Raw genomic sequence first — 72089 nt, 5'->3', positions numbered from 1 at the left:
GGATTGTGGTTTTAAATTCTATATTTGTAATTAATATTGTATGTACAAATATGGTATGTACCTTCAGTTAATAAAATTTGTACCTATTACAATTAACATATTATGTACTTGCAGTTAATAAATTGCGTACATATTATAGTTAATGTATTATATACTTATAAGTTATAATTAACATATTATATATATTCAGTTAATAAATTATGCACCTATTAAAATTAACATATATATTACTACATGTACATAATCTAAATGTCATTTTGGATCATGGTCCACAATGCAAGGTGAATCTTAATCCATGGTATAATTTTCCGATCTTGCCTTGACTGGCTTGGTCTGGACCGGTTTCTTATAATAAACATTCTAACTCTACAGGATTTGAAAGTTGATTTGTGAATAATTCATGTAATAGCCCACAAGATTTTGTGTAATGAATTTGATCTAAAATGTGTTGACAATAATCAAATTTGTAATCTTTCAGATAAAAATCATAATTCACTCACTTAGTCATCCCTTTCCATACATGTTCCTACCTTACTTGAATTATGGTTTTAATGTGATAAATGTAGATTTAATTTGGATCAAATATACATAGCCATCCATGAGTCTATTTCATCATTGTCATCAGTTTTTATTTCTCTCTCTTGTGTGAATATCCATGTTTCAATCCTTCTTGATTATGTATATCTTGTTGGACTCCCAAGCCAAATTTATTCTATTTTAATGTTAATATACACATTGAGTTACTTCTAGAATGGTCCATTGACTATTACTTTAACATTTTACAATTTTCATCATCCACTTTTAATTTTATCATAAATGATTCATTGACTATTGATTTTATTCTAAATTTGATCTTTTAATTAAATATCAATTTAGTAAACATTAAATTATATTTAAGGATAATAATGTAAAATTTTGATTATTCACATTCTCAATAATGATGGACACGATGCATTAAATTTATGAACCTAATTTGCTCATCTTAACATCAAGTCAATTTTTAAATTATTACCCTTAAATTTAAGGCAAAAACTTGTGTGAGAATATCTCATGGATCCTTGTCCTTGAGAATGTCATACGGATCCTTGTCCATGAGACGGGTCAACAAACACTTTATTTCTAATTAGCATTACATTGTTTAGTATAAGTATTACATTTTCGTATTGACTTGGCCTACTTCATGAATAAAGATTAGGGGTGTAAATGAGCCGAGCAGCTCGCGAGCGGCTCGGTCAAAGCTCGGCTCGAGCTCGAACTCGAACCGAGCCAACATTAACGAGCTCGAGCTCGAGCTTACCCAAACTCGAGCTCGGCTCGTTTATACTCCTAATAAAAATCCGTGAGACGGACACAACTACACAAATGTGACCCTAAATTTAATTGTTTAACTGAATTTGTAACAAATCCAATAGCCAAGGGACCATTATGGTCAAATTAAAAGTTGATGATAAAAATTAATAAATGTCAATAGTCAATAGACCATCTATATATGCTCCAATTAAAAATCAAGAATAAAAATTAATAAATACCAATAATCAATGAGCATTCTTGAAATTAACTCTACTTATCTTTTAACGGATTTGGAAAATTGTCAGCAATTGTTAAGGCAAGATATGCAAGAACATCCGTTGAAATTCTTGCCAAATTAAGATATTTATTCATTTTTCTCTCTCTCTCTCTTTCCAAGAGGTTAGTATATCAAAATTATCACCCAAATAAAAGGAACTAAATAAATAATTTACATTTAGGGATACGGTCAGTAAAAAATTGTACCAATTCAAAAATCAATGGTCAATCATTTAACTAATTGAAAAGTCAATTTTCGATTTTTTAATTTAAAAAAAATCATTTACTGGCCCTAAAATCCATGCTTAACCAAGTGAAAGAAAAAAGCAAAGACATGTTTTGAATGTCAAGTATTTTTGTGCTCAGATGGCATATAGTGACTCAATGAAAGCAATGTTGACTCTTTGTGTTTTAACAGATTGAGAAAGTATAAATGAACAAATACTACAATGTAATAAAGTCAATAACATTAAAAAAAAAAAAGAAAAAGAAAAAAAAGACATGTTTTGAAGTGTTTGCTGCTATCTTCTACATACTCGAGCTTCTTGAAATCATACACGTAAATGCTTTCAAAATTAATTTTATCTTTCATTTTACGCTAAAGTCTTATTTTAAAAAAATTCATTATTAAAAAAAAATGTTACTCGATATATAGTTTCTTGGAACTTTAGGAGGTTTCAATAAATCATATCATATTGTAATATCAATGGTTTTCAACTTTATATAGTTCCACATTAAAAATTACTCTTGTAATCATCTTGCATTACTTTTTTCTATTTTCCGCCCTTAACCACATTTTGATTATTTTTAAAATTTTCGTGTGAGTATTTTCACCAATATTAGAGTTAATTGCTCCAATTTTAAAATGTGATTTCAAGAACCTCGAGTATTCTAACTTCCTCAATTAGCATCTCTAACTCGCCTGAATCATCAAATCTAAAGCTTGAAGGTATGCATAGCAATCTTAGACGAATATAGCAAGATAACAAGATGCTAGCAATTGAATTGATCGAATAATTGACTTGATAACCACAAAGTTCTAAATTTGACTTGTCATGAGAATTATTGTTAGTCTTGGTTTAAGACTTTAAGTTGGTCACCTCTTTGTGGTCTTTTGTCAGCTAGTGTTATAAGACGTGCTTTACCCAGAAGTACACCTTCGGATAGTGACTAGGGGACGGGGCTTCAGCTCGATCATTCATGTTAAACTCGTAAAATATTGCTAATAAAGATCACTTACAAGAACTAAGTTTGTTTGCTAACTATAAGGTTTTAAGTTTGACTTATTATGAAAGTTGTTTATTGACGTTGTTGGTTTGTATCGGACAATTATAAATAACCTAGGGTATTTTATCTCATTGTGATCCTTTAATAACTAGGATCATAAGACGAACTTCACCTAAAGTGCACTTTCAAATAATCAAATAGCAACAACGAACATTCCCCTTAAATAAAAAGATCACTTCTAATCATGGTTAAAAAATTGGCAGGCGCTCGGGGGGTCGGGGGTACGGTGCCTAGCACATAGGCGCCCGTTCATTTAAAAAAAAAATTGTTTAAATATTTTTATTTTTTAAAACTTGATAATTATAAATTATTTAATAATTTAATAGTTAATACTAAAATATTAAATATTAACTTAAAACATTTAGAGTTCAAACAATTTAAGGTTATTTCACTCAAAATGATGTCGTTTTGAGTAAAATAACCCATATTAGAAAGAATGGAACAATAGCTAATCGGTCGACTAGGCAACCTAGTCGGTGCCTAAGAGGTCTAGTCGACGCTTACGAGGGCTAGACGGCACTTAGACGATCTAACGACTGACCAACGCCTAGCGCCTAAGCGCCGATTAATCGGTACCGAAGCGGAATTTTTACAATAGTGCTTCTAATGTTAACGAGTATACATATATACATGCACAAAATCCCACTGTGGAACCTTCATTTGCATGGGAAATTCACAAAGAATTAGAAAACAACCAAAAATGGTCAAATCCATTTAATAGGCGAAGCCCAAGATAATCACCCCATAAATGGATCCAAAGAGATTTAAAAAAAAAAAAAAAATTATAAGGCGGCAAATTATGCTGTGCATCCGTATGCACCATGCATGGTGCATACAGATGCAAAAAACGACGTCGTTTTATTAAAAATGCGTGTCTCACTTAAAAAAACAAATTTAGTTTCGATTCCCAGCAACAACATTATATTGTGCATAATTTGAACTATATATCCAGAATCGATGAACTAAAATTTCAGAATCGATGAACTAAAATTTCAGAATCGATGAACTAAAATTCCAGAATCTATGAACTAAAATTTCAAAATCTGTGAACTAAAATTCCAGAATGAATGAACTAAAAATCCATAATGAATGAACTAAATATCTATAATGAATGAACTAAAAATCCATAATGAATGAACTAAATATTCAGCATGAATGAAAAAAAATAAGTTTCGATTCACGTCTAAATATCTATAATCAATGAACTAAAATTCCAGAATCTATGAACTAAAATTCCAGAATGAATGAACAACATAATGCTGTTGAGGAGAATCGAAACAATTTTTTTTTTAAGTGGGATGCGTGTTTTTAATAAAATGACGTCGTTTTTGCATCCGTATGCACCATGGTGCATACGGATGCAAAAACGACGTCGTTTTGACGTCTAACTTTAAAAAAAAAATAGAATTACATAACTGCACATCCATAATTTCATAACTATACATCCAGAATTACATAACTACACATCCATAATTTCATAACTATAAATCCAGAATTGCATAACTACACATCCATAACTTCATAACTATACATCCAGAATTACATAACTATACATCCATAACCTCATAACTATACATCCATAATTGCATAACTACACCATGCATAATTACACATCCATAATTTCATTATAACTATAAATCCAGAATTGCATACCTACACATCCATAATTTCATAACTAAAAATTCAGAATGAATGAACTAAAAAATAACAACATAATGTTGTTGCTGGGAATCAAAATTGATTTTTTTTTAAAAGTAGGACGCGCGTTTTGATGCAAAACAACATTGTTTTTGCTGCATACGGATGCACAACATAATTTGCCTTATAAGGCTTGCATGTGGATTTAATCAATTGTTTGTTAGGTAGGTTTTTGGATTGAGAAAATTGCAATTTTTTGTTATCTAATTATACACGTGGTACATACATCTCTGAGTTATATGCATAACTATTTTTAATCCTTAAGTTATACATAGAGTGACAATTTTAGTCTTTTAAAGATCAAATTAGTCACTTTATTAAGTGACAACTTAATGGTAGAAATAGTCTCCGAAGGGTTAAAATTACCACTTCGTGCATAACTTAGGAATTAAATATAATTACGCATATAACTCAGAGACTAAATTTGTACTGTATGAATGACCAAAAATGCAATTTTTCTTTTACATTTATATGTAGTGTCAAAGTGCATCTAGCACTAAAGCTAAGTTTTGGACGATGTATTGTGGGTTATTTTTGTATTAGAATAATACATTTAGATTTTGTAAAATTAGAAATTGACTCTCTTGTTGTAATCCAAAAGGAGTTCTATGAGGATTTTATCAATATGGTTCTTGACTTTTAAAATTTCTCTTTAGTTCTCGACTATGTCTTTTTTACCTGAAATGGTCCTAACCATTAGACATTCGTTAATTCGGGACCAAATTAATAATTTTACTATAGTTGAGACACCATTTCGATCATCACATACACCATTTTCTCCAAAAGTTAATTACTAAAATGATCCCTTGACTATAGCGAAATTATCAATTTGGTCCTGAATTAACATATTTCTAACGATTAGGACCATTTTAAGTAAAAAAAGCATAATTGGAGACTAAATTAAGAAATTTTAGAAATCAAATACCAGATTGACAAAATCCTCATAGTCGAGGGACCAAATCGGTAATTAACTCAATCCATAATATATACGATCAGAGTAGTGTATGGCTCACATTATTTCACCTTGTGGAAACTATTCGGAATTTATCAATTAAAAATATTTAAAGAGAAGTAAATAGACGTGCAAATTGAATAGATTATTATTTTGGTGCTTCTTAACTTGGTTTCTACGTCTTTGATGAACCTCTGATGGAATATAGTTTTATGACTTTTATCATTGCTACGGCCTATGCTACGAGAGTTATTAGAAAATGAAACTTTCATTTATTAATTTATATTAAATCAACATAAAGTAAGTATATAACATTTAATAAAAATGCCACAGGCATAGTTCATTTAGTTAATTAATCCAAATCTCTATTTCTAAATTCTAACTAAAAATAATTAATATAATTACACTTAAAATATAACCTATAGCTAACTTATAAGAGCCAATACAAGTTATAACTTTAAATTATGTCCGCGTGTATATATATATATATATATGTGTGTGTGTGTGTGTGTGTGTGAAGTTGTATATCATGTTAAAATTATTGTACTTTAATTTTTTTGGACCAAAATTACCCTTAAATCATGTAAGTATTGTATTAGTATATCTATATCTACAATCTACAAATCTATCTACAAATCTAATAAGAGCTAATAATGTTAGGCCCTTAACTGGAACAAAAAAATATCGGTAGTAGTTGTTTCTTAAAATGAATGATTCATATTATTTTGATTTTAATATTTTTAAAATAATTTTCCTTATTTACCTTCTATTATATTATTTTCTTCCCTTAAATAATCCTAAATTCCATTAGTATAAACCTTAGCAACGGAATTAAGAAGAATTAGATAAATTTAAACCAAAAGTAGTATTTATTTAGACTATCGCTTTAAGACTAACAGGGCGTTTGGTTGGAGGGAGGGAATTATGTGGGAAAAGAATTGTAATTCCATGGGAGTTGAATTACTGGGAATAAAGTGGGAATTTAAATTCCAGTGTTTGGTTGACAGGAATAAAATTACTGGGAATTTCAATTCCAATGTTTGGTATACATGGGAATTGAAAGGGAATAAGTAGTATAGAGTCAAAAATGTCCATTATTGTTGTTAGACATTAATTTTAGGTTAAAAAAGGAAGGGGTAATTTTGACTCATCACTATTTTTTTTTCCCAGGAATTAAAATACCAGGGGGGGACCTGGGATTTTAATTCCATGAAAATGGGGGAATTGCAATTCCATGGAATTGCAATTCCCTCCAACCAAACTACGGAATTTAATGGTCTTTGAAATTATGTGGGAATTAAGTGGGAAGGGAATTTAAAATCCCTCCAACCAAACACCCTTGATACTGCTAATTCTACGTAAGCAATATATAACAACACGAGACCAATTAAAGCGAGTAAATATCTTTATTGATCCCGGTAAAGGCCCTAAGTACAATCTACTTGGTTGCTCTGAGTACCGACTGACTGCGGTCGGGATTCTCTAACAGCAACCTATCGATCGTCCAAAAGTCCATTACACTGTAGCTACTGTGGGTATTTATAGCCGCTATGCCGGGGACAAGATTCCAGCCGTTCGGCATGCCCTCCACGTAGCTACCACGTGTCATCCTCCCGGGTGCCCTGCCTGTCGATGTAGAGAGCCGCCACGTGTCCTTCGTCAGCTCTTTCGCCAATGGGCTATCGCTCGGTGGTCGACACCGTCGCTCGGGCAACTCCCGGTCGATCTACGACCGGGTTCTTCTCGTGGAGCCCGACCTGTTACCTGCAAAGACAAGGAGAAAGAGACAAAGGCTCCTCGGTCGTGGTGAAGCTATGTCGGTCGGGATATTCCCTACCAAGAGCCCCCCAGCCCGGGCCTTTTTGATCGTCCGGGAAAAAATGGGCCGGGATGGAGAAACCCAACCATCGGCCGCTAAACCGACCGGCCAGCTGTCATTCCCTTCTCCGCCACGTGTCGGCCACTGCCGGCCTCGGCGACTGCAACCGTTGCCTCGGAATCAGCGCTGGTCGTGTCGCGCAAGTGGATAACTTTCCCGCCTAAATGTCCTCCTATAAATAGGCCCTTGAGGCCCTCATTTGAACTTTCCTCAATCTTCTGAAGCAATCGGTACCCTCAAAGAGTCCCGAGCAGCAGATCAGCAATCCGACCAAGCAAAGCAAAACTTCAAATCCTCTTCAAAGTTTCTTCACTCGGTAAGCTCCTAGCCCTTTTCCTTTCTTTACACTTTCATGTTAGGTAGAGCTGCTAGGTCAACTAACTGTCCCGGACACTTTAAGTCCTTCACTAACCCCGACCGACCTTTAGGTAGATTGAAATGACGGACTCTGACAGTCAAAACGCATCGATCGCGGATTATGACGAGGAGGTCGAGCACCTCAGCGATGAGGAGGTGGACATCATGTCCTACTCCCCCGAAGCTACCAGCCGACCGGGGCCAGCCCCCGAGCAGGCCGCCGCACAAGACACGTCATCCAGCTCATCCGGGTCGTCGAGCTCTAGCTCAAGCGGATCGGGGAGCTCCGACGAGGAAGAAGAAGAAGGAACCACGTCGGGGAGACAAGGATCCCCGACCGAAGGCGTTAGGGAAACGCCCACCCGGGTGGTTGGGGACCACCCGAGTCCTGCTCCCGAGCCGGCCGAAGAGGACACGGCCGGGCCAGCCGTAGCGGAGTTCGAATTCTTGAACAGCGAGAATGTCGAACAACAAATGAGTCTGCTAACCAAGGGCGAGGCGGCTAGGATTGCCGAAAGGCTCGTGGGTCGGGTAGAATTTGACACGAGCCGGCAGTTAGGGAATGTCATCGACCAGCATCGGGGCAAATGGATTGGGATGCACTACGACTCCCTGATGGCCCCGATCGCCATTCCCTTCACGCCCCTTTCTGAATGCCTTCTTGGCCTACTACCGGGTCGTCCCGGCCCAGATCTGCCCTAATGCGCACCGGATCATCGCCTGCTTTCCGCAGATATGCGCTCGGCATGAAGCCGCCTGCACGATGGAGCTGTTCAACTTCATCTACCAGGTCAAAGTTCTCCCGGGCAACTATGGAGGCGGGTTCCTGATGTTGCAATCCCGGGCCGATATGTGCGCAATCAAAGGCCTGCCCGGGAACAACAGGGGGTGGAAGAATAGGATCTTCTCCCTCAAATACGACCCCTGGATCCTCCCGGTTGATCGCGCTTGGAGCACCCACTTTCGGAAACAAGTGGTGCCGGTCGAGACGCAAGCACTGAGGGAAACGGTCAGCCGGATTTCGAGCGAGCTGCACGAATACACAATCTTCCGGACGGCTAAAAGTCTCGAGGCGGCTCAACTCCCGCCCCCCACGTACGAGCTGCAGGAGAAGTATCTGCCCGTGCCGATGGGCGTGACGGTCGCCAAACCCGCGAGGCGAACGAAGAAAGGTTTAACTCGAGCTAACCCTCCCGACCCATCTTTATGCCTTGATCACACTAACGATCTCTTTATTTTGCAGCTATGGCAGACTTCGGTGAAGAAGAGGCCCCCCTTCCCCCGCCCGCCAAGATCTCCCTTGGCGGCAAGAAGAAGAGCAAGGCGAAGCCGGCCGGGGAGAAGGAGGTCCCCTTGGCCCGACCGCTGAGTACCTCGACCGTGACGACGGGCGAGGGCTTCATCGTCGAGCCCTCCGATGTCTTGGTCGCCCGGGTGGAAGTCGCCCGGGGAAAAGAGAAGGTGCCCGAGCAGGGCGTGAAGGAGGTGGGCGGCATGAAACGCCGCCGTGAGCAACGAAACCCGAGCCCTTCGGTCGGGCGAGAAAGGGACGGCTCGTCCATCTTGGCCCGCATTGGCAATGCGGGGCGGGCCAAGGAGGATCTGGGGAAGATGACCCCGACCCCTAGAGGATCGGCTACGACCTAGCAGAGGTAAACCTTCTTTAACTATCCATCTTTCATTTTTGTGCAAGTGCCTTCAATCGGGCTAACCTGTCTATTTTCGCCTTCGCAGATCTCCCGAGCGGCCCAACTCCTTCAGGGCCGGGCTATGCTGGCCGAGGAGGCTGATCACCACAAGAAGACGGCCGCCCGTCGCCTTCTGGAGGTTAAAGAGCTCCAAGCTGAGCTCGAGAAGGTCCAGAAGGCTTTGAAGAAGAGCGAGGAGGACCGGGCCCTCGCGGAGAAGGTCGCCCAGCGGGCTATCGGCGAGAACAAGGAGCTGAAGACCCGGCTGGAGAGCCCGGAGGAGCTGGCCCACTCGGCCTTCAAGGACGACCAGATCGGCTCGGCCTTCCTTACAGTTGCTCGGAGGACCAAGTTCGGGGAGGACCTGATTCTCTCCTTTGGTCGGTGGGCCTTCAAGGCCGGCCAAAGGAAGATGCTCGAAAAGGCCCAGAAACGGCTGGGGGAAGCCCTCGAAGGCGACGACCTCCAGCTCGTACTATCTGCCCTTCCTCCCGACCTAGCTGATCCTGGCCCCTCTCCCTTCGCTCCGAAGGAAAGAGCGGCTGAGCCCGGTGGGACCTCAGCGGCCACCCCGAGCGGAAAGGAACCGGCTGCCGGAGCTCGGGAAGCGAAGAAGTAGAATAGGCTTCTTTCTTCTTCTTCTTTTTTGTAAAGGACCATTGATCGGGAGCCCGGTCCCGATTTGTACCGGGCACTCCATTATATCAATGAAACTTATTTTTGTTAAACTCCCACCGCTCGTTCTCTCTTTTTGAATTTTTATCATTAGTCATGTAAACGCCTACCCTCATTGCTCGACCCCGCGGCCTTTTTGGCCCGGCCTTGCACTGCTCGATCCGTTCGACAGCCGACCTTATGGCTTTATAGCCCGGTCATGCGTCTGAGATTTCGACATCAAACTGGCCAACCTGACCAGGTTTATCCGATCTTCAGGCCTTGTCGAAATTCCTGAAAATAGATTCGTCCTAATATTGACCTATCCGACCAAGTTGACCCGGTCTCCAGGTCTTAACGAATTTTCGAAAAACAAGCCCCACGGTCAGGATATACCGAGCGATATGGGCCTATCAACACTTCATATATCCCAGCCCCCACACTATTGTGCCTTCGAGGCACGAGTGGGTGCGATAGTGGACAGAAGTTGGATGAATCGGGGAATTATGCTGTGAGCTCCTAGCTTCCCCGATCAATGGCGTGACTCAAATGTCCGCCGATGTGGAGCGCATCTGACCGGTCGATAGATTCGCCCGGTCGGTGTAGCTTGAAGATAAATTGATCTGCATGCACTGAAGATATAGAAAATAACCGATCGGGCCGCCGTATGCAAACGGTCGAACAATCACCGATCGTACATACATTAATCCTCCCCGCTCGCAGGCGGTTCAGTAAATATTTACAAACTTAGAAATTCAATTACAGGCGACGACCGGGACCTACACGCAGGTCAAGCCCCCTCTTCGTCCAAAGATTACAAAAAAGAGGCCTAATGCCTAAACATAACGAGGTGCTCGGAATTCCAAGTCCCCTCGATTACCCGACCAGTTGTCGTCTCCAGTCGGTATGTTCCCGGCCGTATAATCGCACTGATGATATACGGCCCCTCCCAGTTCTGAGCTAGCTTTCCACCCTCTAGAGGTTGACTGGCCTCCCTTCGTCGTAGAACGTAGTCTCCGACCTGAAAATAACGAGGGTTGACCCGAACATCTTTAGAACTCTTGACGCGCTTCTGATACTCGGCTATGCGCCGAGCGGCTAGCTCTCTTTTTTCTTCGACCCCATCGAGATCCACCGCCATGGCATGTTCATTTTCCTCGGCATTGTAGGTTCTCTCTCGATCGGTCGGGATCCAAGCCTCGATCGGGAGTCGGGCTTCTGCTCCATAAACCAGGGCGAAAGGGGTCTCCAAAGTAGCTTCCCTCGGGGTCGTCCGATAAGTCCATAAAACATATGGCAACTCATCGGCCCAACTACGACCAGCCGAGTGTAACTTCTTTTTCAGACCTTCCAAAATCGTCCGGTTCGCGTTCTCCACTTGACCGTTTCCCTGAGGGTAAGCCACCGACGACCGGACGTGAGTCGTCCCGATCGTGGCCAAGAAGTTCTGGAAATATTGGCTTACGAATTGGCGGCCGTTGTCGCTGATGAGATGCACGGGCACACCAAAGCGGGAAACCACATTGCGCCAAAGGAAGCGAGCACACTGCTGAGAAGTGATCGTGGCTAAAGGCTCGGCTTCTATCCACTTGGAGAAGTAATCGATGGCGACGATCACGAATTTTCTCCGACCGGAAAGCTGAGGGAAGGGGCCCAAGATGTCTACCCCCCACCTAGCGAAGGGAATTGCGGTCGTGACCGGTTGATAGAAGGTTGCCGGTCGTCCAGGCATCCGGGCGTACAGTTGGCACGTCTCACATTCCCGAGCTAACTTTTCACAGTCCAGCTGGAGGGACGGCCAATAGTACCCGATCAGCATGATACGACGGGCCAGGGATCGGCCTCCTTGATGTGAAGAGCAAATTCCCGAGTGTAGCTCCTTCATGACCAACTCAGCCTCAAATGCGGTCAAGCAACGCATGAGGGGGCCTCCATACGATCGCCTATATAGACGACCGTCCATGATTTGGAACCTTGGGGCTCTTAGCTTGGCCTTCCGAGCACGCTGCGGGTCGTCGGGGAGGCGATCGTGCTCGAGATACTCCTTCAGATCGGTGATCCAATTGTCATCTACCGGTTGGATGGGATTGACCGGTAGACGGTGAATACTGTGTCTTGGGATCACCAAGATCCGAGCTATCTTCGACATGTGTTCCGGGGCGTCTTGAGCTAATTTGGATAAGATATCCGCATCGGCGTTATCCAATCGGGGTATGTGTCGGACGGTATACCCCCGGAACTGAGCAAGCTTCTCCATGGCAAGATCTCGGTAAAGCTGCAGACGTTCTCCATTGATTTCATAATCCCCGAGAACTTGCCCGACCACGAGCGCGGAGTCCGTCTGAGCTCGGATGTATTCAGCCCCCAAGTCCCGAGCGCACTGCAAGCCATTAACGAATGCTTCGTACTCGGCTTCGTTGTTGGTCGGGTGGAACTGGTACATAAGAGCAAAATAGATCTTGAATCCTTCCGGGCTCGTGACCACCACTCCTCCTCCTGCCCCTTTTTTGCTACTCGACCCATCTGTAGCCAGCGACCACCACTCAGCCTCGGGATCCGCAACCTTAGGAGGCCGGGTATCCCGGGCGGTGCACTCAACCAAGAAATCCGCAAGAGCTTGACCTTTAATAGCCGGTCTTGGTCGGTATTCGATCGCGTACTGGGTCAACATTAACGCCCATTTGACTAGGCGGCTTGATGATGAAGCAGTTCGGAGGACTGGCCCGATCGGCTGATCGGTCAACACGCGAATTGCTCGACCTTGGAAGTAGGGAGCCAACTTCTTCGCGGCAATGTATAAGGCATAGACGACCTTCTCTAGCCGGGAGTACCGGAGCTCGGGACCATGTAGCGCGTGGCTTACATAATACACCGGTCGCTGGACCCCTTCCGGATCGGTTCGGCACAACACTGCGCTTACTGCACGATCGGACACGGCGAGGTACACGTCTAGCTCTTCTCCGAGCTCGGGCTTTGAGAGCACGATTGGTGACATGAGATACTCCTTTAGCTCGTCAAAAGCCGCTCGGCATTCTTCGTCCCAGACGAATCCATTAACCTTCCGCAATACCTTAAAGAAAGGTAAAGCGCGCTCGGCTAGCTTGGAGAGGAACCGGCTGAGGGCTGCCAACCGACCGGTCAATTGCTGGACTTCCCGAACGGTGGAAGGTGGCTGCATGTCCAGAATCGCTTTTACTTTGGCCGGGTTAGGCTCGATTCCTCTCTTAGTCATCATATAGCCGAGGAACTTGCCGGTCTGAACCGCGAATGTGCACTTGGTCGGGTTCAGCCGCAACTGGTACTTCCTCATGATCTGGAAGCACTCCCGAAGGTCCCGAGTGTGGTCGGACCGGTCCCGACTCTTGACCAGCATGTCGTCAATGTAAGCTTCCATCGTTCGGCCCAGTAGATCGGCAAAGAGCATGTTGACCATCCTTTGGTAGGTCGCTCCTGCATTTCGGAGGCCGAACGGCATCACTCGGTAACAATACAGCCCATCCGGGGTCACGAAGGCTGTCTTGCTTTCGTCCTCATGGTGCATCATGATCTGATGGTATCCCTTAAAGGCATCCATGAAGCTCATTAACTCGGCCCCGGCCGTCTCGTCGACCATTTGATGAATGCTCGGTAGAGGATACGGGTCGAGCGGACATGCTTTGTTGAGGTCCGTGAAGTCGATGCACATCCTCCACGCTGGGGGCTTAGGAACAAGAACGATATTTGCCACCCACTCAGGATAGACCACCGGACGGATGTGCTCGATCGCCGCCATCTTTTTGACTTCTTCTCTTACAAACTCGCGGCGATCGGAGGAGAGGTGTCGTGTTTTCTGCACGACCGGCTTAGCTGCGGGATCGACGGCCAATTTGTGACAAATGACCGACCGATCGATCCCGGGCATATCTTCAGGCCCCCATGCAAAGATATCAGCATACTCCCGGAGCACGGTCAAAACTTCCGCTCGGATCTCGGGGGTGAGGGCTCGGCCAATCTTGATCTTCCTATCCGGGCGATCCTCGGATAGGGGAACTTCTTCTATTTCCTCGGAGGGCTCAGGCTGCTCCTTCCGTTCCTTAGCCTCCTCTTTGGCTATGGTGTTCACCCGGGAAGATGGACCGGAATCACGTCTATTAACCGCTCGGGTGTAACACTTCCGAGCGGATTGGACATCGCCACGGACCACGCCGACCCCGTTAGGGGTGGGGAATTTCATGCACAGGTGGGGCATAGAAATTATCCCACCGATCTTCATGATGGCGGGTCGGCCCAAGATAATGTTGTGGACGCAATGGAGGTTGACCACAACAAATTCCAGCTCCGTTTGGATCGACTTTGGAGGTGTGCCGATCTCGACCGGGAGCGTTATTTTTCCCTCGGGGTAAATAAAAGCCCCGGTAAATCCTGACAGTGGTACACCGACCGGCGTCAGCTCCTTCCTGTCAAGGCCAAGCTTCTCAAACACGTCCAAGTATAGGACGTTCACGCTGCTGCCCGTGTCAACCATAACCCTCTGGACGTCTGTCCCCTTAACGTCGATCGTGACCACGAGCGCCTCCATGCCGTGATCACTGCTGGTAGGTTGGTCCTCAAGGGTGAAGGTTATGGGTTCCATCTTCTGCCTCTTCCCGGTTCCCCGGGAATCCACTATTGCGACCGGGCAATTAGTCCGCGGTCGGGAAGCGTCTTCCAGCCCACCAAAAATGACGTGGATGGTAGGCTTTCCGGACGGGCGGCTACCGGACGGAGGGTCGGGGTCCCGTCGGTCATCATGACGATCATCCCTTCTGTCTTGCCCAAATCGATCAGAGCGGTGATGGGAACGTCTATGATCCCTCCGATCGGTGTTCCTTTTGTTTTCCTCTCTCTTCCCCACACACTTGTCCAATTTTCCCCTGTTTAGCAGATCTTCCAACAATTGGCGCAAGTGGGTACACTCCTCGGTGTCATGCCCGGCACATCGATGGTAAGCACAGTGCTTACTCTTGTCAGGGCCGTCTCGATCGGGATGGGGGAGCTTGATGAGATTGCAGGATTGGGCGTATTGCATGGCCTCCGCTGCGGATCGGTTCAAGGCCGTAAATTCTCCAGGCCTGGTGCGGGATCGGGGGTTGTCATCTCCCGACCTATGTTCCGCCCGCCCGGCCGGTTTACGGGACGAAGAGCCAACCTCCTGCAAGCGCTTGACGGCATTCGCCTCGCCGGCGTTGGCGTAGTCTGTGACCCTCCGAAGGGCCTCCTCGTAAGTGGTCGGGGGGTGTAGGATGAAGTCCTGGTACAAATGTCCCGCCCGGAGAGATATGTGAAGCATGTGGGTGGCGGTCGCATCGTCCATAGGCTCGACCTCCCCGACCGCCGCTTTCCACTTGATGAGGAAATCGGTCAAGCTTTCCCCTTCTAATTGCTTGGCCTTCTCGAGATACATGTAGGACTTCCTCACCACTTTGGAAGTGATGAACTTCCTCACAAATTTGATCGCCAGGGTCTCAAATTTGTCGATCGACCCCGGGGGCAGGGTACGGAACCACTCTGCTGCCCGACCGGTGAGGGTCGAGTAAAAGGCTCTGCACATCACGGCGTCCGAAACGCCCTTCAGCATCATGTTGCTGAAAAAATCATTCACGTGGGCCTCAGGATCTGCCCGTCCGTCATAACTCTTCTCTCCAGAGACCTTTAAGTCGAGCGGGTAAGGCTGGGCCATTACCGCTGCTGTGAAAGGCGTCTGGTGCAAGGTTGATTGGTTGACCGGGGGAGTTCCAGGGTACGCATTCCTGAGCTGCGCGACTTCCGCCTGGAGGTTATAGAGTAGTCCCCGGGTTTCGTTGAGCTCGGCGGCTTGAGCGGCTTGGGCTGTATCCCGAGCGCGTCGCCGTCGGTGAGATCTCGACCCGCTATACCCAGATGAAGCCTCGTGGCTAGCTTCCTGCATTTGTACGTCTTCTTGCCCGCGGTTCGGGTCTTGGGGTCCCAAACGCTGGCGCATCTCCGGTCGAAGACGATCAAAAGCTACCGCTCGGGCAACTTCTTCAGGGTCCTCTGCTTGAACGGCCTGAGCTGGTGCCTCCATCGCATCAGCACCCCCGACCCCAACCGCGAATGAGCCGAGCGTCGAGCCCGGGATGAGGACTGACGCTGCGGCTCCACTTGGGCGGTCGGTTGTACTGGAGGGGCGGCGGCTGGAGCTGTATAAGCAGGCGTATATGGTGGATAGCCAACCGGGGAAGTGTAGCACATCGGTTGGCCTGGCCAATACCCATACGGTGGAGGTGGGACCGGGTACGGATACTGGGCGGGATACATCATCGGCTGCTGCTGGTGTGGCAGACCGGGTGGTGGGTATCCCGGTTGTATGTAATTCACCGGCTGTTGGGCGGCCGGGTATGTATTTGACGGATGCGGTGGTGAGAGGTTGAGGTTGAGGTCCATTGTCTGACCCTGCTGTTGGGTAGCATAGTGGTCGGAGGAGCTTGCCGCATCCGCCTGGTCGTCGGCAAAGTTGTTGTGTGCCCACGGATACATGTCGATATAATGATCGGGTGCTCGTCAAGACGTTGGTTTCTTGCACGGTCCCCACAGACGGCGCCAAAATGATACTGCTAATTCTACGTAAGCAATATATAACAACACGAGACCAATTAAAGCGAGTAAATATCTTTATTGATCCCGGTAAAGGCCCTAAGTACAATCTACTTGGTTGCTCTGAGTACCGACTGACTGCGGTCGGGACTCTCTAACAGCAACCTATCGATCGTCCAAAAGTCCATTACACTGTAGCTACTGTGGGTATTTATAGCCGCTATGCCGGGGACAAGATTCCAGCCGTTCGGCATGCCCTCCACGTAGCTACCACGTGTCATCCTCCCGGGTGCCCTGCCTGTCGATGTAGAGAGCCGCCACGTGTCCTTCGTCAGCTCTTTCGCCAATGGGCTATCGCTCGGTGGTCGACACCGTCGCTCGGGCAACTCCCGGTCGATCTACGACCGGGTTCTTCTCGTGGAGCCCGACCTGTTACCTGCAAAGACAAGGAGAAAGAGACAAAGGCTCCTCGGTCGTGGTGAAGCTATGTCGGTCGGGATATTCCCTACCAACCCTGTAAGTATTTAGACTAGCGTTATTACAAAATTGCAAATATTTATTTTAGTGACAATTATAATCAATCTCTCATATATTATCTTGAATTTATATACTTTAACTTACCGATTTAAATAAACAAATTCAACATTTATTTACTTATGCATAAACATCTCCTATATAATATTGCATTGATATACTTTGAAATACTTATTTAAAAATAATCATTGGGCATTATCTCATTCGCGCAAAGCGCGTAAAAAACTAGTAATAATGCATATAAATATGAATTAATTAGTCCAATTGTACTTTACCTTGGATACAATACTTACCAAAATAATTTACCTAATTAAATATCATATTCACTACTGGAAATTCTGAAATTTCCGACCACCTGAAAATGATCTTAAATCAAGTTGAAAGTCTTGTTCCGACCACTTTTGGTATCCGGAAAAACCTTTGTTGCTATTTCCGACCACTTTTTGAACTTTTTGGTATCAACTTAATTTAAGATCATTTTCAGGTGGTCGGAAATTTCAGAATTTTCAGTAGTGATTAAAGCAAATATATTTTGCTAATCAAGTAGTTTGTAACTCAATGACACCTTTGTGTTTTTCTCAAATGGGAGGTCAAAAATTCAAATCCAAATGAAGGCATTAATGTATAGACAGATAATATATTGACACTATAATGATAAGATATTATAGATTTTGCAATTTGTGTTACTGACTTATTTACTATTTTAAAAATCATTTTAACTTAATCATAATTTTAATGATGTAATACCCAAAATCGTCCTCGACTATAATGGTTTTTCTCAATTTCGTCCTAAACGACTTTGGTGACCTAATATCGTCCCAGACTTTTGTGTTTCGCTCAATTTAGTCCTAGACTTTTGTGTTTTTGCTCAATTTAGTCCCTCATTTGTTATTCTGTCCATTTGGTGTTAAATAAATAGACAATTCAGTAATTATAATATTGGCATCTCTTACTCATAGACATGTAAACTGCGAAATCCATTTTTTTTTTTACGAATTACTCCCAGAATTATTCCTAAAACTGCGAATATAAAATTTGATTTACAAGTCCGGGAGTAATTCTGGGTGTAATTCGTACAAGAAAGAGGAATTTTGCACTTCACAAGTTGAAAGTAAAGAGAGATCAATATTGACATTATTGAATTGTCCCTTTATTTAACACCAATTTGACGGAATAAAAAATGGAGGACTAAATTGAGCGAAACACAAAAGTCTGGGATGATATTAGGTCACCAAAGTCGTTTAGGACGAAATTGAGAAAAACCACTATAGTCGAGGACGATTTTGGGTATTAACTCTAATTTTAATTTAAGAATCAATGTTGATCACTTATTTTTGTGCATTGCGTTTATTTTATAAAATAAATAATGTACTTTGCAATAAATTTATTAATTTATTAAAATTTTATTTAAAACTTAAATAAGGAATGCAAAAAATTAGCTTACTTACAAATTCGGAAATTCCTATATACATTTTATTTCTTGTACATTTTGTTTCACATCACTTGTACGTGAAACAAAGTGTAATATTGACCAGCTTGGACTATTGAGATTTGAGCCAACCAATTAAATTTTGGACTAACTCGTTCGAGCCATCGAGGTTATTAGTTTCGGGCTAATTAAGTTGATTTTTTTATTGACTGTATTATTATTATTATTATTATTATTATTATTATTATTTTTATTATTATTTACCATAAACCTTATATATTTTGATCATATTGGATCAATTCATCAATTTTAAGCTAAAAATAATATCCCACTCGGGCACTCGCAAATGAAATCCATTTAAAATTTACAATGTTGATTAGTGGCTAAACCACTGAGATCTCGTACATTGACTTCTCTGCTCATTTTTGCACGAAAATGGATAGCTTTTAACTTTTTATGAGCTGCTTAAGGAAGAACCTATAATTGTTTAAGGTCGTCCTTTTTTTGATTTGATAAGGAATACCTTATTTAGTTTAGGGTAACATAACCATATATATCAAACCTATATCATTTGACTTCACTATAAAATTTTGAACATTGAAAAATTATAATATGAATAAAAAATTACAATATATTAAACATTTGAAAAGTATTCAATTTCCATTTTTAATTGATAAATTTACAAATTTTCAATAATTGGTCATTTGGCATGCTGCATTTCTTCTGAAAAGACTTAATTGGATTGCAAAAAGGAAAAAAAACTTTAAAAAAAATGATGGTGGTGGCAATATTGTCCATTTTGAAAAATTTTAGCATATAATAAAAATTACTAATATAATTTTTAATGAGTTAATTACTGAAATGATTTCTTGACTATAACCAAATTATTAATTTGGTCATTGTCTTTTTTTGCCTAATAAGTTCCTCAACTTTAATAATAGCCAATTTGGTCACCCGCTTGTTTAGCTGTCAGGCCTTCATTTAGTAAGATTAAATTAGTAATTTAATTATAGGCAATGGACCACTTGGATAATTATATGTACATTTAACGGCCAAACAAACAGATAATCAAATTAATTAAGATTTTTGAAGTTGAATAATTTAATTAAATAAAAAAAAGTCAAAAAAAAACAAATTTATAATTTTGCTATAATTAAAAGAGCATTAATTCTTTTAAAATACACTTTATCATTTCCTTTCAAAAATATTTTCTAAGTTTTTTTTTGGTTTACTGTTTTTTCTGACACCGTCATTCGTATTATTGCCGTCGGACACCCCCGCAAATCTCTCTATATAACCAAATCTAACGGCTACGATTTCTCCTCTTTTTAAAGATTATTACCGTACTTTTATTTACTTAACGAAAAATTCTCGTCTTCCCATTTTCTTCGCAAGCATCTCAGCAGATCTAGAGAGAGAAACTCCGGCGACCGGAAAAACAGAAACCCCAACTTTTCGCTCACTTCTGATCTTTCTCTCTCTCTACCAGATCCAACCTCGTTTATTAGCTCCTACTTCACTAAAGATCAATCAGCTCTCTTAGCTGCAGATCTATAAGCATTTCAACTCTTTGGTACGCAGTTTTAGTTCATTGCAAATATTTCCTGAGTCTTAACTTTTTTTTTTTTTTTTTTTTTTTTTTTTTTCTGTATTGTTTGTTTGCTTTTATGGTGGGGAAGTTCATAGTGACTGAATTAGCAGCAGAAACTGAAGATTTTGGGTCTTCAGTAATTTGATTAAAGGAGGGTTTTGTTTTCCATTTCTGGAATATGGGTGTATTTAGCTGATATTGTACTTATCTTTTACTTAATTACTTAATTGTTTGTAAATGATTATTCCCAGCTTGATTTGAGGAATTCATACTTATAAGTCAAAGGCCATGTTTTCCCTTTCCTGAATGTGGTGCTGTTCTCAGTATTGAAACATAACTTGGTTAGGTCTCTACTAAATGAATTTCCAGCACAAGTTGAGGAAACCTGTCTTTCTTTTTTTTGTCAGAAAAGAGGGATTTTTTTTTTTACTGTATGAGTTAAGCTGGTAGCTCTAGTTCTAATTTCATAGTTCTTTAAAATTATATTTTGAAGTTTGTGATTTATAGTTATACTTCTAAGGTGGTGTCATCTTAAGTATAAAATAGGTGATAATTTTGCAGAAGGAGGGAGAAAAGAAAAAAGAAAAATCAGAAATCAAAAAAACAAAAAGAAGAAGAGAAACCTTTCTGGTCCAAAATGGCACCCAGCACAATTAGGAAGGCGATCGGTGCAGTGAAGGACCAGACAAGTATTGGGATTGCCAAGGTGTCTAGCAACATGGCTCCGGAGCTGGAAGTTGCTATTGTGAAGGCGACTAGCCATGATGATGATCCGGCGGGAGAGAAGTATATTAGGGAGATACTCAATTTGACTTCCTATTCCCGGGGATACGTTGGTGCCTGCGTATTGGCAGTGTCCAAGAGGTTAGGAAAAACGCGAGACTGGATTGTGGCCCTCAAATGTTTGATGCTTGTTCACCGCCTGCTCAACGATGGTGACCCAGTATTTCAACAGGAAATTATGTATGCCACAAGGAGGGGCACAAGGTTGTTGAATTTGTCTGATTTTAGGGATGAGGCGCATTCAAACTCATGGGATCAATCTGCTTTTGTGAGGACTTACGCTCTGTATTTGGATCAAAGGTTAGAGATGATTCTCTTTGAGAGAAAGCAGAGTGGAACTGGAACAGAGATTGAAAGATATGGGGCACGTGAAGAGCAGAGATGGAGATCACCCCCTGGCTCAAATAGGGGGCATGACTATGATTACAGTGAGTTCAGGGATGAGCCTGCTTATGGGATGAGGAGATCAAGATCATCTGGGGATGTTAGAGAGTCAAGTCAACAAATGAAGGATGTTACGCCATTGAGAGAGATGAACCCAGAGAGAATATTTGGGAAAATGAGTCATTTGCAGAGGCTATTGGATCGGTTTTTATCATGTCGACCAACAGGGTTGGCGAAGAACGAGAGGATGATTTTGGTGGCCATGTACCCGATGGTGAAGGAAAGTTTCAAGCTCTATGCAGATATATGTGAGGTTTTAGCAGTGTTGTTGGATAAATTTTTCGACATGGAGTATCAAGATTGCGTTAAGGCCTTTGATGCCTATGCTAGTGCTGCAAAGCAGATTGATGAGCTCATTGGGTTCTATAATTGGTGTAAAGATATTGGCCTTGCAAGGTCTACCGAGTACCCAGAAGTGCAGAGGATTACCAGCAAGTTATTGGATACATTGGAGGAGTTTGTGAGGGATAGGGCAACGGTGACAAAGAGCCCTGAAAGAAAGGTGGAGACTCAGCCAGTAATTGAGGAAGAGCCAGTACCCGATATGAATGAGATTAAGGCCTTGCCCCCACCTGAGAATTATGCTCCTCCACCACCACCAGAGCCAGAACCCCCTAAGCCAGTTGTTCAAGAGACAGGTGATTTGGTTGATTTGAGGGAGGTGGGCGTTACTGCAGATGATCAGGGCAACAAATTTGCATTGGCATTGTTTGCTGGGCCAGGTGGAAGCAATGCAAATGGATCTTGGGAAGCATTCCCCTCCAACGGGGAGCCAGAGGTGACATCAGCTTGGCAGAACCCTGCAGCCGATAGTGATAAAGCGGATTGGGAATTGGCTTTAGTAGAATCTGCAAGTAATTTATCCAAGCAGAAGGCTGCAATGGGGGGTGGACTTGATCCATTACTGCTCAATGGTATGTATGATCAGGGAATCGTTAGGCAACACGTGAGTACAACCCAATTGAGTGGTGGCAGTGCTAGCAGTGTGGCATTGCCCGGACCAGGGAAGACTACAACTCCGGTATTGGCACTTCCAGCGCCCGATGGAACAGTCGAGACAGTTGGACAGGATCCATTTGCTGCTTCTTTGAACATTCCACCACCTTCATATGTACAAATGTCCGATATAGAAAAGAAACAACAGCTTCTGTTGCAGGAGCAAATGATGTGGCAGCAGTATGCTAGAGACGGTATGCAAGGCCAAGCTAGTTTGACCAAGATCAGCACTGGTGCATATTATACTCCAGGGCAACCACCAATGATGCCTTATGGAATGCCACCTGCAGGGTATTATCACACTCCATACTGATTTTCTTATCTCATCTCTCTGTTTTATTAGTTTCTGAATTTCGGTACTTGTCTTAGTGCTTTGACCATTTTCACTGTATTTTATATGGTATCATCCTTCTAGTGTATGTATGCCAATAAGGTTAGAGAAGGACAGGAGAAAAAACTGAGCCAAGTGTCGGGGCCTTGGGGCCGTTGAGGGTTTCTGGCAAAGGGTGTGCTATGACACATATACTATTTATTTCTCTTGTGTAACATTTTGGGTCATGTTTATATTCTTGTCTTTATGATTTGTGAAGCATTTTCTAAAATATGAATCTAACTCCAATCAGATTTAACAAAGTTATTAGATTGTTTTTTCTGGTCATCTAGTTGTTCATTGTTCTTTCAAGGAATTTATTTATAGCTTTATTGACATCCTACCTTATTTTCACTTGTACTATGAGTCTGAGTTGCAGCTGCTATTCTGTTTTGTCTATTTGTCTAGACTATTCAAGCTGACATGGAAGGATGAGATTAAGGTCATAGTTAAAGGAAATAATGCTTTTTAATGAAACTGAATAATCTAGAAATTGGTTGGTCAGCTAGCTTGTGATGAATTTTCTAATGCAACTTTGTCCATAAACAACTGTATCATGAAAATGACCATTTGATGCAAGAAAGTTTTAATGATTATTTAGATATTATCTTTTCATAGCTGACTTTGACCTTTGCTTTGGATTACGAGGAAAACCCCACAACTCTTTCGAGTGTGAGTAAATTCCGCCTTGTGACCCTAGCCGGTAAAGGATCGCAAAAAATAAACCAGCTTAGGTTATCCATAGTTGACTGGCTCAAACCAAGGGGGCAATGATTCGAACTCATGACCTTGTGGTTACAAGTGTGGATCTCTTATCATCTTGGCTAGGGTTATTCCGACTTTGACCTTATTCTACTTTTTGTTTGTTTGGTGAATTTTTACCTTGATTTTGTAAGTATGCTGTCCTACTTGTTAAACAGTATTAGGTTAACCTAAATGTAGTTGAGCCATCTTAGTGACCAATGAATTGTATGTAACCTAGGACTAGACAAAACATGGAAAAGAAATGAGGTTGATTTGTGAATGAGCAGGTAATAGGCCTTTTGTGCAGTGACATATAAAACTGTGTAAGTACAGTTTGATTAGCATTTGAAGCTAAAGGTAAGAGTGACAAGTGAGTCCCCACAAAATTTACCAGCTTCTGATTTGTTTGTATTGCCATATTTGTCTATCTATTGGGTGTATTGAGCTTCTTTTTTTTTTTTTTTTTTTTTTTTAAATAAAAATAAATACTCCGTAATAATTTGAATACACTCTAACCTATAAATAATGTCTTCTGTTTCATTTAATATGTCTGGTTCAATTAACGAGACCGGACTGAAGTTATTTTTAATTCAATTTTTCATAATATTAAGTTTAGTATTAATATATAAAATTTATATATTTAAAAACTATAAAAGTACTATTAAACACAAAAAATTAAATTTAAAAATAAGTAAAAATACTAAAGAAAATAAATAAAAATGAAAGAGTTGATTTGACCAATAAATAGTAAGTAAGACTAGATAAAATGAGACTGAAAGAGTATATATTTAACAAATATGCAACCTTGATTGGGATGTGACTCGATATCAGATATTCCTTTTGAAAAGTAACAATGATGTCATCAAACCGCAAAAGTTTTGACAAGTATTATTGAATTTGCTCAATGAAATTAGATTCAATTCTTATTATCACTATTTAACTCTAGATTGGATAACTTCATTCTTGCATGAATGTCATATGTTTTGATTTTTCTTTTTTGAATCAATTCCATGTCAACAGAGAATAAAAATAAGCAAAAATTGTAAGTATAATCTTGAAGATTAAATTTAATGTTCTTACAAACATAATATTTTAGAATATGTTAAACCTCATTGTGTGACGATAAAATTCTTTATATTTATTAGTTGCTTGTGAATTGAATAATTTTATCACAAGTTAAATTATAATATTAATAATAAAATATAAAACACAACCAATCAATAATGTTACCCAAAGAGAAAATGTAGCATCACTTTATTGGTTTGTACTAAAATGGTCTAGCACATTCTGAATATATTTAATTAATTATTTATTTTGAAAAAAGTTTCTCAAAATTGCATCAAGTGGCATGGATCTGCTGGTCACCACAAGAAATAGTATTTATATATATATTCTTTTTAAAAATAAATTAATAATTATTATTTAGCGTGAAGCATACCTACCTCTTGAATGGTATCCACAGACCCATTGTTGACCTTATTAAGAAAAGGTTCCATAGTTCTTTTCATGATTACTTTAAGCCTCATAATTGAGGTTCTTTTTCTTTGTGTGATCTTCCTTTTGTAGATGGTAACTCAAAGTTGGATTTTACAGCTCACAATACTAAGTATCTGATGAAAACCTTCTTCACCTCTTATTTCTTGTGAGTTTAAATCATCTTGAGCTGTGTTCTTTTTCGGTCGCTATCTAAACACCCTTTTAATATTGTTCTAGGTAGAGTGAGTTACTGCCTGAATTGTTCTAACCAATAGAATTTTTAACTTGAAGGGTAAGAATCGTATGAGAGTGTGATGCAAATGTGTGAAACTACTTACAAGCTAATTGCGAGTTGTTCGGTAAAAACTTAATTTAATTTGATTTTGGTCAAATTCGAATTCGAGCTAAGTTCAAATTTAAAACTTTTTGACTCCCCCCTCCTCCACAGTACACACACACACACACCAATTGAAGTCAACTCGAGCCTTATAAAAATTAATCAACCAAACTCGAGACTAAATTTAAAGTGTGATTGAGTTCAACCCTAGAAACATTTTGAGCTTGGAAGCTGATATAGTTAGATTCAAATTTGACTTGTTTGTATCTCTATGTGAGAGTAGTGAACTATTCCAACCATTATAGTTCTAATCTAACTGTTATCGTTTTAACTACTCTATTCTTGATGCTTTCCCAAACTCTAAACATCAAAAGCCTATACTCTTATCATACATAAAAGGGAGAAGTGTCAAATAGGCCCATGTACTATTGTCAAGTGCTCAATTTCCACCATGAACTAAATTAAACGCTAATTAACCACACTTACCTACTAAATTTATTCAATTAACTTTTTTTGCAGGTAATTGACTTGTTTTTGCAGGTTACCAATTAGTTATTAAAAAAATAATTTCAAAATAATATAAAAATTATTAAAAAAATAATTTTAAAAAAAAATACAGCCACCGGCTGTCCTCGCCGGACAACCACAACTGTCTTTGAAATGGCAGCCACCGGCTGTCCGGCGAGGACAGCCGGTGGCTGTATTCTTTTTTTATTTTATTTTATTTTATTTTATTTATTTTAATAATTAAATAGGTAACCTGTTATTAACCTATAAAAAAAGCTAATTGAACAAATTTAACTCGTAGATAGACTTATTCGACACTTAATTTAGTTCGTGGTGAAAATTGAGCACTTCGCAATAGTAGATGGGCTTATTTGACACTTATGCCTACATAAAATGTATACAAAATTAATAATTCATGTTAGGCATTTAAAAATTGAAACCTATTTGTCATATATTGAATGGGCACAACCACTAATAGTACTTTATGGAGTAAAAGTTAACAAAGAAAGGTCAAACAAATTTGGGAGGGTGGACCCTAGAAATATAAGGGGCAGGTGATCTGTACCAACTCCAAGTCCCTATCAGTATCTTCACTTGGTTTTACATATTTGTTCCCGAGTAATATGGATTTATTCATCATATACTAATATGGTGTATTTTCAATAGGGGAAAATTGTAAAAAATGCCCTCTATATATAATATGCCCCTCAATTATTAAAACGGTGCACATATAGTCCCTCTCGTAATGAATATGTGGTTTTTCGTTAGTGTACGATACCGTTAAGTCGGAGTAAATATGTAATTTAGTTATTTTTTCTCTCCCTCGATTCGAAGTATCAGCGATGGACAACGGTGGGGAACTATATGTTCATTACGGGAGGGGCTATATGTGCACCATTTTGATAATTGAGGGACAATATTTACACCACTCATAATTCTGGGGTGACATTGATAATTGACATATTATAGAGGGGCATTTTTTTACAATTTTCCCTTTCAATAATGATTTTTGCAAATTTTTAAAATGATTTTTTTGAGTAATTTTATATGTGCTTCCATTTTTTACTGTCAATGATGTGTTATTGTTTAATTGCTTAAATGCTTTAATAAAATGGATGGGCTATGATTTTTATTCACTCATCTTAGCTTCTTTAATTTATACAATAGTTATGATGTGCAAATGGTGCACACGGTTGCAAAATGACGTCGTTTTGACTAAAAATACGTGTTCTATTTAAAAAAAAAAAATCAGTTTCGATTCCCCTCAACAATTGGATATATAGTTATGAATTTGTGGATATATAATTCAAATTATGCACAAAAAATGCTATTGCCGGGAATCGTACCTAATTTTTTTTTTTAAAGTGGGACGCGCGTTTTTAGTCAAAACGACATCGTTTTTGCAACCGTGTGCACCACAACATAATTTGCCTTCTTTATCCAATAAATAAAGTGAGATCTTTTGTAATACTTTAGTTTTTTTTTTTTTTTGAAAGGATAATACTTTAGTTAATTTTGAAGTAAAAATACATTTTTAATGTAACACATTAGTTTGTTGTTTAACGAAATTAAGTAAAGAGAATTTTGATAAATATGCAAGGTATATTTGGATAGTACTTTTATTCTTTACCATTGTTTTATTGATTATCAACACAAAACAGACAAAAGGGATCGCGTGGCCTAATGGATAAGGCGCTCGCCTCCGGAGCGGGAGATTGTGGGTTCGAGTCCCACCGTGATCGCGTCATCTTTTACATTTTTAATCCATATTATCGAATATTATTGGGCTTTGAGTTGGGCCTTTCTGATTAAGGGGATCGCGTGGCCTAATGGATAAGGCGCTCGCCTCCGGAGCGGGAGATTGTGGGTTCGAGTCCCACCGTGATCGCATTATCTTTGACCTTTTCCACTCCATGTTATTGGGCCTTTCTGATTAAATCTCGACTGTTTTTGTTAAATAAATTTTTACATTTTCTCCATGTCTTCATACTGGGCTTCAATCTCCCCACAGCCGAATTACTATGAGCGGAAAACCGGCCACCAAGATTGGCAAGTAAAATTTCAATCTCCTTTCAATAGAATTCAGCACCTATTATAAGGTCTATTATGTGCGTAACGGCAAATTATGCTACATACGGATGTAAAAACAACGTCGTTTTATTAAAAATGCGCGTCTCACTTTAAAAAAAATATATTAAAATTCCATAATCGATGCGCGTCTCACTTTAAAAAAAATATATTAAAATTCCATAATCGATGAACTAAAATTCCATAATCGATGAACTAAAATTCCATAATCTAATTTATAAACTAAAATTCCAGAATATACGAACTAAAATTCCAGAATATACGAACTAAAATTCCAGAATATACGAACTAAAATTCCAGAATCGATGAACTAAAATTCCAGAATCGATGAACTACAATTCCAGAATCAATGAACTAAAATTCCAGAATCAATGAACTAAAATTCCAGAATCAATGAACAACATAATGCTGTTGAGGGGAATCGAAACTGATTTTTTTTTTTTTAAAGTGGGATGCGCATTTTTAATAAAACGACGTCGTTTTTGCATCCGTATGCACCCATGCATGGTGCATACGGATGCACAGCATAACTATCCGTGCGTAACTCCCTTCGTAGTAGTAGAACTGGCTTTCTGATACGTACTCTTTGCTACGAATCTCGTTAAGAGTGTAATAGCGTTCATAATAGCAGGGATATACCTTTGATCTTGGACGTTACGAGCCATGTTACGTGTGTAATTGAGCTCGTAATAGCAAACTTTATAGCTTCCTTCCCATTTTTGCTTCATTTTGTCCATTTTACCCTTGTTTTAGCCCTAATTTCCTACCAAACACAAAAATACCTCAAAATTAATCCTTTATCACATTTCAAGATATTTTGAGCATAAATAAAACAAATCCAATCACAAATTATATATCCAAAAAAAAGTCTCTAAAAAGTGGTAGAATTTGACACTTATCAATTATTAAACATTATGCACCGATTGACATTTAATATAAAATGACGTTGTTTTGACCAGAATTCACTATTTAAGGCGTGGACCATAGTCCATGATATAATTTGTGCATTGGGTTCAAATATGTGCTAGAAAATTCTCTAGTGCCTCCTAAAAATTGGAAAATGATGGATGTTTTGGCCATAGTAGTGGTTAAAAAGAGTAGAAAATCAAAAGATATGATTTTCTTTTTCCAAAATTATTTCCTTTATTTTCTTTTTCAAGTTGGCGGAACTGGATATATCGACATCAAAGTCTTTCTCCACCCAAGGAGCGTTATGCCATGGAACCGTGTTCACCATTCATGGTGAACACGGTTCCAACGGTGTTAGTACACCGTTATTATTATTATTTTTTTCTTAATTAATTGTGTGACTTTTCTTCTTCATTTTCACATTTTGCGGTTTCACTTTAATTTGAGGTGAACAATGATTTCGGACATTCATAAATTATGAATTCATACCTGCACATTCACTTTGGAACCATGCCTACACATTCCTGTCCGAAATCACGGACATTCATAAATTATGAATCCATGCCTGCACATTCACTTTGGAACCATGCCTACACATTCACTTTGGAACCATGAGATTATGAATTTTCTGTTATAAGATTATGAATTTTCAGTTATGAGATTATGAATTTTATGTTATGATATTATGAATTTTCTGTTATGATATTATGAATTTTCTGTTATGATATTATGAATTTTATGAAAATTCATAATCTCATAACGGAAAATTCATAATTTGATCAACGCGCGCCGTTAACTCCACATCCGCGAATTTTTTTTTTTTTTGCCTAAAAACGACGTCGTTTGGCCTTGTGTTCACTATTCTCGGTGAACACGTTTCCAGGGCATAATTTGCCCCCATACGCCATAGACAACACATTTTTATCTTTTAAAAAAAATGTTTCTTACATAATAATTTTTATAAATGTATCAAATTTTTATTTGTAATGTTTTTACAACTTAATTTTAATATTTTAATTTTTTTAAATGGCCAAATAGACTATTAAACTATATAAAAAATGCAATTAGACCATCAAACTATAAAACATACAATTAAACCCTTACATTTCTTAAAATGGTGCAATTAACATTTTTATTAGTTTACTAAAAGTTAACTAGATAGTTTTGCTTGTAAGACATCTGATGATGTGGCATCTTATTCAAAAATTAAAACGAAAACTTAAAATAAAATTCTTCAAATTGAGCGGAGAAGCCACATATTTCTTTATCTAGATCGGATGAAGAAGTCGACAGGCTTCTCCGTCTTGATCAGACAGAGAAGTTTGCCAAGCTTCTTCATCCATGTTGATTTGGACAAAGAAGACATCTTCTTCCAGATCGACATGGATGAATATATATATATATATATATATATATATATATATATATATATATATATATATATATATATATATGTTAGAGGTCAGATGCAGATGTTGTGTCTAAGTGAAATATGCGGTGAGATGGGAGTCATTGATCTTGTCAAAATCGACGTTCAGGATTAACAAGAATTAAAAAAAATGCGGTGACAATTTGGTCATTTTTCGTGTTGGTCAAACTTAAGGTGCGTCATGTTCCTTCTTAATTAAGGTGCGTGGTTTTTGTGTGCTTAAGGTGCGTTAGTTATTCAATTGACAACTTAATGTGCGTCATTCTAAACCTTTAGGTGCATCTTTCCATAGCTTAATGTGCGTCCTTTTAACACTTAAGGTATGCCATTTTAACATTTATAGTGCGTCAGTTATAAACTTAAGGTGCATATGTAAGTTCTACGCTTAAGGTGTGCCATTTTTATACTTAAGGTGCGTGATTTTACAACTTAAGGTGCGCCATTTTTATAAACTGAAGGTGTGCGATGTCAATACTTAAGGTGCGTCATTTTAACACTTAAGGCATGCGTTGCTTTAACACCTAAGGTATGTCTTTGTAACACTTAAGGTGAGCCATTTTTAGCCTTTGCTTCTTCTTTCCAGATGCGCGTTTAAAAAAAAAAAAAATTCATTGATTTGAGCCGTTGATCTAGATTTGATCAACGGCATAGATCTCACCGCCTGTTCGCACCCGAGACCTCCTTCACACCTAATCTCGACCCTATATATATATATATATATATATATATATATATATATATATATATATATATATATATATATATATATATATATATAATTTAATCTAATCTAATCTAATCTAAAAACATAATTAGCCACAATCAATGTTATATCCTTGGTTTATGTCCCTCTTTTTGTATGCTTATAAATTTATACATTTTACTTTAAGTGTTGTACACTTCAATGTTTTTAGACAAAACTGTCCCTACTACATTCTTATTAGACAAAGCTACCCTTACACCGGTATAATACCGTTACTTTTAAATTCTAACATTAATAACTCTATCATTATTACCATACACTTATATCTATCATATCTTTTTCATTTTCTTTAATTATCATTTTATTAAAATCATTATATAATTAATTTAATGATTGGTTATATTTTAATTAATTTCTATGAATGGTAAATGATATATGTGTGTGTATAAAATACATATATAATTTGTGTATATATAATTTGAATTATAATTTTTAATTATTTTTATTTATCAATGTTTTAATATTGGCATGACTTTTCGTGCATCACGCGTAAAAAATGCTAGTATATATATACACACTCTAATAATAATGAATGTATATATTTGTAGTACATAGTGAATTTGTGTATCTACAATGAAGTGCACATACAATAATGACTTTTATGAATCAAATCTATTAACATTTTTATCAATTTATCAAAAGTTAACTTAGATAGTTTTTCTTGTATGAAATCTGTTGTGGCATCTTATTCAAAAATTACAACAAAAATTTAAAAAAAATTCTTCAAATTGGACGGAGAAACCACCAATTTCTTCATTTAGATCAGACTAATAAGTTGACGAACTTCTCCGTCTTGATCAGACAGAGATGTTTGCCAAGTTTCTTCATCCATGTCGATTTGGATGAAGAAGACATCTTTTTCCAGATCAACATGACATGGATGAAGATATGTATATGTATATGTGTGTGTGCGTGAGAGATCGAGTGAAAGAGAGACCAACAATAATGAATGTATGTATTTGCAGTACATAGTGAATTTATATACATACAATGGAGAATGTATGCACTTACAATAGTACCTAAAGTAATGACTTTATGTACTTATAGATTTATTTTATACAATTGAAAAAAAAAATCACTAATAGAGTAATTTAAAAGATCCTAATTAGATAATTTTTATGATATGTTTTTTGCACATTAATTTTGTTTATACATAAATAAAAGCTAGATAAAAAAAAAAAAAAAGTAAGAGTAAAGTTTTAAGATCATGATCCACGATATAACTATTGATTATGTATCTTCTTATGAGTTGCAAACTTTCAAAATATTGGTAATGCATACAAAATGTACATTAAAAATCACAGTTTTTTTTTTTTTTTTTTTTTTTTTTTTTTTTTTTTTTGTTTTGTTTTTTTTTTTTTTGTTTTTGTTTTTTAGTGTGAACAAACTAAACTAGAATAGAATTTTTGAAGTCTATTTCTTCAATTAATTAAACAATGAAATGTGAATTCTATTATATACCTCACATATTCCATTTCTTATATAATATATAGTAGGGAAAATAGCACTTTTTCCCCCTGAGTTATATACATATAACACTTTTTTCCCCTGAATTATTGAAGTGGCTGTTTTTTCCCCTGAAATGTTAAATGGACATATTTACCCTTAAAATAAATATTTTATTTATTTTTCTTCTCCAACACATTATGACCATAATTTGGTTCAAACCAAACAAACACTATACCAACCAAACCGAAATATTTCAATTACAATTTAGAATCGAAACCCGATATTTAGAGTTTATTAAAATCGCGAACCGAAACGGACGGTTCATGTTCCGAACTGAAAAAATAAAATACATTTATTGCTAAATTTAGACTATTTTAAAATAAAAAATAAAATTTTAAAATAAAGACGGTTCAAAATTGCGAACCGGATTCGGAATTGCCGATTCACGGTTCAGGATCCAATTTTTTTGATTCATAATTTTAATAAATTGAAATCCAAATGTTGGGTTCTAGATTTGAATCATAACTGGAAACTTTTAATTCGATTGATTTAGTGTCTGGTTCAGTTTGAACCGAACTGTGGTCATCCCTACGTATACACAATAATTTGTTGGAGAAGTAAAATAAATAAAATGTTTACTTTAAGGGTAGAAATGTCAATTTAATATATTAGGGAGAAAAAACACCACTTTTAGAATAATTGAGGGGGCTAATGTGTTTACCTAAATAATTGAGAGGAAAAAAATGCTATAAGTATATAACTCAAGGGAAAAAAGTGTCATTTTCCCTACATAGTATTTTATTTTATGAACCAACTATTACGCAAGTAAATTATAAAAGTGAATTGAATTAGGGTCTTTTTTAATTAAGTTCGCTAACTCTTGCTTGTCCACAAAAGGTAAAGTTCCTTCACTCTTAGAGCGCAGACCCTTGTTGGCGGTTAATTGAATTGATGAAATGAGATAGATAATAGATGGAATATAAAACAACTAATTAATTCTCAATACAAACTATATTACAAACTACAAGTTAAGTACAACTTGTCCTCCTCTATTATATTAGACAATACAGCAAGACTATTACATTATTATAGTATTATAATAACTAATTAAGCTTACCAAATGACTTATGAACATCGTTGTTGCTTTCTATAAAGAAGGTCTTAGTTTTGAGTCCCATTCTAATAAGGGTCGACATAATTTGTTGAGCAAAAATATATTATTTGCTAGTAAGTACCCAATAATTTTAGGTTATTTTATCATTTCAAATCCCATCCATTCCTTACTATCTCTATCCTTTGAACAGACTCCATGAATGTCCTGCAAAGAATAATAGTTTCAGTTTGCTTGTGAGTTTTATTTTCCTTTTAAACACATATATAAATAGCAAAAGTACACTTCATATACTTACTGCCATGGAACATCTCCAGCAAGCAACCAATCCCCCACTTTGTCTTGGTAAAATATTCCATATTCCCCTCCATTATCATATGCATTATTGTCTATACATAGGAAAAAAAATACTAATAAGTCAAATTAAAGTTAGGAAATATCGGTAATTATGTTTCTATTCAGTTATATTATATATTTATACTATCTAACATACCCAAGTTGTACTATATACCAATACACCACACAAAAATAAATAAATAAAAACAAAAACAAAGAGATGATGAGTTACCTTTTGCAAACATGTTGACTAAGTCATTTCTAAGGTGATGATATGAATTGTAGAGCCTAAGATCAACTTTTCTTCCTATGGCAACCCCCACCATCTTCACCTTCACAAACTTGGACTTTCTTCCTCTATTATTAATGTTACCATTTACAAATTTCTGTCTCCATGAACTTACATGTGCCCAACTCACTGTTTCTCCTTCTTCCCTTACATTCCTGCCATGATTAAAATGTTAATTAGGGTACATTTGGTTCATGTTAAGGATATTTGTGACTGATATTATTGATGTAAACAATCAACTTTAAATAGCATACAAGGGAGAGAAGATAGCAGATAGTTAGCAAGTTGTTGTAACAACCAGTAATCTATTAGTTCAAACATTGAAATCATAATAGTAATGAAGAATCACATAGTTAGTAATAGTAATGAGTTTAAGTAAAAAAAAAAAAAAGTCTCTTTGTTTAGTTGTAAATTTGAATTAGAATCAAAATAAATAAATAAATAATAAAAATAAAAATAAATAAAGTGGTTGACTTAGTCCATCAGGGAGTATTTCTACCAGCAATATAATTTGCCACTTAATAAAGCAACTGATTTAGTTCGCCACAGATATAACTGGTAGACTAAAAATACAATTTTCCCTTTTACTCATATCCATAAAAAGTGTAAAAAGCAAAGTTGATTACCCATAACCAGATTCATAGTTGCTCGAGTTTTCATCATCATCATCATTTGGGTGCCCATTCAACAGAACCAAAGACGAGGTTTTACGTTCAACAAAGGCTTCACCAACGACACGCCGTTTCTTGACCACCATTACCTCGTTTTCCTCGAATGCATTATCGTTCAGATCGAAACCTTTGTCCACAAAGTTGTTTGGCGGAGCAAGGCGTAGCTCAAGCTCCATATCTGACGCTATGAAAGTGAAAGAGAACGTGGTTTAATGCGTAAAATGAGTTTGGAGTTTTAATGTTTATTAGCTTAGTTTAGTTTGAAGATAAATATATAGAGGTTTAGCGTATAGTATATGATATTTATACATGAATAAAATGTGTGTCATACTCATACATTGGAATTATGTCGGTCTAAGGGGTGGCAATGATACCGACAGCTGAGATCTTGGTGGACCATTTTCTTTTGGATTTTATAGAAAATGTGATAACTAACGTGTTATGTTATTATTAGTTTAATTAGAGAAATTTTGTATCTAGTCTATATCAGTATCGATGCGTTAAGTCAATCAGTAATTAATAAAATGTGGTGTTATTATGTGTATTGTACGTGTTATGCTACGATTAGTTTAACTAGAGAAATTTTTTATCGGATCTATATCAGTATTGATGTGTCAAGTCAATCAGTAATTAATTAGATGTGGTGTTATATAGTATTTTATGGGTTGTAATTACTTATTTTTAGTTTAATGTGTATTGTGTTATCCTGCGATTAGTTTAACTAAAGAAATTTTTTATCGGATCTATATCAGTATTACTGGGTTGTAATTAGTTACTTACAGCTTGCTATTGCTATTTCCAAATCCACAGATGATTTATTGTAGAATTTATAGATTGTTTACCAAGGATAGATACATAGATCTTCATTTACTAATAATGGTCACTATCCATAAGAGGATATGATTTTTTTTATTTTTTATTTTTGAAAACAAGAAGGATATGATTTAAAACTTTAAAAGAATAATAAAACTTTTATTAGCTGGTACATCGTCCTCTATTGTATGCACTATATATGCTCACACTACATTTGTAATAATCAACATCTAAAAAGCAAGCAATGTTAATGATCTGTGCTTTATCTCTATTTCTTTGTGCTATTCTTAACTTAGTTTATGTTTAAACCATCAATTGTTATTTTTTAACAAATTCTTTAAAACTTTTTTTTTTTTGGGTATAATTATTGATACATGCAATGTTGCTTGTAAATATATAATTTATATGTTAAAAAATTAAATCTATATTAAACAAAATTTAAGCGAATTCATCATTAAAATAATAAATGAGATCATTAAAGTGAAATTACAAATGGAGTGAATGTTAGTCAATGAGCTCAACAAGTGCACATTGTTATTATGTATGTCAAAATAAAAAAAATATTATTCACCCATCTACAAAATATATTGTTCCTTTGATTGGGTACAAAGATTTAAGAAATAGTATATTTAATATAGAGAAAATACCAAATTTAGTCCTTGATAATAGATGTTTTTCTCGAATTAGTTCTAATAAACGATTTTTTTGGGTGCTTAATTAGGTCAACGACTTCGATGATTTTACCTAATTGAGTCATCGATTGTTAGAATCAAGGACTAAATTGAGAAAAATCACTATAGTCGATGACTAAATTGAGTAAAAATACTATAGTCATAGACTAACTTGGATAAAACTGCTATAGTCGATGACTAAATTGAGTATTAATAGAGGTGAAATTACCAAGCTATCTTAATTAACAGATGACTCAATTGGATAAAACAATCAAAGACGATTACCTAATTAAACAAAAAAAAATAAAAATTATTTAGGAATAAATTTAAAAAATGCTATTATTGAAGATTAAATTAAGTATTAACTCATTTAATATAGTAACTAAATGATATTTTTTTTCTTATCCACAATAAATGCACCACAAGTCTAAGAGTATAAGACATTAAATTTTTAGGTAAAAAATAATGAAAAATTTTAAGGTGTTGATAGTTGATAAACACGGGTGCTTCTTGTACAGATACAATATAATTCTAAAGTGGATAAGTTTTTGAATCTGTACCAAATACTCTGACAACATTGTCCCCATTATATCTCTTATAAATCAAAAATCTTTTTCAAATTTTTTTGGTTCATACCACGTACAAGAATCGCAGTGCTGATCTACAACGTAGAATTTACCAACAAATATTAGTATTTTAAAAAAATTATTTAATTTGATTAATGAAATAATATTTTATGTCAACGCTGGACCAAATAAAGCCTGCAGATCCTATTTATACTCCTATATATTTTTGGAGTACCAACAATATACGGCAAATTATGTGCAATATGGACACGGATCCAAAACTGTTCATAATTATGAATATATAGTTCAAAAATTATGAACATATAACTTTATAAGTATGAATAGAGTTGTGAACATAATTATTAACATAGAGTTGTGAATATATAATTTTGTAATTATGAATATAGAGATTCATTAATTATAAATATGAAGTTCAAAAATTATGAATATATAGTTTTATAATTATGAATATATAGTTCAATAATGATGAACATAAAGTTCTGTAATTGTGAATATAGAATTCAATAATTATGAATATGAAGTTAAAAAATTATGAATAATATAACTTTATAATTATGAACATATAGTTCAGTAATTATGAACATAGAACCGTGTCTATCTTGCAAGGTGGACACAGTTGCCAAGCACCTCGTGCTCAGATGACATGTAATGACTTCTCCCATGTGAGAGGTCATGAGATCGAATCTCAGTAGAGACGTTGTTGACTCTGTTTGCTTTATTAAATTGAGAAAGTATGTTTGAACAGATACTACAATGTAATAGAGTCAGTAACATTAAAAAAAAAAATACCATGTTAATTGGTAAGAAGTAAAATTGTTGTTAAATTAGTATCGGGTTGTTTGCATGCGTTTGGGCAACCTTGTCGCTCTCTTGTCCCATAGTTACCAAACATAGTAAGAAAAAATGGGGTTTTCTTCTTCGTACTCCTCTTTTCGAGGGGTGATGTGTTCAATCCGCATCCATTATTTTCTCATGCTCCTAAATTATTCACTGGCCCCACCAGCTACAGTAGACAACGTTAATCAACAATTTGCAATTCAATCAAAAGTCGTACAATATAACGACGTTTCACAAATTGGATTCACCCATAGTGATCACTTGCTTCGTTTGTGTGTTGTACCAATGACTTTTCTAATTGCGTGGGCTTTTAGCTTTATAAAATTGCTTTTCTATGTGCCAAAACATTAAAAGGAAATCTGGGTGTGATTGATGGGAACTTTGGGAAGGAACTCATTTATCTTTAATTAAATATTAAGGATTTGATACTTGGTTTTTGGGTATGGTTCATATGAAACAAATTCAAATTTCCAGGCTAATTGTCACACTCATTAGAAGTGCATACAATTCAACGAGGAGTTTCGTTACTGTGTCGGTGAAAATTTTTTGGGTATACTAAAAAAAGAAGGAACATTAAAAGGTACAATTATACGTTTCCTCCCTAAGTTATAGATTTGTTCCTACTTATTGGTTGTGTTTATTTCTCCTTTCTAAGATGACATTGCAAATTTCATCTTTTTACTAACATGTCGTGCTCATTTCTTGTCCCTAAGCTATAACTAATGATATGATGCATTTAATAAATGAATAGTAAGTATGACATGTATATTTATCTGGTGATATGATGCAAAGGTTTAAATAATCATGTATGAGTTTAACTTTTATATCAAATTGAGTTAAAGAATTAAATTAATAATTAGATTTCACATATATTTTATATGCTATATCCTCAACAATAACTATATCAGTTTAGTATTGTTTGTGCAAAAGTAGCTACTTGGTCCAGATCTACGGAATTGATCGAGAAGGTTAGTTAACGAAGATCTTTTATGGATTTGAATGTTGAATTGCCTGGAAAGAATGGGATTATGTCTACTCTTGTTCTTTGTTCTCCACTTCTCCTTTCCTTTTAAATTTCTTTATTTTTATTCTTTAATTTTTATTTTTTTTTAAATAGCCCCACTTAATTTCTCTATTTTTTTTAGATTTTTTTTTTAAAATTCAGTTAATAACACAACCAGGGTATTTTTATCTATACTATATATAATAACAAAATTTTGAAATTTTAACTTCCCGCCCAATTCCTAAAAAATCTCGCTTCCTAATAAAATATATTGATTTCTACTCCCCCATTCGTACAATAATTCTGCGTTAAAATTCTATTCTAATATTATAAAATAGTGTAATACAATTCCTATTCTAATCTATATCTATACTATATATCAGTGTTGCAAAAATCACGCTGCTGGCCGCGGCGATGAAGGCCGAAATCGGCCTCTTCCGCGGCCACCTCGCTGGGTGAACCGGCGATTAAATTTTTTATTTTATTTTTTTTTAAAAGTTGTAATGTGTCAAAATTTCGGCACGGCATAACTTTTGATTCGGTTGTCCGTTTTGGACAAATATTTTTTTGAAATCGCGTATTTTTTCGAGATCTATCCACCGCAAATTGCCGTAGGCGGTTTGGCCCACCAATTTCTAAAAGAAATGCTTTATTAAATAGTTTCTAAGAAAAAACTATGAGAGCATTATATTTTATTAATGAATTTTTAAAGTTTTTTATTAAAAAATTTTCCCGTGCATTATTTAATAATCTTTCCTTATAATTGGTCAAATTATTTAATTATGGTAAATTAGGGAATAATTAATGATGGTAATAGAAATCCTAGAAGAATATAGAATTGAAGAATATGTAATTATTGTTATATTATTATTGTGACTCACGGAATACAGTACAAGAATATTTAATTATAGTTATATTATTATTGTGCCTCACGACCATTATATACTAACAGAACTTGAAAAGAAACTAATAATAATAATAATAATAATAATAATAATAATAATAATAATAATAATAATAATAATATAAGTGGTAATAATAACATCTAAAAGTAATTAAGTGTTAATAATAATAGTAAGAATATTAACTTAAGAATTATAACATAGAATAAATCGTAATAATTAATAACTATAGTCTAGGATTAAATTTGGAATTGTCAGGAAAGATAAGTGACCTCTGGTGAAATTAACTCTTAAATAATTATATATCGATTTAAATATTCTTAATATCTTACAATAATTACATTCCGTGCATCGCACGGGTGAAAATACTAGTTTGGTTAATGATAAGAATCGGTTACTCACTGATGAGCTAGAAATGGTAATAAGGATTTCTTTGGGATAAGCAATCCTAACTAAGTTGGTCTGATAGTTGCCTTGGTAATAATAAAGTTTTAAATTTGACTCTACATAAAGCTATTTATTTACTTTCTTGATTTGAACTGGCCTGGTCCGCTATGAACAATGTACACGGTCTTATATCATAGTCTTTTGCCCGCTAGCATTATAATGTGAATTTTATACAGTCACAAAACAAGTTTCACTCATTGCATACATTTAAATAGTTATTGCGAACTTTTCGTAATCCAAATCGAAGGTAAAAAGAAAATTTTGTGGATGAAAGTTGGTGCACGAAATATTAGTACGAGGCAGTGTGAGTTAGGTCGGCAGGACAACATGTTGGCAAAATTGTACAAATTGTCAGTTAAATATATTAGGATTCTACTAGTAGTATTAGACTAGATCTCTATTATATTAGTAGTATTATACTAGATCTCTATTTCATGTCTTTATATACTTTGTATCCGCTGCTCTTGATCAATACACAGAAAATATATTCTCATCTGGTATCAGCTAGGTTTTCTCTCATGGAAAACGTAGGTGTTAATGACGGCTCTGTTCTTGGTTCTTCTGAACAGACCGTTACTGAGATTCCTACGATGCCTGCGAGTGGTAGCCTGTCATCGGCTCATCACTTCGTTTCTTTAAAGTTAACCTCCCGAAATTATCTATTCTGGCGAACTCAGATTCTTCCATTTCTTGAAGACCAAGGGCTTCTAGGGTTTGTTGATGGTACAACACCCTTTCTGACAGCATGGCCGGCCCTAACGTCGACCGCGGACAACTCCCCGCCGGCGGTTTCTGATCTCCCCGCCCGGCAGCTCTCTTGTCGTCGGCAAGACAATGCCATCCTCTCCATGCTCATCTCCTCTTTGTCCGATGAGACTCTTCGTTTCGCCGTCGACAAGGGCACTGTGAGCATATATCCATTAATGTGTATCCAACTATAAGCTTAGGCTTTTAGTTGAGATGGAGCACATACTTTAATTGGCACCTCTCAGCAGCTTTGGCAGGTAATTGAACAAACCCTAGGTTTATCTACCCGCTCTCGTGCACTCCGACTACTCGACGAACTTCAAGGGCTCCGTCAAGGTGATTCCTCAATATATGATTACCTTGGTCGTGCCTAGATGTTGATTGATGAATTGGCCCTCGCCGGTCGTCATGTTGAGTTGGATGATCAGAATTTATATGTGTTTCGCGGTTTACGCTTGGAGTTCCGACCGTTGGTGGCAACCCTAGCCCGTGGTGCGCATGTTCCCCTTCCAGAGGTTGCGGATTTTCTTGTTTCGCAGGAGTGGATCTGATCGGACGACTGTGCGACTCTCGGCGCACCGACAGCCTTGGCCGTAAGCCGTGGTGGTCATAGCGGTCGCGGTGGCAGCCCGCAAAACCGAGGTGGTGGCGGCGGCGGCAGAGGGCGAGGCAGTCGTGGCCGGGGGCGGTCCAACTCGGGCCCTCGGTGTCAAATCTGTAACAAGCAAGGGCATATAGCTACGACGTGTTGGCGTCGCTTCACTCCTGATCCGGACCCTCAGGCGAATGTCGCCGTTTCTGGTGTTGATGGTTCTATGGACGACTCTCATTAGTGGTTCCCTGACACTGGTGCCACAAATCATGCTACCCCTGATCCCACATTATTGACGTCCTCTACTACATATGATGGTCCGGAGACACTTCGGGTTGGCAATGGTACATGTTTGCCTATTGTTACTGTTGGTTCTACTTCGTTGGCCGCTAATTCTAGGTCATTTCGTATGTCTGATGTCTTGTATGTTCCTGGTTTATCTTCTTCGTTTTTGTCTGTTCAACGTTTTGCTAAAGAAAATAATGTCTTTTTTGAGTTTCACCCTTCGTGTTTCTTCGTGAAGGACATTCAAACCAGGAACACTCTTTTTAAGGGGCATGCATTTGGGGGTTTATATGCCTGGCCTACCTCGCGTCCAGCTCCCGTTGCTTTCGTTGCTGCACGGTCCTCTTTCGTTTGGCATATGCGGCTTGGGCATCCACACTCTCGGGTCCTGCGTCAAGTTTTAGCTTCTTCTAGTCTTAGTTCGTTTAATTCCAGTGATCTGCCCAATATTTGTTCCTCTTGTCAATTAGGCAAGTCGTCTCGTTTTCCTTTATCGCGTGTTGAATGTACTAGTTCGCATCCTTTAGAATTAATATATTCAAATATTTGGGGCCCTGCGCTGATACTTTCTGCAAATGACTTTAAATATTTTGTATTATTTGTGGATGATTACACTCATTATGTGTGGTATTATCCTATGCGAGCTAAGTCTGATTTATATGCGATATTTGATAAGTTTCGGTCACTTGTTGAACGTTCCTTCTCTCGTAAAATTCTGTCTTTTCAATCTGATTTAGGGGGAGAATACAAAAAGCTTGGTTCAACTCTCGCATCATTGGGTATTTGTCACAGGCAGTCCTGTGCGTATACTCATGAACAAAACGGCAGAGTAGAACACAAACATCGCCATGTTGTCGAAACGGGACTGGCGTTAATGGCCCAATCCTCTGTTCCGTCTCGTTTCTGGGATTATGTTTTCGAAACTGCTGTGTATCTTATCAATAAAATGCCCACTCGTGTCTTGTCTGATAAGTCTCCTCACTACATCTTGCATCGGTCTCCACCCTCTTACTCATACTTAAGGGTTTTTGGGTGTCTGTGTTTTCCTAATCTGCGGCCCTATAATCGCAACAAACTGCAGTTTCGGTCACCTCCTTGTGTCTTTCTAGGATATCCTCCGTCTTTTTGTGGCTATCATTGTTTAGACACTCACACTAACAAGGTTTTTATCTGTCGCCATGTGCGATTCGATGAGACTGTCTTTCTTTTTGTTGCTTCTGTTGATTCACAGGTACCCGCACCACGCCCGGAGCCATGGGGTGTTGCGCCGGTTGTGCCTCCTGGTGAGCCGAGTGCTGTCTCGACCTTTGATCCTCCTGCCGTGCCCATAACCAGACCCGATCCGCACCGCCAGCAGCCTGTTTCTGCCGAGCCGTCCGTGACCGAGTCCGAGCGGATAGTCACGGACCAGCCACCTGCTCGGCCGAGGGGCCGACCCCGTGGTCGATCCCGTCCCGCGTCTTCGCCCGTTCGGTCTCATACGATGAATACGCAGAGTTCGGGACCGCATGACCATGTTGCTCTATCTATTGACGTCACTACTGAGCCTACATGTTTTACTCAAGCGGTCAAATTTCCCGAATGGCGGGATGCAATGGATTTGGAATTTAATGCCTTCGTGCACAACAATACATGGCGGCTTGTTCCTTTTAAATCAGGTATGAATGTGGTTGGCTATAAGTGGGTGTTTAGAACCAAGAGGAAAGCTGGTGGTTCGATTGAGCATTACAAGGCTCGTTTGGTTGCCAAGGGATTTAATCAGGTTGCTGGTGAGGATTTCTTTGAGACCTTTAGTCCTGTGGTTAAACCGACTATGGTACGTCTTCTTTTATCCTTAGCTATTTCTCATGGATGGACTATTCGACAGTTGGACATACACAATACTTTCCTAAATGGCAATCTCGCTGAGACGGTTTATATGCGCCAGCCCCCTGGCTATGAAGACAAAATGATTCCCGGGCACGTTTGTCTCTTCAACGTTCTTTATATGGGCTTAAGCAAGCTCCCCGTGCTTGGTTCACTCTTTTGCATGATTTTCTGGTTTCCGTTGGTTTCTCACCTTCCAAGATGGATGTCTCTTTATTTATATATTCACATGGCAATACTCGTCTATATTTTCTGGTTTATGTGGATGATATTTTGGTTATGGGTTCTAATTCGGCTCATGTGACTGCTCTTACTGACAAGTTGGCTCTTGAGTTTAAAGTTCGTGATATGGGTGTGCCCTCGTTTTTTCTAGGTATTGAGACCGTTCCGTTGTCTGATGGCATGCTTCTGTCTCAACAACGGTACATGATGAATATTCTAAAACGAACAGGTATGGTTGATTGCAAGCCCGTGGCCACTTCGGTTTCAACCACGAAGGCCGAGACTGTTGCCGTGGTACCATACGCTGATCCCACTTAGTATCGCAGCTTTGCATGTGCTCTGCAATATCTTACGGTATCTCGGCCTGATCTTTCATATGCAGTCAATCGTTTGTGTCAGCACATGCACTCTCCCTCTACTGCTGATTGGGCGGCTCCCAAGATGGTGTTACGGTATGTAAATGGGACACTACATCTTGGTCTTAAGATTGCTTCTTCTCCTTCTCTAGATATTCATGCATATTCTGATTCGAATTGGGTTGGCAATCCTGATGATCGCAAATCTACTAGTGGTTTTGCTGTGTTTTTTGGGACCAATCTTGTCTCATGGGTTTTTCGAAAACAGCATAATGTGGCTCGTTCATCAACTGAGGCTGAATACAAAGGACTGGCTGATGTCTCTGCAGAGGTTACTTGGCTCGTCTCTCTGATGAGGAAATCGGGTATGCGCCACCTTTTGTGCCCAAATTCTGGTGTGACAATCTGGGAGCTACTTATCTGTGTGCTAATCCGGTGTTTCATGCTCGCACCAAGAACATTGAGATCGACTACCACTTTGTTCGTGATAAAGTCGCAAAGAAGGAATTACAAGTCAATTTTATTTCTACCAAAGATCAGATAGCGGATATTTTTACTAAGTCTTTTTCGTCTGTGCGTTTTAATTTACTCTGTTGCAAGCTCAATGTTTTGGCTTACCAACATTATGCTTGAGGGGGAGTATTAGGACTCTACTAGTAGTATTAGACTAGATCTCTATTATATTAGTAGATTAGACTAGATCTCTATTTGATGTCTTTATATACTTTGTATCCGCTGGTCTTATCAATACACAGAAAATATATTCTCATCAAATAAACAATATATCTTGAACATCATGTGGCTATGCTGCGTTGTATTAATACAAAAACACCAATTTGGTGTTATATATGAGGAACACTTCCAGGAAATTAAGATTGTCTATGCATTGACAACGCCGTGTTGGAAAGAATTTTCATATATAATACATATGATAAAGAGGAAAGTGGGAGATAAACAGAGGCGGGCCTACAGTGGGGGCAGCTACTCCCTCCACTCCCGCCTTATATATAGCTCTTATGTGTGTGTGTGTGTGTCTATATATATATATATATATATATATATATATATATATATATATATATATATATATATATATATATATATATATATATATCTTAGCCATCCAAGCTTTAATCTTAACGGTGTTGATGAATTAGTTATTGCCGCTTATATGTTATGCGTTTAGGGGTTTTTGTGTAATTTAAATTGGGTCTATCTATTTTATTAATGGTAAGCCCTGATTTAATGGTTCAGTATTATTTCTTTCCCTTCACGATTTGTCTATTTGTCTTCCCAAGCACGCGTTTTTTTTTGTATTCATTATTTGGCTTTGGTGTTTGCAATTATTCTTCTTTCGGTGGACTCTCCCTGTATTAGAATTTCGTTCGTCCTCTGCTACTAAGGATTGTGGTCTTCCGCTTACGTAAACGCTGCACTTCCTCGTCGTCGCTGCTTGCACAGTGGTCGTTCCGGCGACTAGGACACGGTGGAAGTCTTGTTTTCGGCGGTGGTCTTGCACACGGTCGGAGTCTCAATTTCGCTCGGTTGTCTTCAACCACTTTATGGAGGGTTCCGGTATTAGACGGTCTAAGCGCAAGCCTGCGTGTTCATCTGAAGGAGGTATTTTTTCTCTTTATGTTTTTTTTGTTAGGGGTTGACACTAAACGCCACTACACCTATTTTTTGGAGGGGGGGGGGGGGGTTAGGGTTTGGCCATGATTTTTGTGGGGGAGTTGATTTATGTTGACATGCATGGGCTGGGGCGATGGGGGTGGGTGGTGGGTGGTGGGTGCGGCGGTGGGGTGTGTATTGGAGAAGATGGGATTCGACTGTGGGTTGTTTATCTGGTGTAGTTGTAATTTTTATTTTTATTTTTGCTGTTGCTATGTTTTTTTTGTTTATTTTAGGTTTGTTTCTGTTTTTTTTTTCCAACTAGAGTAGTAGTTGGACATGAACTGTGTTAGAGTAGTTTTAGTTATACACTGTTAATTTTTGAGAGTGTGTGTGCGTTTTTTTTTTTTTTTTTTTTGTTGGATATTGGATATGGTGTTTTTTTTTCCTTTGTTATATAATATATGTATTTATATTTATTTTCCTTTTCTCTGGTTGAATCTTTCTGTGCGTTTCTTTTTTTGCTTTTTTTTTTTTTTTTTTTTTTTTTTGGTTTTTGCGAATTTGTAATTTCAGTATATATGTTGTTTTTCGGTGTAATGTGTTTTGTTTAGCTGGGATTTTTTGGTGTGAGTTTAGTAGTGTAGTGTGTGCAATCACAATAACAGACTTTCATGGACTACCCTAAATTTGTGACCTGTTGGGGTTTCGGTTGGAGAAGATGGGATGCAGACGTGAGTTGTTTATCTGGTGTACGTGTTTTTTTTTTTTTTTTTTTTTTTTAATTCTGGTTCTGTTATTTTTTTTTGTTTATTTTTGATTTGCTTTTGTTTTGTTTTTCCATCTAGAATAGTAGTTGGATCTTTCTTGGTTGAATCTTTCTGATCGTTTTTTTTTTTTTTTTTTTTGCTCTTACTCATATTATTCTATCTTGTCATCATTGCTGTGCAATTTATGTTAAGTCTATGCAGTCTACATTTCCTGTGTGTGCAATATTTGAATATGTCGTTATGTCTATGTGTGTAGGTTCTAAATTTAGGAATGGTGTCCGTATCGAAAGCCATGAAATTCACTCTTCGAATGATGATGACTTCGTTTCTTCACCTCCCGTGGGACGCGTTCGTTCTTCTACACCGATGCAAGGCCTGAGGCAAGACGGTGCCGGTAACGAAGTTCCCATTTTTTCTCGGATTAGCACCCGTGCATCGGCGTACAAGTTAGTAGTTCCAATGAAGAAGTTTACTCCCCGTCAAAAAAGGGCGGTGGGGGAGTTGGGCTTAGACAAACTTTTTCACTTGAAGATTCATGATATTCCTAAACGTATGGGGTGGTGGCTTTTGACTAAATTTGATCCAGTCAACATGTGTCTTAGGTTGGATAATGGAGGCTTGATTGATATCCGCGAGGAGGATGTTCAGGCGGTGTTGGGTTTACCACGTGGTGAGATTGTCATCACGAAGCGGTCCAAAGATGATGTCAGCGACAAGTTGAGGGAATGGAGGGGAAAGTTTATTAGGGATAAATATGATGTTACCTTGGGCATGATTGGGCGTAAGTTTAGTGATCTTTTAGAGGGTGATGAGTGGTTCAAGCTTAATTTTGCAGTTTTAGTAGTTAGTACACTTTGCTCGACTATGGGTAACGGGTATGCTTACCAACTCATTTTCAACCACTTTGAAGATGTTGATAAGATCAAAGACCTTAATTGGTGTAAGTTTTTGTTAGAATGCTTGGTTGATAGTCACGGTAAATGGATGCGTAAGAAGTCTCAGCCATTTACGGGCCCCATTTTGTTTTTAGCTGTAAGATTATTTATTGGTCTGTGATTTTTTTTTTCCATTTACTGGTGCTTCTTCTAAACACACTATTCTGGGACTCTGATCTCGAAGTGGTTCGTAGCAAGCCGCTCATTTCAACATCGGTGAAGTATGCAGGTATCCAAAATCGACGCTGTTCAAACATCAAATTAAACCAGTTGTGCTCATCTAGACCGTGTTTCATCGTTAATTCATGCCAATCGTTCTCGAATTCCTCGGTCGTTGAGTTATTCTTCCACACAATATCATTCAATCGTCTCCTGAAGTCGTCGTTCTTTGCCAGATTAGCCCCCACTTTATCGCTCACTTTTGTCATAATATGCCACATGCAGTAACGGTGACGTGTTGTAGGGAATACATTTGCAATGGCTATTTTCATGGCTGGATCTTGGTCTGTAGTCGTACATATTGGTTCCCCGCCCATTGCACGTTTGAAGTGGTGTAGCAGCCATGTGTATGACTCCACGTCTTCTTTTGCAATTAAACCCGTTGCAAATGTAGTTGACTTTTTGTGGTTGTCCACGCCTGTGAATGGTACGAACACTAGACTGTACCTGTACGGTTTTCACCTGGTTAGTCATCACAACAAACGATATCCATGTATTATATAAATTCCCTTATATTTCTTAACTTTCACAACTTTAACATTTCCACAAACTATTCAATCATAATACATTCACATTCGTCTCTCACAGATTGCACACGCGTGATGTACGGTTGCACATAACAACCACCCATCAATATTAGGCTAATTCCGTTCGGCCGCATTTTTATTTCACTTATGTACATCGCATTCTTACGCCGGGAAAAAAAAATCGCTGCATGGTTTACAAAAAACGTACCTGTTCGTTTTGTATGTTGCATCAAACGCCATTGCATCTCCAAAGTGGGCAAAGCTTTTGCGTCCATGTTCATCGGCCCAGAATATACGACTCAATTGTTGTTGGTCGTCTACGGCATACTCAAAGTAGTAATCTGGCCAATACTCCTTTCTTTCTTGGCATTTGGCGACAAGCTCTTGGGCGTCCCGTTCTTTCATGTATGCCAATATCTTTCTCCTATGATTCTTGAAATCAGTACTAGTTGCACCGACATGTTCAACTCCACCAACCATTTCTCCATATAGATTAAAGCTTTTGCTTGCTCCAATGTTAACCTTTCCACATTTTTCGATGAAGTCTTTATGCCCCATGTCTAGCTTGCGATTCACTTTCATGAATGGTTTAGACTGTTCTTCGCACAAACGGTGGGTGTGCCTTTCCTCAAATGATGTCACTTCGTATCCACCATTCCCGATTGTATTAAATTTTATGTGTGCACCGCAACCAACCCTGTTTGATGGACGACGCCTTTTCACCGTTTCACTTGTTTCCCTTTTTTCGAGGTATGCAACTTGCTTAAATCCTTCACGTGAGCATACCAAATATTTATGCAGTACTTTGCCCACTTTGTTTTTCCTATCACCACTACGTCGCACATCAAACCCAACTAATGCAGCATATTTTTTGTAAAACTCTATGCCATCTTCAAGACGCTTAAATTGTTGCCCAACGGTTAGTTTCATTTTCGCATCATATTTTGGGACCCAGTATGTTGTGTTTCCAGGGGAGATTTCCATGTCACATGTTGCTGTGTCATTAGTATTTTTGCTCTCACCTGCTACATATGAAAACCAATTCTTTTGATTAAACTACACTTCAAATAAGAGCGACTCACAAATAAAAAAGCAATATGCATTACAAAAAAACAAATCACAACAAAATTGCAAACTGTGAGTCGGAATACTATGTAAATATTGCTTGGTCCATCTTCTTTTATTTTAATTATACCCAAGCTCATTACTAATAGGTTGCACCCGTTGCCTTATCATGTACCACACACCAATAATACTATTTCAACTCTACCACTTCTCATTTGTTTGTAGGGGTAAACTGTGTACCCTCCACCCCAGATTGCACATTCCATATCCTCAGATTGCACACTCTCTCCCTAATTATTACTACAGTAATACTGCTCGTTCCGTCTTCTTCTCTTTTTATTATACTATAACTCATTTATTTTAGGTTGCACACGTCGCATTATCATGTACCACACACCAATAATTGTATTTCAACTCTACCACTTTCTTATTTGTTGTTAGGCTTATACCGTCTCCCATCAACATCGATTGCACAGGCCATATCATACCGTTGCTCACACCGCCCCTCAGGTATACTACGTCAATTCTGGTCGTCTCTTTTTCATCTATTTTTATTAAACACTACCTCCTTACCAACAGGTTGCACCCGCACATTATCACTCTGCACACACCAATAATACTACAAACACTTGACCACTTCTCATTTCTGTTAGTGTTATACTGTATACCTCCACCCCAGATTGCACAAGCTGTCTTGGCTAGTTGCAAACACCATCCCACACGAATACTCCATATACACTTAGCGTTCCGTTTTCTTATTCCCTCTTATACCCCAACCCATTTCGAACTTGTTGCACACAACCTTTTATCGTTTAGCACAGACCATTAACATTACAAACATTATACCACTTCTCATTATACCCCAACCCATTTCGACCTAGTTGCACACATCCTTTTGTCATTCTGCACACACCATCACACAACAATACAACTACAAACACACAACTACCGCACTCATAAAATCATAAAACTAACTTACATGTGTCGTCGGTCGCAAACGGAGGAGAAGAATCCATTACTACTGTGTTCTTGCTGCTCAACGCCGGTATATTGCGTGATTAATATCAATCATCCGTTTATATACTATTTTTACGATCATAATTATATGGAAATATTATTAAATGCGATTTTGACCATATAAAGATTATTACTACATTACTAATTTGCCCTCTATAATTATTTCATTATATTCTATTCTATGTTTATTACTCAATCATGACCATTAGATTATATTTCACGGATGCACAGGATGTGTTCTTACGTTCTCACCTAAACTCATGTTCTCACTGGAACCCTACCCTATATATATATATATATATATATATATATATATATATATATATATATATATATAGGGAAGGGATCAGGTGCATTTGTGGCTTCCCGTGCGGTTGTGTGGTGGATTAATGTGCGTGAGGTTTATACTTAATGTGCGTGAGATTTGTACTCAATGTGTATGAGATTTGTACTTAATGTGCGTCATGTTAATATGCGTGAATTTTGTACTTAATGTGCCTGAGTATTGTGTTTAATGTGCATGAGATTTGTGCTTAATATGCGTGAGTATTTCAGAATTACGAGCTCAGAAGGAAGTAGAACAAAAACTCACGCACATTAACGCCCAAGCTTCTTGTTACTTCTTCCTTCAATTTGGCCATAGATTCTGGATTATCAGCTACCTTCAGTGCAGTTGAATGTTTATATAGATGACGCACGCACAGTAAAATTTGCACAGCAGCTAAGTGTGGATTTCTGTTGTATTATTCTCATAATTCTTAACCACCATAGCCCGCCTCTGCATCATCATCATCAGGGAGGGGGCAATGGCTACTGGGGATGGGGAAGAAGCTGACATCAATATTTTCTGCTGCATTTTACACATTCATGCACATTAAGTACAAATCCCAGGCACATTAGGCACAACACTCACGCACATTGAGTACAAAATCTCACGCAGATTAATCCACCGCACATCTGCACGGGAACCTTTCACTTCCGCACGGGAACCTTTCACTATATATATATATATATATATATATATATATATATATATATATATATATATATATATATATAGTACATTGATAGTATAAGTATTAAAAAACGATTATGTAAACAAAAGATTTGTTTGACAAGGTGGTAAGAAATGTGTCTTGGTCTAACATTGGCTTGGGTTTGAGTTTTTTGGCGTGCATATATATAACTTTCTTTTATATTTATAATGTATTTTATATTCGAATTATTTTGTCAAATTAATTATGTTTCATATTTTGTTATAAATAGTTTTATAAAGTTTTGATATGTTTTATTTTTCGCTATATCCAACAATATTTATGGTTATACTCATGTTTTATTTTTTATTTTTTTCAAACTTTCTCTTTTATTTTAACTTTTTGCCTCACTAGAAAAACTTAATGGATCCGCCATTGGAGATGAAAATTAAATCATCTAACATCTTTAGGTGTGGAATAACTTTTTTATAAGTATTTAATGTCTCGACTAAATAAAAAAAAAATCACATTAAGAGTACTTATGAGTTACAAAAAGATGTAAAAATATTCCCAGGTTATCTATCAAGAATTTTGTTTTAAGAAATGTAACTAGAGAATTTTATCGTAAGTGAGAGGTTTAATTCGATATGTTATACCCTCAAAACAGATAATTATGGGTGAATAAAAAATTGATTATCAAAGTATACCTTTTGAGTTGAGAAAAATGGAATTGGAAAGTCTTTGAAGTAGCCTTTGTCCACATATATTGGAAAAGGGAAGTGTGAAAGACCTGACTTCTTAACCTCCGGTTTCAAAAAGTTTGAATATGGAAAACTACTCCGTAGGTCCTGAAGGTAAGTCGGTGAAGATGTTTAGCAAGTTTCTAAATCTTCACTGGTCCCCTAGAGACTCTATTTGTAGTGTTGTCCTACACTCGTCTAATTTGCCATAGTATAGTCAATTATATGAATGATGTTTATAATCAAAACACTAACAAAGTGGTTTGTACTAGTATATATACAATTCTCTATTTAGGGGAGTTTGAATTGTACAGCATAGAGGCTTTCTCTCACACGACGGGGGGTTGGGGGGGGGGGGGGGGGTTGGAGTTTGCAAATAAACTCAAAAAATGAGCTTGAAATGGCTTGACTTATGTGTACCCGCGACCTGCGTACACGAATGTCGTTTAAAAATCGTTTGTCGTTACTTAATAGTTTTATTGCTCAACTATTACGTCATAAATCTATTTTATAATAGGAAACTTAGGCTAAAATGCACCTAGTACATTTGAAAGATAGCAAATAAGGTTTTAAAGAAAGTATATGTTACACATAACAAGTCCCTTGATTGTGAGGGCCAAAACCAGCTTTTTGATCTTCAGCTTCACACTGACACTCACAGTGTGAGTAGTAGTGTGATCCTGAGGATCAGAATCCTCTTACCCAAGGTTACGGTGGTGCCCACGATGTGGCCTACAACGTGAGCGCCTCCAACTCCATTTTCATGCTTTAACTTAGCCCCTTGCTTCGCGCCATGCTCTCAAACCTCCATTTTGTACTTAGTGATTCGTTTTATTCTGAAAATGGCCTCCTTTTAAGCCTGTTCATGAAGAATGAATCATTCCAAATGGAATGATGGATGAGAAATTATCATTAGGACCTTATTTCTAATAGTCAATTAATAAAATTTTTAATAAATGACTAAATTGTGTAAAACCATCGAAGTCGATGATTAAATTGAGCACAAAAAGTCATTTAGGACTAAATTGAGTAAAATCACTATAGTCGAGCACTATATTAGGTATTGACTCAATTATTAATTAATATTTCAAATTTTGGTACGAAACTACTAAGATTAATACATGTTATTGACTATAATAATCCCAATTGAATGATTTAATTTTTGGCAAGTACTATTGATTTTTGTTTTGTTTATTATTCTACTAGTATTTATATATTACCTGATCAGCTGATCTAATAATGTTTTAATTGAACTTCATTCAGAGGTAACACTTATAGAAGTGTTGTTGCGCACATATGAGTTTCTAATAGTCAACCAACTCCAGTTTTATTTAATAATATAAAAATAATATATGAGACAATGTCGATTTAGATACACTGTTGATACTGCTAATTCTACGTAAGCAATATAAAATATCACGAGACCAATTAAAGCAAGTAAAATCTTTATTGATCACGGTAAGGGCCCTAAGTACAATCTACTTGGTTGTTCTGAGTACCGACTGACTGCGGTCGGTGTTCTCTAACAACAACCTATCGATCGTCCAAAAGTCCCTTACACTGTAGCTACTGTGGGTATTTATAGCCGCTATGCCGGGGACAGGATTCCAGCCGTTCGGCATGTCCTCCACGTAGCCACCACGTGTCATCCTCCCGGGTGCCCTGCCTGTCGATGTAAAGAGCCGCCACGTGTCCTTCGTCAGCTCTTTCGCCAAAGGGCTACCGCTCGGTGGTCGACACCGTCGCTCGGGCAACTCCGGTCGGTCTACGACCGGGTTCTTCTCGTGGAGCCCGACCTGTCACCTGCAAAGACAAGGAGAAAACGACAAAGACTCCTCGGTCGTGGTGAAGCTATGTCGGTCGGGATATTCCCTACCAAGAGCCCCCCAGCCCGGGCCTTTTTGATCAGTCGGGAAAAAACGGGACGGGATGAAGAAGCCCAACCGTCAGCCACCAAGCCGACCTGCCAGCTGTCATTCCTTCCTACGCCACGTGTCGGCCTCTGCCGGCCTCGGCGATCCCATCCGTCGCCTCGGATTCAGCGCGGGTCGTGTCAGGCAAGTTGGCCCATTTCCCGCCTAAATGCCCTCCTATAAATAGGCCCTTGAGGCCCTCATTTGAACTTTCCTCACTCTTTTGCTTCAGTCGGTATCCTCTAAGAATCCCGAGCAGAGCATCTCAGCAAGGCGATCGAGCAACAAATTTCAAGCTTTCTCTCGCAAAGTTCTTTCATCCGGTAAGCTCTTCCCTCCTTCTCTTTACTTCACGCTTTCAACTATAGGTAGAACCGCTAGGTCAACTAACTGTCCTGGACGACTCAAGTCCTTTACTAACCCCGACCGACCGTTAGGTAGATCGAAATGACGGACTCGGACAGCCAAAACGCCTCAATCGCGGATTACGATGAGGAGGTCGAGCGTATCAGCGACGAGGAAGTGGACATTATGTCCTACTCTCCCGAAGCCAGCCCCCGAGCAACGCCCGCCCCCGATCGAGCCGTTGAGCACAACAGCGCATCAAGCTCCTCCGGGACGTCGAGCTCTAGCTCCAGCAGATCGGGGAGCCCTAGCGAAGAAGAGGAAGAGAGAACCACGTCAAGCGGGCGGGGTTCTCCGACCGAGGGCGTTAGGGAAACGCCTACCCGGGTGGTTGGGGACCACCCGGAAGCTGCTCCTCGAGGAGGTGACCGAGAAAATACCCCCGAGCAGACCGAAGAAGACCCGGCCGGGCCGGCCACACCAGCCGTCGAGCTCGAATTCTTGAACAGCGAGAGTGTCGAGCAAGAGATGAGCCTGCTGACCAAAGGCGAAGCGGCTCGGATTGCTGAAATACTCCGGGGTCGGGTAGAATTCGACACGAGCCGGCAGTTGGGGAACGTGATTGACAGGCATCGGGGTAAGTGGATCGGGATGCATTACGACTCCCTAATGGCCCCGATTGCCATTCCCTTCCCGACCCTCTTGACGGCCTTTCTAGCGTACTACCGGGTCGTTCCGGCTCAAATCTGCCCGAACGCACATCGGATCCTCGCCTGCTTCCCGCAGATATGCACTCGGCACAAAGCCGAGTGCACGATGGAGTTGTTCAACTTCATCTACCAGATCAAGGTTCTCCCGGGCCGCTACGGGGGTGGGTTCCTGATGCTGCAATCCCGAGCAGATATGTGCTCCATCAAAGGCCTGCCCGGGAACAACAAGGGGTGGAAGAACAGAATTTTCTCTATCAAATACGATCCCTGGATCCTCCCGGTCGATCGCACTTGGAGCAGCCACTTCAGAAAGCAGGTGGTGCCGGTCGAGACGCAAGCGCTGAGGGACACGGTCAGCCGGATTTCGAGCGAGGTGCACGAATACACGATCTTCCGGACGGCTGAAAGTCTCGCAGCCACCAAGCTCCCGCCCCCCACGTACGAGCTAAAGGAGAAGTACCTTCCCGTACCGATGGGCGTGACGGTCGCCAAGCCGTCGAAACGGAAGAAGAAAGGTTTAGCTCGAGCTGTACCTCCCGACCTTGCTTCATTTCTTGATCAAACTAACTTTGCTCTTTTATTGCAGCCATGGCAGAATTCGGCGATGAAGACACCGCCCTTCCCCCGCCCACGAAGATCTCCCTCAGCGGGAAGAAGAAGGCCAAGACCAAAGCAGCCGGGGAAAAGGAGATTCCCACTGCCCGACCCCTGAGTGCCTCGACCGTGTCGACGGGCGAGGGCTTCATCGTCGAGCAGCCTGACGTCTTGGTCACCCGGGTGGAGGTCGCCCGGGGCAAGGAGAAGGTCACCGACCAGGGCGCGACCGAGGTGGGCAGCCTGAAGCGCCGCCGGGAGCAGCACAGCCCAAGCCCTTCGGTCGGGCGAGAGAGGGAGTCTACGTCCGTGCTGGCACGGATCGGCAACGCCGCGCCAGCCCGGGTGGATCTGGGGAAGATGACCCCGACCCAGGTGGCTGAACAGATCGGCCACGACCTGGCTGAGGTGAGTTTCCCAACTTATAATCTTTCTTTGCCCAAGTGTTTTCGATCGGGCTAACCGAACGTCTCTTGTTTTGCAGATTTCCCGGGCCGCCCAGCTCCTACAAGGTCGAGCCATGCTGGCCGAGGAAGCTGATCACCACAAGAAGACGGCCGCCCGTCGCTTGAAGGAGATCAAGGACCTCCAAGCCGAGCTGGAGAAGACCCAGAAGGCCCTGAAGAAGGGCGACGAGGAGCGGGTTCTTGCCGAGAAGGTCGCCAGCCGGGCGATCGGAGAGGCCAGGGAGCTGAAGGCTCAGCTCGAGAATCCGAGCGAGCTGGCGCGGGCAGCCTTCAAAGACAAGGACTTGGGCTCGGCCTTCCTCACAGCAGCCCGGGGAACAGAGATCGGGGAAGAGCTGATCGTCTCGTTCGGTCGCTGGGGTTTCACGGCCGGGAAGCGGAAGATGCTTGAACGAGTCCGCTCTCGGTTGGAACAGGCCCTGGACGGGGAAGACCTTCAGCTGGTCCTCTCGGCCTTACCCCCAGACCTAGCCGATCCCGGTCCTTCTCCGTTCGCCCCAAAAGCCAAGGCGGCCGAGCCTGGAGCGTCGTCGGCGGCCCCTTCAAGCGGGAAGGAAGCGGCTGCTGGAGCCCGGGAGGCAAAGAAATAGGCTAGGCTGCCTCCTCTTTTTTGTAAGAAACACCGACCGGGAGCCCGGTCCCGAATTGTACCGGGCACCTTTTTGTTTGTTAATAAAATTTATTTTTTGTTCCATCTTGCATCGCTCGTTCTTTCTTTTCGCACTTTTATCTTTAATCGCGTAAGTGCTGATCCTTAATGCTCGACCTCGCGGCCTTGTGGCCCGATCTTGCACTGGTTCGACCCACTTGACGCCCGACCTCACGACCTTATGGCCTAGTCGTGCGTTTGATATTACGACGTCAAATCTGGCCAACCGATCGGGTGTACCCGATCCCCGGGCCTTTGTCGAAAATTTTTTGGAAACAAGCCTCTACGGTCGGGATGTAACCGAGCGACGGGCCTGCGAATACTTCCTTATCCCAGCCCCCACACTATTGTGCGCTCGAGGCACGAGTGGGTGCAATAGTGGGCGGAAGTTGGACAGATCGGGGGATAATGCTGAGAGCTCCTGGCTTCCCCGATCAGTGGCATGACTTGGGTGTCCGCCAATGTGGAGCGCGTTTTGACCGGTCGATAGATTTCGCCCGGTTGATGAATGTTGAACTGATCTGCATGTAACGAAGGTGAAAGAAAATAACCGATCGGGCCGCTACATACAAACGGTCGGGCAATCATCGATCGTATATACATTAAACTTTTCCGCTCGCAGGCGGTTGAATTAATTTTACAACCATAAATTTACATAGAAATGACGACCGGGACTAACTCGCAGGTCAAGCCCCACTTCGTCTAAAAATACAAAAAATAGGCTAATGCCTAAAAAGAACGAGGTGCTCGGAATTCCAAGTCCCCTCGATTAGCCGACCAGTCGTTGTCTCTAGTCGATATGTACCCGGCCGTATGACAGCGTTGATGATGTACGGCCCTTCCCAGTTCTGAGCTAACTTTCCGCCCTCTAACGGCTGACTGGCCTCCCTTCGTCGAAGAACGTAATCTCCGACTTGAAAATAGCGAGGATTGACCCGAACGTCTTTCGAACTCTTGACACGTTTCTGGTACTCGGCCATACGCCGAGCGGCTAGCTCTCGTTTTTCCTCGACCCCATCAAGGTCCACGGCCATCGCGTGTTCATTCTCTTCCGCGTTATAGGTTCTCTCTCGATCGGTCGGAATCCAGGCCTCGATCGGAAGTCGGGCCTCGGCTCCGTAAACCAGGGCGAAAGGGGTCTCCAAAGTAGCTTCCCTCGGGGTCGTCCGATAAGTCCACAGAACATATGACAACTCATCGGCCCAACTACGACCGGCCGAGTGTAACTTCTTTTTCAGACCTTCCAATATCGACAGGTTAGCATTCTCCACTTGTCCATTTCCCTGTGGGTAAGCGACCGACGACCGGACGTGAGTCGTCCCGATCGTGGCCAAGAAATTCTGGAAGTATTGGCTTACGAATTGGCGGCCGTTGTCGCTAATGAGATGCACGGGTACGCCAAAACGGGAAATGACATTGCGCCAAAGGAAGCGAGCACACTGCTGAGATGTGATCATGGCTAAGGGCTCGGCTTCTATCCACTTGGAGAAGTAATCTATGGCGACGATCACGAATTTTTTCCGACCGGAAAGCTGAGGGAAGGGGCCCAAGATATCTACCCCCCACCTAGCGAAATGAATTGCGGTCGTGACTGGCTGGTAGAACGTTGCCGGTCGGCCAGGCATCCGGGCGTAGAGTTGGCACGTCTCACATTCCCGAGCTAACTTTTCACAGTCTAGCTGGAGGGACGGCCAATAGTACCCGATCAACATGATACGACGGGCCAGGGATCGACCTCCTTGATGTGAAGAGCAAATTCCCGAGTGTAGCTCCTTCATGACCAACTCAGCCTCAAATGCGGTCAAGCAACGCATGAGGGGGCCTCCATACGATCGCCTATACAGACGACCGTCCAAGACTTGGAACCTTGGGACTCTTAGCTTGGCCTTTCGAGCACGCTGTGGGTCGTCTGGGAGTCGGCCGTGCTCGAGGTATTCCTTCAGATCGGTGATCCAGCTGTCCTCCACCGGTTGGATTGGATTGACCGGCAGGCGATGGATACTGTGTTTGGGGATCACCAAGATCCGAGCTATCTTCGAGATGTGTTCCGGGGCGTCTTGGGCCAGTTTGGATAAGATATCTGCATCGGCGTTATCCAATCGGGGTATATGCCGGACGGTATATCCCCGGAACTGAGCAAGCTTCTCCATGGCAAGATCCCGGTAGAGTTGTAGACGTTCTCCATTGATTTCATAATCCCCGAGAACTTGCCCGACCACGAGCGCGGAATCCGTCTGAGCTCGAATGTATTCAGCCCCCAAGTCCCGAGCGCACTGCAAGCCGTTAACGAACGCTTCGTACTCGGCCTCGTTGTTGGTCGGGTGGAACTGATACATAAGAGCAAAATAGATCTTGAATCCTTCCGGGCTCGTGACCACCACTCCTCCTCCTGCCCCTTTTTTGCTACTCGACCCATCTGTAGCCAGCGACCACCACTCAGCCTCGGGATCCGCAACCTCAGGAGGCCGGGTATCCCGGGCGGTGCACTCAACCAAGAAGTCCGCAAGAGCTTGACCTTTAATAGCCGATCTTGGTCGGTATTCGATCGCGTACTGGGTCAACATTAACGCCCATTTGACTAGGCGACCTGATGATGAAGCAGTTCGGAGGACTGGCCCGATCGGCTGGTCGGTCAACACGCGAATCGCTCGACCTTGGAAGTAGGGAGCCAACTTCTTTGCAGCAATGTATAAGGCATAGACGACCTTCTCTAGCCGGGAGTACCGGAGCTCGGGACCATGTAGCGCGTGGCTTACATAGTACACCGGTCGCTGGACCCCTTCCGGATCGGTTCGGCACAATACTGCGCTTACTGCACGATCGGACACGGCGAGGTACACGTCTAGCTCTTCTCCGAGCTCGGGCTTTGAGAGCACGATCGGAGACATGAGATACTCCTTCAGCTCGTCAAAAGCCGCTCGGCATTCTTCGTCCCAGACGAATCCATTAACCTTTCGCAATACCTTGAAGAAAGGTAAAGCGCGCTCGGCTAGCTTGGAGAGGAACCAGCTGAGGGCCGCCAACCGACCGGTCAATTGCTGGACTTCCCGAACGGTGGAAGGTGGCTGCATGTCCAGAATCGCTTTTACTTTGGCCGGGTTAGGCTCGATTCCTCTCTTAGTCATCATATAGCTGAGGAATTTGCCGGTCTGGACCGCGAATGTACACTTAGTCGGGTTCAGCCGTAACTGGTACTTCCTCATGATCTGGAAGCACTCCCGAAGGTCCCGAGTGTGGTCGGATCGGTCCCGACTCTTGACCAACATATCATCGATGTAAGCTTCCATCGTTCGGCCCAGCAGATCAGCAAAGAGCATGTTGACCATCCTTTGGTAGGTCGCTTCTGCGTTTCGGAGGCCGAACGGCATCACTCGGTAACAATACAACCCATCCGGGGTCACGAAGGCTGTCTTGCTCTCGTCTTCATGGTGCATCATGATCTGATGGTATCCCTTAAAGGCATCCATGAAGCTCATTAACTCGGCCCCAGCCGTCTCGTCGACCATCTGATGAATGCTCGGTAGAGGATACGGGTCGAGCGGACAGGCTTTGTTGAGGTCGGTAAAGTCGATGCACATCCTCCATGCTGGGGGCTTAGGAACAAGAACAATATTTGCCACCCACTCAGGATAGACCACCGGACGGATGTGCTCGATCGCCGCCATCTTTTTGACTTCTTCTCTTACAAACTCGCGGCGATCGGAGGAGAGGTGTCGTGTCTTCTGCACGACCGGCTTAGCGGCGGGATCGACTGCCAATTTGTGACAAATGACCGACCGATCGATCCCGGGCATATCTTCAGGCCCCCATGCAAAGATATCAGCATACTCCCGGAGCACGGTCAGAACTTCCGCTCGGATCTCGGGGGTGAGGGCTCGGCCAATCTTGATCTTCCTATCCGGGCGATCTTCGGATAGGGGAACTTCTTCTATCTCTTCGGAAGGCTCGGGCTGCTCCTTCCGTTCCTTAGCCTCCTCTTTGGCTATAGTGTTCACCCGGGAAGATGGACCGGAATCACGTCGATTAACTGCTCGGGTGTAACACTTCCGGGCGGATTGGACATCGCCACGGACCACGCCGACCCCGTTAGGGGTGGGGAATTTCATGCACAGGTGGGGCATAGAAATTATCCCACCGATCTTCATAATGGCGGGTCGGCCCAAGATAATGTTGTGGACGCAATGGAGGTTGACCACAACAAATTCCAGCTCCGTTTGGATCGACTTTGGAGGCGTGCCGATCTCGACCGGGAGCGTTATTTTTCCCTCGGGGTAGATAAGAGCCCCGGTAAATCCTGACAGTGGTACACCGACCGGAGTCAGCTCCTTCCTGTCAAGGCCAAGCTTCTCAAACACGTCCAAGTATAGGACGTTCACACTGCTGCCCGTGTCAACCATAACCCTTTGGACGTCAGTCCCCTTAACATCAATCGTGACCACGAGCGCCTCCATGCCGTGATCACTGCTGGTAGGTTGGTCCTCAAGGGTGAAGGTTATGGGTTCCATCTTCTGCCTCTTCCCGGTTCCCCGGGAATCCACTATTGCGACCGGGCAATTAGTCCGCGGTCGGGAAGCATCTTCCAGCCCACCAAAAATGACGTGGATGGTAGGCTTTCCGGACGGGCGGCTACCGGACGGAGGGTCGGGGTCTCGTCGGTCATCATGACGACCATCCCTTCTGTCTTGCCCAGATCGATCGGAGCGCTGATGAGAACGTCTATGATCCCTCCGATCGGTGCTCCTCTTGTTTTCCTCTCGCTTCCCTACACACTTGTCCAATTTTCCCAAATTGAGCAAATCTTCCAATAATTGGCGCAAGTGAGTACACTCCTCGGTGTCATGCCCGGCGCATCGATGGTAAGCACAATGCTTACTCTTGTCAGGGCCGTCTCGATCGGGATGGGGAAGTTTGATGAGATTGCAGGACTGGGCGTATTGCATGGCCTCCGCTGCGGATCGGTTCAAGGCCGTAAACTCCCCAGGCCTGGTGCGGGATCGGGGATGGTCATCTCCCGACCGATGTTCCGCCCGGCCGGTCGGTTTACGGGACGAAGAGCCGACCTCCTGCAAGCGCTTGACGGCATTCGCCTCACCTGCGTTGGCATAGTCAGTGACCCTTCGGAGGGCCTCCTCATAAGTGGTCGGGGGGTGGAGGATAAAATCCTGGTATAGATAACCCGCCCGGAGGGAGATGTGAAGCATGTGAGTGGCGGTCGCATCATCCATGGGCTCGACCTCCCCGACTGCTGCCTTCCACTTGATGAGGAAGTCGGTCAAGCTTTCCCCTTCGAGTTGCTTGGCCTTTTCGAGGTACATGTAGGACTTCCTCACCACTTTGGAAGTAATGAACTTCCGTACAAACTTGATCGCCAGGGTCTCAAATTTGTCGATTGACCCCGGCTGCAGGGTTCGGAACCATTCTGCCGCCCGACCGGTGAGGGTTGAGTAGAAGGCCCTGCACATCACGGCGTCTGAAACGCCCTTCAGCATCATATTGCTGAAAAAATCATTCACATGAGCCTCAGGATCTGTCCGACCGTCGTAACTCTTCTCTCCCGAGACCTTTAAGTCGAGCGGGTAAGGCTGAGCCATTACCGCTGCTGTAAAAGGCGTCTGGTGTAGGGTCGATCGGTCGGCCGGGGTGCTGTAGGATACGCACTCCTGAGCTGCGCAACTTCGGCCTGGAGGTTGTAGAGCAATCCCCGGGTTTCGTTGAGCTCGGCGGCTTGAGCGGCTTGGGCTGTATCCCGAGCGCGTCGCCGTCGGTGAGATCTCGACCCGCTATACCCGGATGAAGCCTCGTGGCTAGCTTCCTGCATTCGTACGTCCTCTTGCCCGCGATTCGGGTCTTGGGGTCCCAAACGCTGGCGCATCTCCGGTCGGAGACGATCAAAAGCTACCGCTCGGGCAACTTCTTCAGGGTCCTCCGGTTGAACGGCCTGAGCTGGTGCCTCCATCGCATCAGCACCCCCCGACCCCAACCGCGAATGAGCCGAGCGTCGAGCCCGGCAAGTGGACTGACGCTGCGGCTCTACCTGTGCGGTCGGTTGTACTGGAGGGGCGGCGGCTGGAGCTGTATAAGCTGGCGTATATGGTGGATAACCAACCGGGGAAGTGTAGCACATTGGTTGGCCTGGCCAGTACCCATACGGTGGAGGTGGGACCGGGTACGGATACTGGGCGGGATACATCATCGGCGGCTGCTGGTATGGCAGACCGGGTGTGGGATATCCCGGCTGTATGTAATTTACCGGCTGCTGGGCGGCCGGGTATGCATTTGACGGATGCGGTGGTGAGAGGTTGAGGTTGAGGTCCATCGTCTGACCCTGCTGTTGGGTAGCATAGTGGTCGGAGGAGCTCGCCGCATCCGCCTGGTCGTCGGCAAAGTTGTTGTGTGCCCAGGGATACATGCTGGTATGGTGATTGGGTGCTCGTCAAGACGTTGGTTTCTTGGACGGGTCCCCACGGACGGCGCCAAAATGATACTGCTAATTCTACGTAAGCAATATAAAATATCACGAGACCAATTAAAGCAAGTAAAATCTTTATTGATCACGGTAAGGGCCCTAAGTACAATCTACTTGGTTGTTCTGAGTACCGACTGACTGCGGTCGGTGTTCTCTAACAACAACCTATCGATCGTCCAAAAGTCCCTTACACTGTAGCTACTGTGGGTATTTATAGCCGCTATGCCGGGGACAGGATTCCAGCCGTTCGGCATGTCCTCCACGTAGCCACCACGTGTCATCCTCCCGGGTGCCCTGCCTGTCGATGTAAAGAGCCGCCACGTGTCCTTCGTCAGCTCTTTCGCCAAAGGGCTACCGCTCGGTGGTCGACACCGTCGCTCGGGCAACTCCGGTCGGTCTACGACCGGGTTCTTCTCGTGGAGCCCGACCTGTCACCTGCAAAGACAAGGAGAAAAAGACAAAGACTCCTCGGTCGTGGTGAAGCTATGTCGGTCGGGATATTCCCTACCAACTGTAGTGTCACTCTGTTAACACTAACAGCGCGCCGTTTTTTTACTTAAACGACTGTTGCTAATATTGTACGGCCTAAAGATTTCTTCGTCCTATCAATTATATCACTATACCAATTACCAAATTTTAAATAGTCATCATAAAGACATTTAATAGTGGGGTTGGATCGGTGGATCCCTTTTCCAACGAGTTGAAAAATTAATTAATTATTAATGAGTTAATACTCAATATACTACTTGACTATAGTGACTTTACTCAATTTAATTTTAAATAATTTTTTGTGCTTAATTTAGTTCTCGATTTTGATAATTTTACATGTGTACATTTAGACATTAGCTATTATTTTGAGCAATTATTTGCACAAATTCAAGCAATGATAACATCAAAATACATAAACGATCCAAACCATATATTTAATTGCACTATATAATATTTGATGTTCTAATTTAAATAATTATATATCAATTTAAATATTCTTAATATATTACAACAAATCCATTTTGTGCATCACGCGCACGGGTGAAAATACTTGTTATTCAAAACTTATTATAATTTGTAAAAAAAAAATATGATAAATACTGACTTTATTATTTTTTAAAAAAATTTAGATGATCCCAGCTCCGCTGGATTAATTCTAAGCCCACAAGACCCCACCCGTAGGGCCACTACATAGTAAACTTAGTTGACTTTATTTTTTAATAAGATGATTCATTGTAGTTGATTATTAATATATAATATTTATATCTACTATACTAATAAGAACCCAAGAGAGTTAGGCCTATAATGGGTAGAAAAAATGGCGGTCAAATATTTTAATCAAATGAATGGCTCAGATTGATCATATTTTATTTTTTTCTTAAAATTTCTTAATTTATCCTTAATGAATATGATTATCCGTTAACTTTTCCGTTAAATATTATATTTTCCGTTAATTTCTGTTAGTTCACCGTTAACTTACTCATTGATTTCAATAAGAAAGGTCTTAGGTTTGAACCTCATCCCAATCAAAGTTGGCATAATTAGTACTCTATTTTACTCTTATTAAATTAAATAATAATTTAGTAGTTACAACAAAAAATAATACATACATATGCATTTCTTTAATTTAGAATTATGTGTCTACAATGTCTTTATTCAAAAAAATATTATTCATTATCAATAAATTAAATAAGAGAAATAATTTCATTAGTTATATTGTATTTATTTTTCTCCAATATAAAAATTCTTTACATTCAAATTCATCAATTGATTATATTCGCTACATTATCCCTACAATGTCTTTATTAAAAAAATCATTATCAATAAATTAATTAATAGAAATAATTTTATTAGTTATATTGTCTTTATATTTCTCCAATGTACAAATTCTTTACATTCAAATTCATCCATTGATTATATTCACTACTATACATTGTCTATTATATTTTTTGTGCACTATTTTTTAATTAAATATCAAAGTTATAATACAAAATAATGCTATATATTTATTCACCAAGTATTTTATTTATACCATGAAAAAATTAAAAAAAATATAATTAATAAAGCCAATCATACTAACTACTTGAGAGATTTGTTGACAAAGAGAGTATTCAAATCATACAACAAATTGCAGTGAGAACTATCTCGCAATGTCCTTGTTTGACAATCAGCAGTTAGCGGTTAGCGTTAGCGGATTATATTAGCGAATTTGACCAGCGAATTATATCAACGGTTGGTAAAACGATATTTGAAAAAATTAGCTGTTTAGATTAACATGTAAAATGACATAAGGGTGTATATATATATATATATATATATATATATATATATATATATATATATATATATATATATATATATATATATATATAATAGTAATAATAATAATAATAATAATTGTTTTAAAAAAATATAATTAAGCCAATCATATTAACTACTTAGGAAATTTATTGACAAAAAGAATATTCAAATCACACAACAAATTGAAGTGGGAAACTATCTCGCAATATCCTTGTTTGGCAATCAGCAGTTAGCTCTTCAATATTAGTATATATTTAATATTTTATGCCCTAATTTTTATTTGCTTTCCATTATGTCCTGTATTTGGTTTCAACCATACCTATATAATTATTTTATTGACAATTATAATCAATCTTGACTATATTTTCTTGCATTTGTAAACTTAGAATTGCCTATTTAAATATGCAAATTTAACATTCAATTATCTATGCATGAACAATTCCAATATAATCTACTTTAAAGTACTTATTTAAAAAAAAAAAAAAACATTCGGCATTATCTCAATCGCGCAATGCGCGTAAAAAACTAGTATATTGATATGCATCAATTATTTTCTCCTAAAAATTATATACAAAGTATTTTGGATAAAATACATTTCAGGTCCCTCAATTATTCCTTACAAGTTATTTCAGTCCCTTACTTTTTACATTACAATATACTTTAATTTCCTAACTCTTCAAAAGTGTTGCAATTTTAACCCCTTTGAGCAACATCAATACTAAACTCTATTAAAATTTTATTTAGTACGTATTTTAAAATTTTATTATCTTTATCCTTTATAAAATTTCCAACTTTGGTATTTCATATATGCAATAGAGAATTGACAACCTTATTCTATAAATTTTTTCTCTTTATTTGTGGTACATCGTCCTTTTTTTTTTCCTATATGAAATTGTTAAAACCATGTTTTAAAAAAAAATTATAAATGAAATATTAAGACTAAAGAAATTATAATTAAAGAAGAAACATTAAAAAGTATAAAAATACTCTGGTATTAAATAAAACTTTAATAAAATTTAATAATTTTGTTGGTTTAGGGGTAAAATTGTAACTTTTTGAAAGAATTAGGTAAGTATATTGTAATGATAAAAAATTTGGGATTAAAATGATTTAAAAAAAAAAAAACATAATTGAGAGACTAAAATTAACAGTATTTTTTTTCTTTCGCAAATTGTAGTAATGGGAATACACATAGATCTAGCGAAAGGATCCAAGAACATATGGACACGTTTTGGGCGCTTTCATATAGTTTTGTTTGACTGATTATTCCGGTCGATATGATGAAATGCATGCAATGTTACGTAGTTTTCAAGAACAGTGTTAAAGGGGTTGATGTGGTTAAGCCAGGTGAAGTTCACATGGTGTGCAGGTATGATTGCATAGGGCAAGACATCCTAGTACTTGCCAAGTTGCCAGGTGTCATAGCTGTCGTTATCTTCATGTATAAAAATATTACTCATATTTCCATTCCGGCCTTAATTAGTCTGGCCAATGAACTTTAAATGATATAGCTTGATAAGTCGTTAGAACTTAGAAAGAGACATCTTTATATTTGGGACTTGACACCAGCTGGATGGCGTACATGTGGATGGTGAGGGAGAACCTCTAGTAGTATAAGGGGGGGGGGGGTTGATCTACCCTCTGGTCAGGTGATCTGGGTCTTCACCTCCCTACTGGTATGCCTGAGTTCGAGTCCTTGTGGTAACGCATTTAGATTATTTTACTCTATTTATTCTTTAGTCTTTCAGTTATTTATATATTTATTATTCTGGCCGTCATTTTGGGGCCGGTAATTTAAGCATGTTGAGTCTAGATGATGAAATGAATTGTAAATTTAATGAATGCACAATAAGTATTTTACCTACAGGATCAATGAATGCATCAACGATAGCTATTTTGAAATTTCTTCATTTTCTAGGGTTGTCAAATTGATTGCAACATTGTTGTAGTCTGACATCTTTTCAATGCATCAAGTGTGTTACGATATTCTATTGTCCTGTTCGGTTATTTGAATACTCTCTTTGTCAATAACCCCTTCTCCCCCCCCCCCCCCCCCCCCCCCCCAATAATTATTATGATTGACTTCAAACTATTTTTTTTTTAAATTTTTTTATAGTATTAATGAAATACTTAATAAATAAATATATAACATTATTTTGTATTATAACTTTGATATTTAATTAAAAGATAGTGTAAAAAGAAGACAATAGACAATGTAGTCAATATAATCAATTGATGAATTTGAATGTAAAGAATATTTGCATTCGAGAAAATAAAGACAATATAACTAATGAAATTATTTCTCTTATTTAATTTATTGACAATAGATAAAAAAAAAATTGAATAAATGCATTGTAGACAGATAATTCTAAATTAAAAAAAATACATATGTAATATTATATGTTTTTTTTTTTTGGTAAGGTAAGAGGAGCTTAGAAGCCCTAGAAAAAATTAAGAGATCCTTCTTGTTGCCACCAAGTTGGCATCACGATCCAGGAGAGTATCCATCCCTTCCGGCGGATCCATCAGGACCGACGTCCCCCAATTGGACTGTTGACCCAAGTTGGCCAAAAAATCCCCGCATTGATTCCCTTCCCGTAAAATATGCACGAGCTCAAAATCTTGGAAATTTCTCATCCACTCTTTACAATCCATAATTAATAACGTGTCGGCTTCCGGGCTGACTCCCATACTATTTTTAAGAGTTTGGACTAAGGCTTCCGAATCTGATTCGGCGACCAGCTTCGAGAAACCACCATTCTTGGCTACGAGGAGTCCCTCTCTAAATCCCCAGGAGCTACTAATTTATTTCTATCTAAAAACATAATAAGTCTTAATCAAAATTATGTCCTAAATTTATGTCTATGTTTTTAGTGCTAATCATTTTATACATTGTGCTTTTAAAGTTGTACTATATAATTTTTTAGACAAAAAAACCCTTACCGTTATAACTTTCGTTATCTTTTACATTACTTTTACCATGTACTTGCATCCAGCATATCTTTTCTTATATTCTTTAATGATAATAATATTTGTAGACATTATATATTGGATTAATATAATAATTAAATTTTATTTCATTTAGATTTTAATTAGTAAAAATTAGTTAGTTATTTTTAAAATATAAATATTGAGCATATGTTTTTGGACATCGCGCATAAAAGAGATTAGTAATTTAATAAGAGTAATAGAATAGAGAACTTAACTATACCAACTTTGATTGAGATAAGGTTTGAACCTAAGATCTTCCTTATGAAAATAAATGAGTAAGTTAAGAATAATAAATAGTTAACGAAATATTCTGTTACTAAGTGTCCGTTTGGAAAGCAAGAAAATGACTTCTGAAAAATGAGTCATTTTCCTGAAAAAAATTTTCTTTCCAGTGTTTGGCTGTACAAAAGAAAACTGTCTTTATGTGTTTAGTTCTTTTCCCAGAAAATGAGCAAAAGTGTATACCTTAACATTTTAATTGTTATAATGCAAAGAAAAAATTACATTTTTAAATCTTTATCCTACAATAGATGTGTTCATGTATAAACCTAAAAAAAATATTATAAAAAAAAATTAAATAACATCGAACTGGTTTCCTTGCCCGAATCCTTGCCGATTTCCGGCATGGAAACCAATCGCCGGAAACCAGATTGGTTAAGGAAACCAATTTGGTTTCCGACTTCTGGTTTTCCAAGTCAGAAACCAAAATTGGTTTCCGACTTCGAAATCCAGAATATGGTTTTCCAAGTCGGAAACCAAATTGGTTTCCGACATAGAAATCCAAAATCAACGTTTCCAAGTCAAAAACCAGTTTGGTTTCCGACTTGAATCCAGAACTAGGTGTTTTCAAGTAGGAAACCATTTTCCGATGTTGAAAAGCCATGAAGCGATGTCCAGAAGCCAAGAGGCGAAGAAGTGATGTCGAGAAGCGAAGAAGCGAAGAAGAAGGTTGAAGCGGAAAATGACTCTATTATCCATTGACCTAACTTCATTTTCCATTGACTTTAATGTTTTCCTACTTACCAAACACTCAAAACCCGGAAAATGATTCCCAGAAATCATTTTCTAGGTTTCCAAACACACCCTAAAGTACACTGATTGAGTGCAGGGGTATTTAGGAAAAGTAAATGACATAATAGGGGTTTAGTAGAAAAAAAAAATATTAAAATCAAAATAATATGAACCATTCATTTTATCAAATAATTTGACAAACATTTTTTATTTCCCGTTATAGGCTTAACTTTATTGACACTTATTAGTGTTATTATATATATATATATATATATATATATATATATATATATATATATATATATATATATATATATATATATATATATATATATATATATATATATACTTGTAAGTGATTTTACTTGCACTTTTTACTCGAAAATGTGCACCAACTACTTGCACTTACTTATAACACAATTATTTGCACCAAAATTTGAGTTATTTACGAAAATGCCACAGCGTAGTTTTTTTTTTTTTTACAAAAATTACATCTGAGTCGTTGATACAGTATATGCGGAGGTGCGTGTACTATATGGATTACGATGTACTTGAGCTCGAGACCTTCTGACAGTGGATCGGGAGTCTCCGGTCAAGTCGTATAGGTGTCCAGTAGGTAAAAAGTCCCCTTCTTAGTAATAATGCGCTATTTATAGAAGAGAGGAGGGGACAGGGCCTGGGCTCTCAACATGGACGGCACGTGGCCGAAGTAATCCTTGCCACATGGAGATATATTCCTGACGGTATCATATCACGCACGGGGCCAAGCGCACTGAACCGGCCGATAACGATCGGGTTACCCTAAAGCTCGGGAAACTGAGTAGGTGACTTTTAACCATGAGGTCTTCTTGACCAAGTTGGTCGAGCCTGAGTGTTTTGGCCGGGGTTGATCGGTTCTAGGTATAAGCGGTCCGAGGGTCCATTACTGTTTGTAACATCAACCGTAGGCGAACGGTATATACGGAGATAATATCCCTATGACAACGTGGTCAAATAATTTGCGGGATCACTGCCCGGATTTTTATCGTTTTCTCAAGGATAGAAAATTGGAGAGATTAGAGTGAGTGAGAAAGCAACACAAAAACAAGTACCAACTAGGTGCGGGAACATTGCTTGTTATTCCAATGAACGAGAAAATAATGCCAAGCAAGAAACAATCAACAAAAATGGGGTATTGGTTTGGCTTCCCTAGGCCTCGCATTCGTTTTCCAAAAGGGGTGAATCGATGTGGTGCATGCGCGGTTACTAAGGGAGTATAAAGGCAACATCACTAAGTCACGTAGGACCTAGTCTCCTAGGTCCTAAGTCGGCTAAGGCATTTCGTCGAACACTTGGTCTACCACTCATTCCGGTCCTAGCCCTCTCGGATCGTAGAGCGGGAATTGTGCACAAAGAAGACTATCAAGAGGTTACAATAATCTCTTGTCAACCTCTCAATCTTACACTCCTACCTTATTGTGGCCACCAACAAGATAGGATCAACTCAAAGAATGCACACAACGAAGCAATCCCCTTATGCACCAAATCTATTCAATAATAAAAACATCTAAGATCTAGAATGTCATAGACCTAGGGGTTCCAATCCAATATAGAACATTTAGCCACTCATAATCATGGTGGCTTCAATTCTATCTCTAGTTGTATTGCAATGAATAAGCAAAAGCAATTGAGCAAAGATAAACAAGAAATGAAATTCAAGTATGTAAATCAGTACCAATGAGAAGCTAGATACAAAATCGAATCTTCAAATGTAGAATCTTTAATCAAATAATTGCAATTCCTCACTTTCTCTCTTTAGGGATCTTCAAAAGCTCTCTACAATTTCAGATGTAAACTAAACAAAAGCATGATATCCCTTTTGATGATGGAAGTTTCCCCTTTTAAACTCCTCTTTCCGCGCTTTGAATTCTTCCCAATCCACGAGCCTACCACGAACGTGGATCGGGCTCGTGGTTTGGGAACTTATGTGCTGGCCACTTCGCCGAGATTTCCTTCGTCTCGTCCACGGATGGGTCTCCTGGACCTCCCTGTTTTGAACCCACGAGCTGGCCACGCACGTGGATTGGTGCTCTTGGATATTCCCTCCAAGTGCACCATGCTCTCTTCTCCTTTCATTCACTTGTATGCGCCCTAAATCCCTGCAAAACGTCACAATGTGCTTCCCCCCTACTTGGCATACTCAAAACTTAGTAAATTGCACCCATTTGCCTCATTTCCCATATAATACAAACTTGGACATACACAAATGTAACTCTAATATGCTTCTAGAATGATAAACTTTTTGCAATCATCACCTTATCATGAATATTTGATCATTTCTGATTTGTATTGAAGATCATGTAATAAATTTAGTCTTTTCAATAATTGTTCCATATTTCTGTGCTTTACAATGCACATTTTTGCCTTCCCGTGCATATTGTTATGCCTTCTAGAGCACATTATTGTGTCTTCTGATACACCTTGCATATTGTTGTAGATTGTAGGTAGCGAACTTTTCTTTTTTAAGTAGTTGATATAAGGCTGAGATTCAACTGCATGTTTCACCTACATCTTTCACC

The 72089-nt window shown here is 39.8% G+C and overlaps 3 protein-coding genes and 2 non-coding genes across 7 annotated transcripts; 3 read left to right on the top strand and 2 right to left on the bottom strand.

Moving 5' to 3' along the window:
* Positions 1–19963: 19963 nt before the first annotated feature.
* On the top strand, positions 19964–23089 carry LOC109174281 (putative clathrin assembly protein At2g25430). 3 transcript variants are annotated; one of them, XM_019323523.1, is made up of 2 exons: positions 19964–20190; positions 20755–23089. In XM_019323523.1, the coding sequence occupies exon 2, from the start codon at positions 20846–20848 to the stop codon at positions 22742–22744; it is 1899 nt and encodes a 632-aa protein (XP_019179068.1). In that variant the 5' UTR covers positions 19964–20190; positions 20755–20845; the 3' UTR covers positions 22745–23089. The 3 variants fall into 3 exon arrangements, with proteins under 3 accessions (XP_019179068.1, XP_019179069.1, XP_019179070.1); XM_019323524.1 differs by having other exon boundaries at positions 19974–20190; positions 20773–23089; XM_019323525.1 differs by having other exon boundaries at positions 19974–20191; positions 20768–23089.
* A 4445-nt stretch (positions 23090–27534) lies between these two features.
* Positions 27535–27607, top strand: TRNAR-CCG. Its single transcript has one exon. It is a non-coding gene; the product is annotated as a tRNA-Arg (tRNA).
* Positions 27608–27680: 73 nt separating this feature from the next.
* On the top strand, positions 27681–27753 carry TRNAR-CCG. Its single transcript has one exon. It is a non-coding gene; the product is annotated as a tRNA-Arg (tRNA).
* Positions 27754–33506: 5753 nt separating this feature from the next.
* Positions 33507–34322, bottom strand: LOC109174282 (auxin-responsive protein IAA29-like). Its single transcript, XM_019323526.1, has 3 exons — positions 34183–34322; positions 33913–34003; positions 33507–33821 (listed from the first exon to the last, which is right to left on the bottom strand). The coding sequence occupies exons 1-3, from the start codon at positions 34274–34276 to the stop codon at positions 33761–33763; spliced, it is 246 nt and encodes an 81-aa protein (XP_019179071.1). The 5' UTR covers positions 34277–34322; the 3' UTR covers positions 33507–33760.
* Positions 34323–48292: 13970 nt separating this feature from the next.
* Positions 48293–49284, bottom strand: LOC109174246 (protein FAR1-RELATED SEQUENCE 5-like). Its single transcript, XM_019323491.1, has 2 exons — positions 48509–49284; positions 48293–48305 (listed from the first exon to the last, which is right to left on the bottom strand). Exons 1-2 carry the CDS (start codon positions 49282–49284, stop codon positions 48293–48295), a joined length of 789 nt encoding a protein of 262 aa, XP_019179036.1.
* Positions 49285–72089: the final 22805 nt, after the last annotated feature.

The sequence above is a fragment of the Ipomoea nil genome, unplaced genomic scaffold (assembly GCF_001879475.1).
Source record: "Ipomoea nil cultivar Tokyo-kokei standard unplaced genomic scaffold, Asagao_1.1 scaffold0579, whole genome shotgun sequence".
In the NCBI taxonomy this organism is placed as follows: domain Eukaryota; kingdom Viridiplantae; phylum Streptophyta; class Magnoliopsida; order Solanales; family Convolvulaceae; genus Ipomoea; species Ipomoea nil.
Note: the sequence above shows the minus strand (reverse complement) of the source record. Positions and strands in the feature narration are given on the sequence as shown.

Excerpts from the sequence above, each read along its gene's own strand:
- LOC109174281 (XM_019323523.1), top strand. The coding sequence starts at position 20,846 with ATGGCACCCAGCACAATTAGGAAGGCGATCGGTGCAGTGAAGGACCAG.
- LOC109174246 (XM_019323491.1), bottom strand. The coding sequence starts at position 49,284 with ATGGAAATCTCCCCTGGAAACACAACATACTGGGTCCCAAAATATGAT.
- LOC109174282 (XM_019323526.1), bottom strand. The coding sequence starts at position 34,276 with ATGGTGGGGGTTGCCATAGGAAGAAAAGTTGATCTTAGGCTCTACAAT. Across the intron at positions 34,004-34,182 it reads AGTCAACATGTTTGCAAAAG|ACAATAATGCATATGATAAT; the intron begins GTAACTCATCAT and ends TCCTATGTATAG. Across the intron at positions 33,822-33,912 it reads GCTGGAGATGTTCCATGGCA|GACATTCATGGAGTCTGTTC; the intron begins GTAAGTATATGA and ends TATTCTTTGCAG.